Genomic DNA, 60948 nt, shown 5'->3' with positions numbered 1-60948 from the left:
AATATGAGCATGAATTATATATTGGTAATGCATGTGACCATGAAGTATAATATAATTATGTACATGATCAAATGGAAAGCTACAGTAGTCAGTCATTTAAATCATGCATATACTATATAAATATATTCTATAGTAGATAATATATTACATGTACAACATATTATATAATATAAATATCTAAACATACATATATACAAATATATGCATAGATAATATTAGTGTATAGAACCTGTATGAAAGTATATTAAATATTATATAACTATGTAAATATCCATGATTTAAATGACTAAATAGTTTTCCCTTTGGTCGTGTATACACTTGTCTTTACTTATTTGGTGGCCTACTTTTACATAATATTTCTGTGTGTGAGCATTCGCGTGTGTATGTGTGTTTTTCTGTGGCTATTTTAAAAATACTGAACTAAAACTGCCTAAGAATTTCACATTGTGTAACCATCCCTTGAAGTCAAGTTCCCCAAATGGGTTTGTTGACCTGAAAGTGACCCACACTTTATATATTGAGAAATGTTGCAAACTGAACTTCTGCACAACTGACATTTCTGCCAACTCCTTCCTCTGACTCAACCACGGAGGCTGGTCATGGGCTCCAACCCCTGGGGGTGGCTCTAAAATCTGTTCTTTTCTTCCATGCTCATGACACTAATTTGAAAAAGAATATGTCTACTCCCCGTTTGTTCATTGCAGCGTTATTTGCAATAGCGATGGAAGCAACCCAAGGGCTCATCAACAGATGAGTGGGTATAAAAGCTGTGGTACATTTGCATAATGAAATATTACATGGCCATAAAAAAGAATAAAAGTTTACCTTTTTTTTGTGACAGAGAGAGAGAGAGAGAGAGACAGACAGACAGAATGGGAGAGAGATGAGAGGCATCAATTCTTTGTTGTGGCACCTTATTTTCTCATTAATTGCTTTCTCACATGTGCCTTGACCGGGGGGCTACAGCAGAGGGTGTGACCCCTTGCTCAAGCCAGTGACCTTGGGCTCAAGCTGGTGAGCCTTGTTCAAACCAGATGAGCCCGCACTCAAGCCTGCGACCTCAGGGTTTTGAACCTGGGTCCTCCGTGTTCCAGTACGACGCTCTATCCACTGTGCCACCGCCTGGTCAGGCGAAATCTTACCATTTTTAACAGCATTGATGGACCTAGAGTGTATTATGCTAAGTGAAATCAGTCAATCAGAGGAAGGTAAATATCAGCTTCTTTTTTTTTTTTTATACACACCAGACTTCATGTGATTTTTAAGACTTGTTTGAATCTAGTCTCACTCTGCTGATCCCCAACGGTTTTACCTCTTTTCAAATTTCTCCCCTATTCAAAGCTCAGTCCAAGCTAAAGTCCCGAGGTTCCCAACCCATGGGCAACACACATTTACAGTGTCTTTTTATCCAAAAGGGATCAGGTGTGCTTTTTAAATAGTTCTATTTTTAAAGGTGTACGTGGTGATGACTATAGGTAATAATACTGTTTTGAATACCAAGACTGAATCTTTTTTCTGTCTCTTATGCCCGTAGATCCTTTGCGGTGGCCTCCGGGCTGGTTCTGTTCATCTGATAATTCCCATGGCCCCACTTCTTGTTAATTCCAGATAGTTTGACCAACTTCATTGTTACAAAATGTTCTGCCTACTAACTTCCTCTGTCTAGACCAAGGGTTGGCAAATGTGTTCCATAAACGGCCAGATAGATAGTAAATTCTTCGGGCTTTATGAGCCATAGTTCTCTGTCTCAAAGACTCAACTGGTTTTTTAAAAAGGAAAAAATAGCCCTGGCTGGGTAGCTCAGTTGGGTAGAACATTGTTCTGATACACTAAGGTTGTGGGTTTGCTCCCTGCTGAGGGCACGTACCGTTCACTTACCTACCCACAGTTTGCTGACTTTTGCATGAACTCCCTGATTTTCTACCTCAGCTGCACATTGGATTCACCTGGAACCTTAGGGAACTTTACTGCTGGGGTTTCATTCTAACAGGTTTGTATCTAATCTAAATTGGGGCGGGGTGTGTGTGTGTCTGTGGGAAATCCTGGTTCCCAGGATCTAAAACAATTTGTTTTTTTCAATTCTGCTTGATAATTTTTTAAAAACATTTTATTTATTTATTTTTATTTTTATTTATTCATTTTAGAGAGGAGAGGGAGAGACAGAGAGGAGAGACAGAGAGAGAGAAGGTAGGAAGGAGCTGGAAGCATCAACTCCCATATGTGCCTTGACCAGGCAAGCCCAGGGTTTTGAACCGGCGACCTCAGCATTTCCAGGTCGACGCTTTATCCACTGCGCCACCACAGGTCAGGCTTTTAAACATTTTTTTTTAAAAAAATTTTACTTATTGATTTTAGAGAGAGGGTAGAGAGAGAGAAAGGACAGGGGGAGGAACAGGAAGCATCAGCTCATAGTAGTTGCTTCTCGTATGTGCCTTGATGGGGCGAGTCCAGGGTTTTGAACTGGTGACCTCAGCATCCTAGGTTGATGCTTGATCCACTGCACTACCACGAAAGGTCAGGCGATAATTTACTTTAAAAAATAATTTATTAAGTTGTTGCCTCTTGACTGTCTAATTAGAACCAGCTAAGGATTTTATGAATTATACTGTTTCCTGGCTACTGGCCTCAGCTGGGTGAGGAAGCCAGGAGATAATCTTTAACCATCCTCCTCCTCTAGTGTGCCCCTGTTGTGACACTTAAACTCTGACATTACATATAATACATAAACATGAGTGGTCGTGTTTCAACAAAACTTGAATTGCAGATATTCTTTTCTCACATGCTTCCATTCTATTTCGGGCCCTTTGGGCTTCATGCATATGGGTATGTGGATTACCTTGAGTGTGGTGGTAGCATCATGGATGTTTGCATATGTCCAAACTCATCCAACTGTACATAGGTTTGCTAATTACATTCAGTTCTTTGCATACCCATACCTCAATAAAGCTGTTAAGAATATTATTTTTCTCTTAATTTTTTTTTGGCCACATAAAATGCAATGTTTTTTATTTTTATATTATTTATTAGTGAAGTGAGAGGCAGGAAGGCAGAGACACAGACTCCCGTATGCGTCTTGACCAGGATCCACCTAGCAAGCCCCCTACCTGGTGATGCTCTGCCCATCTGAGGCTGCTGTGCCGTTGTTCAGCAACAGAGCTATTTTAGCACCTGAGGTAAGGCTATGGAGCCATCCTCAGCTCTGGGGGCCAATTTGCTCGAATCATTTGAGCTATGGCTGTAGGAGGGGAAGAGAGAGAGAGAGAAAAAGAGGGACAGAGAGAGAGAAGGCGGAGGGGTGGAGAAGCAGATGGGCACTTCTCCTGAGTGCCCTGACCAGGAATTGAACCCGGGACTTCCACTGGCTGGGTTGACGCATTACCACTGAGCCAACTGGCCAGGGTCATAAAATGCTATGTTGGTGAGGGCTGTCCAAGAGAGTCTCTGAAGTTGGTGCTTAAAAATGATTAAAATGATACATTTTATGTGATTGCAGATGAAAAAGAGGTTTTATGGAAAGTAACCTCAAAGGGTGATCTGATAATAAATTCTTTGTGTGTATGTGTGTGTGTGTGTGACAGAGACAGAGAGAGGGACAGACAGACAGGAAGGGAGAGAGATAAGCATCAGTTTTTTGTTGCAGCTCCTTAGTTCTTCACTAATTGCTTTCTCATATGTGCCTTGACTAGGGCGCTACAGCAGAGTGAGTGACCCCTTGCTCGAGCCAGCGACATTGGGCTCAAGCTGGTGAGCCTTGCTCAAACCAGATGAGCCCATGCTCAAGCTGGTGACCTCAGGGATTCAAATCTGGGTCCTCCATGTCCCGGACCTACGCTCTATCCACTGTACCACTGCCTGGTCAGGCTGATCATAAATTCTTAACTGTGAAAGTTATAGGGGATAGTCACATCCCAGGCATATAACTTTTTTAGTCAAATGTTTTATCTTTGTCTGAAGCAAGCCCTGCCCATTGTTTCTATGCATCTAGTTTAACACAGCTTTGAAATAAACTGTAACCAATCTCAAGAGAGCACGTGATCTTGTTAACTTCCTGTAATCCAATCCATATAATTATTTTTCCCATAATGTAATCTTCCTTATTTGACCCCCTCCTTATATTCAAATGTACAAAAAAAAAAAAAAGGCTACAAAAACGATTGCTCACCAGAACATTTGAGATCCTGCTCTCCGGTACATGCCTTCAGTTTGTTATTTATTTATTTATTTATTTTTTTATTTTTTATTTTTTTGTATTTTTCTGAAGCTGGAAACGGGGAGAGACAGTCAGACAGACTCCCGTATGCGCCCGACCGGGATCCACCCGGCACGCCCACCAGGGGCGATGCTCTGCCCACCAGGGGGCGATGCTCTGCCCCTCCGGGGCGTCGCTCTGCCGTGCCCAGAGCCACTCTAGCGCCTGGGGCAGAGGCCAAGGAGCCATCCCCAGCGCCCGGGCCATCTTTGCTCCAATGGAGCCTTGGCTGCGGGAGGGGAAGAGAGAGACAGAGAGGAAGGAGAGGGGGAGGGGTGGAGAAGCAAATGGGCGCTTCTCCTATGTGCCCTGGCCGGGAATCGAACCCGGGTCCCCCGCACGCCAGGCCGACGCTCTACCGCTGAGCCAACAGGCCAGGGCAATGCCTTCAGTTTGGCTCAAATAAAGTTTTATAAAAATTCTCTACAGATCTGGATGTTTCTTACCTTGACATTGTATCTATTTTACCACTAAAAATGAAAAAAAAAAAAAAAGTAAAATGTGGGAGCTGTTCAAACACAGGTGGCTTGCCAGATTTGGCCTGCAGGTGGTAACTTGCTCAGCCCTGCGTTAGACCACAAGTTTTGGACAAGAGGCGTGGTTTTAGGATCTTTTCCATGTGTTTAGGCTGTAACATAAAACCTGGCATCCAAGAGGATTTAAGAATATTGGTTTAATCAATAAGAATGTATAACAATTATTCTGTCATTGTCGCAATAACTTAGAGGGCCCTGGGAACTGACCACGTGGTTGGGCAGGAGAGATTCTGGAACTGACCACGTGGTAATCTTCACGGCTCCAGATGCAGAGGGGCAGCAGAGCCTTCTGGGTAATGTGAGTTCCCTCAGCCAGGCTGATAGCCTTGGATTTAGAAGCAAGGACTCCAGAGGAGGGGCCTTCCAACAGGCGGCTCTAAGTTTCACTGTCCAAAGCATGGCTCATCTCAGGGCAAGTGTGGCGTAATCACTGGTCTGGGTCTCCTTGGCCAACCTGGAGGGTGTTGAAGCTGTCCCCTGGGTGGGGGCATTGAAGGCCACTTGGAAATAGGTGACATCCTGTGGGTCTATAGCTTCAGAAGCCTGAGGAAGAAAGGGAGAATATGATATTGTCACAGGCAGTTAGACAGACATGAGCAGATCAAGAACTACAGGCCCGCCAGGCACAAGAGGTCACCAGGACGGAAAGCCCCAGGTGCCTAGCAACAGGAAAAGCTGGGAAGACAAAGGATCTTGCCAACCAGGGTGACCTTTCTTCCTCTGGCAACTTACTAGTCAAACAGGTTAAAACCCCCTTAGCAGGGGAACAAACAGGGTAGCCAGAGGATAGCCCCAGGAGGGGGACATGTAACCTTTGTTGGCTGTACCAAAAACTGTTTTAGGCTTTCTGCAGACATGAAGATGAATGGACCCCCCCCCCACCAAACACTAAAGTATCTTCTATAAGTTGCTTTTGCCTTTTCTCCAAGGATACTTGGCTAAGATTGGTTTTGCAGAATCAGCCAGCGTGATCGATTGCTCAGAAGATCTGAGGGTAGACCAGATGTCCTGATATCAATCGAGGGGTCTCTGGACCAGAATGACCTGACTGGGCAATCCGAAGGGACAGTTGTCAAAATCTTTGAAGACAATCCTGAGAAAAGCTCACCACCTTCATCCCAGCCTGGTTGAGCACATCTGTTTATGATTTTAACTGTGACTAACCACCTCAAAATCACTATAGGAGGCTTAGCCTACAAGCAGAGGTGAAGGTAGACTTTGGGTCTGAAGCCCTCTGCCATCTCAGCTTGCTGGACATCTTGTTAAAAGTGCATTCTCACGATTCAACCCTCGCCTCTGTGTACTGAATGGGCGTGTGACAGGCAGTGCGTGCACCGGCATTTTCTGCTTATGGCATGATGCAGTGATGTTGGGGACCAAGTACTTATTTGGGGGCCGTGTAGAGGAGGAAACGCTTACCTGTCCAGTGATTGGTTCTACTGCCTCTGGCTGTCTCTGTGTCCTGGCAGCATCTGGAGGGAAGAGGACATTGTGAGGGGTTGTGTGTGTGTGTGTGTGTTATATATGTGAAAATTACAAGGAGACTAATTTAAAAATACTCCAACACTTTTATTACCTGTCTTGTTGATAGTAGCCAAGCTAACAGGTGTGGATCTAGTATATTTTTTTTTACAGAGACAGAGAGAGAGTCAGAGAGAAGGATAGATAGGGACAGACAGACAGGAACAAAGAGAGATGAGAAGCATCAAACATCAGTTTTTCATTGTGACACTTTAGTTGTTCATTGATTGCCTTCTCATATGTGCCTTGACCGTGGGCCTTCAGCAGACCGAGTGACCCCTTGCTCGAGCCAGCGACCTTGGGTACAAGCTAGTGAGCTTTTGCTTAAACCAGATGAACCGACACTCAAGCTGGCGACCTCGGGGTCTCGAACCTGGGTCTTCTGCATTCCAGTCCCACACTCTATCCACTGCGCCACTGCCTGGTCAGGCATGAGGGATTGTATATTTGAGTCCCCCCCAATATATATACTGAAACCCTGACTGCCCCAGCGCGATGGTATCAGAAGGTGGTGCCTCTGGGAAGTGATTAGGTTCAGAAGAGGTCATAAGGGTAGAATGTGCATAATGGGATTAGTGTCCTTCTAAGGACAGGCCAGGGCCTCAGCTCCTGTGAGGATGCTTCAAGAAGGTGGCCACCTGCAAGAGAACCCTTGCCCAGAACCAAAGCGTGGGCACCTTCCTTGTGGCCCTCCCAGCCTCCCCTCCAGAGTTGTCCGTGAATGTTGTCTGAGCCTCCTAGCCTACAGTGTTCTGTTGTGGCATCCAGAACAGACTAAAACAGAAGTAGGTGTCCTGTTTTCAGAGAGGCTGCTGTAGATCCCCTCTTTCCCCTGCCCTGACTTCTCATTTCACAGATGGGAGCCAGGGCTCAGAAGGTTGTTGCAACTTGAGCCAGCAAATCAGCCCGCACCTCCATGCCTCTGGCTCCTTGGTCTCAGCCCCCACTCCCCCACTTTCCCTGAAGGATTTGCACCACAGGGGTCTCTGCTCAGGCATCCTTCCCTCTCTGAAGGGCACGTACTGTTCTTGGCTTTGCGACGGCGGTGGAGGATGAAGAGAAGGGAGAGGAGGAGGACGAGAAGAAGCATGATGGCCACGGGGAGGCCAATCAGAAGATGCTGCTGCCGCTGGGTTTTCTGGTCTGAAAAAGAGGAAAGAGGGTGGGAGCCGCCGCCCTTTCTAAGACACCATCATAGAAGGCACCATGGCTGTGTGATCTCCCAAACCCCATCACAGCCTGGAATTGTTGACCCCTGTAAAAAAAAAAAATAACATGAGTGGAACCACTTTAAAATGGGTCTAGAGCTGCCATGTCAGAACTGCCTTGCACGTTTTAAAGCTTAAACCTTGGACCTGTAAGAACAGGGCAAAGGAACCCTGGGACTGGGGCGTTAGCCACTGCGTGTCCCAAAGAACTGTTTGCAGGATAAGAAAGCGGGTGTCATGACCCCTGGATGGATGGTTACTGGACTTAAAAAACAACAACAACACACACACGCACGCACACACACACCCCACAACATTGTCTAGTTTTCACATTGTAACTGCACAGAAACTGCATTTCTTTAATATGACCTTTCTTGTCCTTTCTTTCCTTCTGATTCAAACTGACCCCTTTCAGCACCCTGACTCACCCACTTTCTGTCCTTTGAATGCCCACTTCCTCAATTATTAAGCTCTCGGGACAATGAGGTTCCGGTCAATCATCATCAATCAAATAGTCTTGGGGACAAAGCCTTGGGTCCCTTGACCGCAAAGACAGAGTGTCTGTCAAAATTGAGATGTCATCTAGGCTTTAGCGGTGTTTCAGCTCCAGAGCCAGAAAAGCAAAGTGACCCCACTGAACCACACCCTCGTGAAATCAGACAGAGGGACATCATGGCTGACATCAGGACCAGATGCGATGATCAACTACCCCCTACCCTAGCACAGACCAATCAGTAGAGACCATGACTGTAACCAGGACCCTAATCCCTTAGTCACCATGATTAATGATTCCTCCCTCTACCCCGCCGCCTACATAACCCATCCTCTAGAAGCCATTGGAGAGCCAGGAGAACCATTTCCTTAACTAGCAAACCTTGACTTTCTTTGCTTGAACTGTTTACATTTAATTGGTTTTTTTTTTTTGTATTTTTCTGAAGCTGGAAACGGGGAGAGACAGTCAGACAGACTTCCGCATGCGCCCGACCGGGATCCACCCCGCACGCCCACCAGGGGCTACGCTCTGATGCCCCTCCGGGGTGTCGCTCTGTCGCGACCAGAGCCACTTGAGTGCCTGGGGCAGAGGCCAAGGAGCCATCCCCAGCGCCCGGGCCATCTTTGCTCCAATGGAGCCTCGCTGCGGGAGGGTAAGAGAGCGACAGAGAGGAAGGAGAGGGGGAGGGGTGGAGAAGCAGATGGGCGCTTCTCCTATGTGCCCTGGCCGGGAATTGAACCCGGGTCCCCTGCATGCCAGGCCGACGCTCTACCGCTGAGCCAACCGGCCAGGGCCTTAATTGGGTTTTGATGCACACAGGCAAACAAAACTCTTTAGTTCAATAACAACATTATATGTTATGTTCTCTGCTCATTGGAACATATTAGGGCTTCTGACTGATTCTTGAGTAGCTATTTTTTTAAATCTCAATAGATACTCATTGACTCTCAGTTGGAAATGCCTTTTATTTTTAGTTTAACACCCAACTTCTCAGGAAAAGGGAGTGACCTTTGATCACCTCGTTGGCTTGGTGCATGAAGTCATAGATAAGAAAGGACTTGGATATTGCCGTAAGACAGGTGTGTGTGTGTGTCTTCCAGCTGTTCCCCAGCAAAGCTCAACCTCTGCTGACCAGGGGCAATGTCCTTTAGGTCCTGGATGTCCGCCTCAGAGGTGGGATGTATTCCTTAATAGAAAGACCATCACTCTGGAGGTGGAGTTCAGTATCACGACTGAGAATGTCAAGGCCAGGATCCAGCACAAAGAGGACATTCCCACTGACCAGCAGAGGTGGGGCTTTGCTAAAAAACAGCAGGAAGATGGACCTACCCTGTCTGACTACAATGTTCAGAAAGAGTCTGCTCTGCACTTGGTCCAGTGCTTGAGGGGAGGTATCTAAGTTTCCTCCTTTAGGTGTTAATACATGTAATTGCACAATTATTTCAATAAAGTTCTTGCATTCCCCCTCCTCAAAAGAAAGATCTTATAATATTAACTGCTCACAAAAATTGGGGGATATTTTATAGCTTCATATTCAGTTTGAAATATCTAGGCCCTGGCCGGCTGGCTCAGTGGTAGAGCGTTGGCCTGGCGTGCAGGAGTCCCAGGTTCAATTCCCGGCCAGGGCACATAGGAGAAGCACCCATCTGCTTCTCCACCCCTCCCCCTCTCCTTCCTCTCTGTCTCTCTCTTCCCCTCCCGCAGCCAAGGCTACATTGGAGCAAAGTTTGCCCGGGCGCTGAGGATGGCTCCATGGCCTCTGCCTCATGCGCTAGAATGGCTCTGGTGGCAACATAGCGATGCCCCAGGTGGGCAGAGCATCGCCCCCTGGTGGACATGCCGGGTGGATCCCAGCATGGCGCATGCAGGAGTCTGTCTGACTGCCTCCCCGTTTCTGGCTTCGGAAAAATACAAAAAAACCCCAGAAAAACCTTGTGAGCAGTATATACGGACATCTGCATCACTATAGAGGTCAGCTGTTTTTGTGTGGAACTTGCCCTTAGAATAGATATTTACATTTTTAAACTGTTACACAAATGTTTCATGGCATACGGAAACATCTGAAATCCAAACTCCGGCACCCATACATGACACTTCATGGGAACATGACCATGCTGACTTGTTTCCAGTGTTGTCTGTGGTCCTCTTGTGCCACAAAGTCTGAGTTGAGTAGCTGCAAAAGTGACCAAAGTCCATGAAACTCAAATCATTTAGGACCTGGCCCATGACAGACACTACTTGACAACCCCTGGATTGAGAAAACCTAGGTGCCTAGTTCTTTCCTGAGCTGTTTTTCCTCCATGGCTCAGTGGTAGAACTTTGGTCCGGTGTGTGGATATCCCAGGTTTGATTCCCAGTCAGGTCACACAGGAGAAGAAACCACCTGCTTCTCCTCCCCTCCCCCTTTTTTTCCCCTCTCTCTCTTCCCCTTCTTCAGCCATAGCTCAATTGGTTTGAATGCATTGGCCCCAGGCCCGAGGATGGCTCTGGGGAGTCTCTACCTCAGGTGCTAAAAATAGCTCAGTTGCTAACATGGCCCCAAATGGCCATAGAATTGGCCCCAAATGGGGTTTCTGGGTGGATCCCACTTGGGGTGCATGCAGGAGCCTGTCTCTATGTCTCCCCTTCCCTCACTTAAAAAAGAAAAAAGTATATAAGTTTTAGGTAAACATTTCTATAACATTTGAACGTTGATCATATTATATACCCATCACCCAAAGTCAAATCATTTTCTGTCACTGTATATGTGTCCCCTCTTTAGAATTTGCTTTTTTATATGTGGAGAAATTGAGGTTCAGAGAAGGGAAAAGTCTAGCACAGGACACCATGAATTAATTGTAGAAATAGCTCTCCTGCCTGACCAGGTGGTGGCGCAGTGGATAGAGCGTCGGACTGGGATGCGGAAGGACCCAGGTTCGAGACCCCGAGGTCGCCAGCTTGAGCGCGGGCTCATCTGGCTTGAGCAAAGAGCTCACCAGCTTGGACCCAAGGTGGCTGGCTCCAGCAGGGGGTTACTTGGTCTGCTGAAGGCCCACGGTCAAGGCACATGTGAGAAAGCAATCAATGAACAACTAAGAAGTCGCAACGCGCAACGAGAAACTGATGATTGATGCTTCTCATCTCTCTCCGTTCCTGTCTGTCTGTCCCTGTCTATCCCTCTCTCTGACTCACTCTCTGTCTCTGTAAAAAATAAATAAATAAAAATAAATAAATAAAAATAAAGACTTAAAAAAGAAATAGCTCTCCTAGGTTTTGTGTCCTCAGTGAGGGACAGGGATGAAGCCTCCAGAGAAATGGTTATCTGATTATCTCTATTATTTGGTGCTGATTTAATGAATATTTGCCCCCCTGCAGAAGTAGAGTTTCATAATAAAAGCAATGAACCCTAGACACTCTCAGAAATATTGACATATGGATCAATAATGAATGGTATCTATGGACCCTACAATGTTATCTGCCTTCCACAGACTGCCTAGCCTTCTGTGGTCCCAAATGAAAAACAGCCCATCTCTGAGATCAGATGAAATTGGGCGTATTCAGGGTGGTAAGGCTATAGACCAGCCCATCTCTTTTTTCTGTTTGATCCTTGCCTCCAACCGTCAGAACTTTTCTCTCTCTCTCTTTTTATAATAGGTGGGGAGGCAGAAAGACAGACTCCTGCATGCGTCCCAACCAGGATCCACCTGGAAAACCTTCTACTAGGTGAAGCTCTACCCATCTGTGGCCATTGTTCTGTTGCTTGGCAACTAAGCTATTTTTAGGACCTGAGGTGAGGCCATAGAACTATCCTCAAAGCCCAGGGCCAGCTTGCTCGAATGAATTGAGGCATGGCTGTGGGAGGAGAAGAGAGAGAGAGAGAGAGAAGGGGGAGAAGGAAAGGTATGGTGAAACATGGTCACTTCTCCTGTGTGCCCTGACCGGAAATCAAACCAGGAACATCTACATGCCTAGTGGATGTTCTACCACTGAGACAAATGGCCAGGGCCCCAGAAGTCCTCTTAAAAAGCTGACTCTGTCTCTGGTAAGTAACATTTTTATTCCAAGTCTGAGAGAAGAGCTATGAAGGCTGGTACTTTTCCACATAAACCAGTGACTCACCATGTGACTGTCTGGGCTCATCAGGTATGGGATTGCTAGTAACTTCTGCAAATGGAGACAAAAAGGGGGTAATTTCTTTATTTCTTCTCAGCTCTCAACACAGATTTGGAATGACTCACATGTCCTCACTGGCCCCTGGGCATGGGTTAGGAGGACTGCGAGATGGATGAGGGCTGAGGTTGACCACCCACCTCTGTGTGTAAGGACAGGGAGCTGACACCACCTCCTCACCCTGTTGTCCTCTTTCTCCCGATCCCCACTCGAACTGGACACTATCAACTTCAGGAGGGAAAAGGTGAATGGATGAGCAGACCTGCCTCTGCCTGTCCTGCTCCCTCTATAACATTAGAAGTTACTGGGGGGAGGTTGTTGGGTTGGAGATATGGACAGACAGAGCAAGAAAGACAAAAAAGAAAAAGAAAGGAAAGAAAAAAATTCATGGACATGAACAACAGTGTGGTGACTGCTGAGGTCGGAGATGTGGAGGAGGGTATGAGGGGATAATGGTGATGAATACGACTTAACTTGGGGAGAGCGATGCACACTACGGTGTACAGAGACACGTTGTGAAATTATGCACCTGAAACCTGTATGATTATGTTACCTATGTGCCACCCAATGAATTCAATTAAAAAATATTTGTAGTTATTCACCATGAGGATGTCCAGGTTCTGTGGGATCAGCAGAGTCAGGAGCTTCTGAAAACGAGGATGAACTGGGGGTGGCTTCTTTATCCCTGGACAGGCTCTCCCTCCCGAGACAAGCAATGAACTATGAGCTCTCCCAGCCCCGCTCATGTGGCAGGAGGGCTATGCAGTGGGTAAGACGTGAGGTCTTCACAGCTGTGTGTGTAAGCTGATGGTGTTGACATGGCCTCCTTCCCACACTGTCCCCTTCCCCCCAGTCACTGCTCTAACGGGACGTCAGGTGTAGAAGGAGACACAGGAATGAATGGGCTTCCTCACCTCTGACCAAAAGCTGCAATGGGTCACTGGGCTCAGACCACACGTAGGGGTCTTTGCTGAAGGCACCGTAGCATCTGTAGGTCCCTGTCTGTGTGGAGGTGACATGGTCCATGTGGAAGATGGCCTGGCGTCTATTGCCCTGGGGTGTGGAGCTTTGGTTCTGGGTGGAGTGAGGGGCATCTTCTTTGGTGAGAATAAATTCATCAAACTTGAGTCTGGAGAAACACTGAACCTTTACACTGTCCCCTGAAGCCACCACAATGGCACTCAAGTGTGCGAACGAGGGTTTGTCATAAGCTCCTGAAAAGAAGGAAGTTTGGTGGTAAAGGGAGGCCATGTGTGTTATCCCTTCTTGGTTGTGGGAGCAGACGTGGCTCTGGGTTCTGTCTCCCCGGGTCCTTCCCTGAGGAAATCTGTCTCTTGTCATCCCTGGTTCCCTCCTGGAGATTGAGGCTTTGCTGCTTCGTATCTCAGAACCCGGGTCTCCCCTCTGCAAAGAGGCCCACCTGCCCTGCCTCCTGTGTGCCCACTCACCAGTCATCACCAGACGCAGGGGGTCACTGAGCTTAGACCACTGTTCTCCATTTCTATAGGAACAGCTATATAGTCCAGTCTGGTCTGGTCTCATCTCTGTTATAGTTACAGTGTTGGTCTTTCCAGGCACCAGTGCATTCCTTCTGTCCATACGCTTAGATCCATTCACTTTATAGATCAGGTATTCTTCAGCTTCTAGGGGCCCTCGGCACAGGATGGTCACAGACTTCTTAGATGGAACCCTGGTTCCAGGCTGTGCTGTGAGAACAGGTGGAGGGAGACGTCCTAGAAGAACAGACAATACACTTACAGGTGTATCTGTTTCCCATGCCATTCCCTACGTCCTCCCCTCTGACAGCCATGACTTTAAATGCCAAGAACCCTCTTCCCAGCTGCCAAGAGAGCTGATATCTGCCAGCCACCCTCAGTCCTTGGAGCAGTATAAGAATACTCACCCTCCTGGGCCCGAGTGCCCTGACCTAGACACAGCCCTGAAAGGAAACACAGAGAACAGCTCAGTTTTTCAAAATTTAATTTAATAATTTAAGTTAATTTATTATTATATTTTAGTGAGAGGACAGGAGGCAGAGAGACGGACTCCTGCATGCGCCCTGACCAGGATACACCCGGCAAGTCAACTAGGGAGCAATGATCTGCTCATCTGGGGCCGTTGCTTTGTTGCTCAGTAACTGAGCCAATTTTTTAGTGCCTGAGATTTGAGGCCACAGGGCTACCCTTAGCAACTGAAACCAACTCGCTTGAACCAATTGAGCCATGGCTGCGGGAGGGGAAGAGAGACAGAAAGAGAGAAAGAGAAAAGGGGAAAGGGTAAAAGCTGATGGGCTCTTCTCCTGTGTGTCCGGACTGGGAATCGAACCTAGGACTTCTACATGTGGGGCTGACGCTCTACCAGTGAGCCAACCAGCCAGGGCAAAATGTTGTTTTTTTAATTATGGTTCACATTTAATATTATTTTATATTAGTTTCAGGTGTACAACCTTGTGGTGAGACTATCATATACTTTACAAAGTGTTCCCCCTGTTATTGCCAGCGCCCACCTGGCACTGTGCTTAGTTATTACAACATTGCTGATGATATTCTCTGTGCAGGCACTTTACATCCCCGTGAGGATTTTGTTACTGCCAGTCTGTGCTTCTCGATTCTTCTAATTTTTCTCTCCAAAGCTCCAAGCTCTCCTCCCCTCTGGCAGCCACCAGTGTGTTCTCTGTGTCTGAGTCTGTTTCTGTGTGCTCGTTTGCATTGGGGACCAGCCCCGTCTTATGGAACCCCCGACCTGTTCCATGACCTCGTGTTGGCACCCCAGACCCTCCTCTCCTGACTCACCAAGGTAGAGCAGAGTGGGGAGAACCAGCGACATCATCCCGGGTCCTCGCTGGCCCGCTGGCCGCAGTGATACTGCTTTTTATGAGGAACTGACTTCTCTCCACGTGATGAACGCAGCAGGAAGTGGTGGGCTGTCCCGGGTCTCCCTGCCAGAGTGGAGGCGTTGCACAGCCTCTTCTGGGTAAGCGTTGCAGATGCTACTCAAATCATGCCATGTTGGTCATCTGAGCTCGAACTACCATCAGTCCAATGTGGTCCCTTTCTTCTGACCCCCGGTCCTCGTGAGCATTTCGTCTTTCTGTGTCAAGTCAGCGGTCTCAGGTTCAGAGCGGAGGAACAGGTCAGACATATATCCCAGTCCCAGATCTGCTCTGAAACCCTCAATGAGCTCCTGGATCTTGCTTCTAAATTCAAAGTTTTCTTCTATTTATTTACCTGTTTATTTTTATTTTTAAGAGAGAGAGAGAGAGAGAGAGAGACAGAAAAGTGAAGAAAAGAGGGTGAGAGATGGTGAGAAGCATTAGCTCGTAGTTGCTTTCACTTTAGTTGTACATTGAACTTTTTGAACGTTCCTTGACCCGAGTTTAGCCAGTGACCTTGAGGCTTCCAAACGGTGACCTCAGTGTTCTGGGTTGCTGCTTTATCCAGCGCACCAACACAGGTCAGGTACATTTTCTTTTTCCATTTTTTTTTTTTGTACTTTCTGAAGCTGGAAACGGGGAGGCAGTCAGACAGACTCCTGCATGCGCCCGACCGGGATCCACCCGGCACGCCCACCAGGGGGCGATGCTCTGCCCATCTGGGGCATTGCTCTGTCGCGACCAGAGCCAGTCTAGCACCTGAGGCAGAGGCCACAGAGCCATCCCCAGCGCCCGGGCCATCATTTGCTCCAATGTAGCCTCGGCTGCGGGAGGGGAAGAGAGAGACAGAGAGGAAGGAGAGGGGGAGGGGTGGAGAAGCAGACAGGCGCTTCTTCTGTGTGCCCTGGCCGGGAATCGAACCCGGGACTTCCGCACACCAGGCCGACGCTCTACCATCGAACCAACCGGCCAGGGCTTCTTTTGCCATTTTAAAATAGCAAACTTTGTCGTCAGTGAGAAGATTGGTATAAGGTGGATTCATGCCTGCTTAATTTATTTTTGGAACAGCTTGGTTGATTACAGAATAGGGTCTTCATCAGTGGGGGGCCATGTGCATTTCAAAGCTAAGGTGATTCCCCCATCACGTGCCAAGCCCAAGTATCTATTTTACAAACACATGCCCTTAATCAGAAGGAAGCCTAGAATGAAGTTTTATAGTTTCATGGAACCCAGAAAAAAAACTAACAAACTTCCAACCCTGGTCCTACTGATGACAAATTGCAACTGGAAGAGATATTCCAAGGATCTTTAGGGCTGATGTCAGTGGCAACGAGCCCACAGCTGATATCTTCCTTTGAAACACATTCAGTAAGAACACACGCATTTTAAGTAACCCATTCCATAGGTTACTTAAGCAATTAAAATAACAGGAGATTGTGTGGCTAACAGACAAGAGATTATAATTTATAAAAGTTAATGCATATGGGCTCTGGCCGGTGTCTCAGTGGATAGAGGATTGGCCTGGTATATGGATGTTCTGGGTTCGATTCCTGGTCAGGGCACACAAGAAAAGTGACCATCTGCTTCTCCTTTCTTCTTCTCCTCCTTCTGTCTCTCTTACCCTTTTGCAGCCAGTGGTTCAATTGATTCAAGTGTTGCCCCGCCTGCTCGTTAGTCTCTTCATCAACCTCAGGTGCTAAAAATAGCTTGGTTGATTTGGACATTGGCCCTAGGCAGGGGTTGCTGGGTGGATCCTAGTAGGGTGCACATGCGGGAGTCTGTCTTACTGTCTCCCGTCCTCTCACTTGGAAAAAGGAAAAGGATAAAGAGAAAAAGAAAGTTAGTGCATATGCATACACTCTAAGTGGCCACAGGATCAGTGGTTAGGCTCTTCAGAAAAAGTAGTTCACATGATATGAGTTTGTTTTCCAAGTGCTGTATGCACCCAATTATGTAACCAGAAAATGAGAATGGAACAGGTCACTTAGTGTGTTTCCTATGGCAGATGGGGACAGATATTTCAGGTCCCCTAAACACCAACAATTAAAATATGTGACTTGATAACAAGGCTCAATCTACTTTTATTTAGTACAAAGATTGTGAATTATAATTTTGCATCATGGCCCTGGACGATTGGCTCAGAGGTAGAATATTGACCCAATGTGTGGAAGTCTTGAGTTCCATTCCTGGTCAGGGCACACAAGAGGCAAATATCTGCTTCTCCACCCCTCTCCCTTTCTCTGTCTCTCTCTCTCTCTCTTTTCTTCCTGTAACCATGGCTCAATTGATTGAAGTTCATCGGCCTTGGGTGCTGAGGATGGTTCCATGAAGCCATCCTCTGTCTCAGGTGCTAAAAATAGCTTGGTTGCCAGCCATCCCAGATGGGCAGAACATCAGCCTGAGAAGGTGTTGCCAGGTGGATTATGGTTGGGTGCATGCGGGAGTCTGTCTCTGTATCTCTCCTCCTCTCACTAAAAAAAGAATTTGGCATCAAGTCAAGATCATTTTAATAAAGTTTTTCTGTATGTGGGACATTGGAGTGCAGCAGACTGAAAAGGTCCCCCAGAGACCACCGTGCACTCCCGGTTAAGACAATAAGGTCATCCTTGTGTTCTAAGATGCCAGTTAAATTAGGAACCAGAAACAATCTTGACCATAAGGTTTTGGCTGATGCTGACCACCCGGTGTCAGGAATTTAGCTGACAAAAACCAGACGGCAATCTCTAGAATGCTGACCATAAGGAATCATGTCCAGGTTCGAGAAGATGCCCTACACACTCTACTGGTCCTGCACACCCACAGTTTTCCTGCCCCCTCTTTCTGCCCTATCAAACTGGCCAGCTTGACCAGGATGTTAACAGGGGCTTTGGGACAGGAGTCCCCCACCATCTCAGGCCACTGGCTCTTGAATGACCCCCTTCCCTTTTGCACCAGCAAAGACACTGGTACGTGCGACACCAGAAAGATCCCCAAATGTTACATGGACACAATTGTGGAAAGGTGGCTGACTTGGGATTTCTCCCATAAACCTGAATTTTTAGTGACAGCTCTAGAGAGCTTCTGAAAAGGTTTAATCTAGCTTCTTTGCCGACATAATGCATAACATGGACTTCTTCCATCTCTTAGTTGTACAATTTATTTTTAGCAAATTAACTAAGATTAAAGACTGAGCCGAAGGGGACCCCTTTCAGTGTGAGGGGGCAGAGATGATGTGGAAAATTCAAAATAATAATTAGCTAAGCCTTGGCCAGATAACTCAGTTGGTTAGAGCAGTAGTCCCCAACCCCCGGGCAACGGACTGGTACCGGTACCGGTTCGTGGGCCATTTGGTACCGGTCCGCAGAGAAAGAATAAATAACTTACATTATTTCCGTTTTATTTATATTTAAGTCTGAATGATGTTTTATTTTTAAAAAATGACCAGATTCCCTCTGTTACATCCATCTAAGACTCACTCTTGACGCTTGTCTCGGTCACGTGATACATTTATCCGTCCCACCCTAAAGGCCAGTCTGTGAAAATATTTTCTGACATTAAACTGGTCTGTGGCCCAAAAAAGATTGGGGACCACTGGGTTAGAGCATCATCCCAAAGCACAGAGGTTGCCAGTTCGATCCCTGATCAGGGCACATACAGGAACAGATGTACCTGTCTCTCTCCTGCTCTCTCCCTTCCTCTCTCTAAAATAAATAAAATAAATGTTAAAAATACTTTGATAAAGAGTTCCTTCTTTCCTCAAAATAGTTGATTTCTCATTTTATACCCCACCCTTGTGGGACATATTTGTATGTCTTTACTCCCCTTCCCTTTATTGCCATCTCCCGGGTAACCACTCATCTTTTATGTATTGAATAGACACTTTTCTAAAGAGGACATACAGAAGGCCAGTAGTCATGTGGAAAGATGCTCAGTGTCACCTGTTTGTTTTAAAACTGTCATACTGGCTGAACCTTACTGAGTAGCTATGCTATCCACCATTCTCGATAGACACATAACTTGGATTTAAAATCATCCCCTGTTTGCGCTAACATGAGGCACTCTCCCACACACATCTGAAATAATGTAATAACTAATGTTTACGGGGTTTTCATTTTATAAGGATTGCATGGGGGAAAGTTACACATAATCTTCATAAGAAAGGTGGTAGGTTTGGTTAATGTTCCAAATTGTTTAGTCAGCTCTCAGTCCATCAGAACCCGAGGCCCCTGTACACAACGATAGATCCTATGTGGTTCTGCAAAATCTGAAACATCTCCTGCTTTTTCTAGGATTTCCCTCTGGTTGCGGTGTTTCATCCCCCTGTGCTTAACCCCAGCATCACCACAAACCGTTCAATTAGCCAGGGCAGTAAGACCCCTGTGACTGTGCCATTGGCTCATGGCCAGACGTAGTGCAGAGGGTGTAAATTGAGATATTTGCCAATGAGAAGTTGGGGTTTTCCCAGGACTGAGAAGACTATTGAAATGGTCCAATTGAGAGGAAGAGGCAGACAGATCAAGAATGGTTAGACAAGACTTCCCTTTCTCTGACATGGGACCAAAATATCCATTTGTATTTCTCCATCTCTTTCTTTAGCTATTGTCTACATACCTTTCTTTTCTTTTTAGTTTTTATTTATTTTGTGACAGAGACAGAGACAGGGACAGATAGGAACGGACAGGCAGAAAGGGAGAGAGATGAGAAGCAACATTTCTTCGTTGCGGCACCTTAGTTGTTCATTGATTGCTTTCTCATATGTGCCTTGACTGCGGGCCTTCAGCAGACTGAGTAACCCCTTGCTCAAGCCAGTGACCTTGGGTCCAAGCTGGTGAGCTTTGCTCAAACCAGATGAGCCTGTGCTCAAACTGGTGACCTTAGAGCCTCGAACCTGGGACCTCTGTGTCCCAGTCCGATGCTCTATCCACTGCGCTACCTCCTGGTCAGGCTCTCCATCACTTTCTTTAGCTATTGTCTACCTACCTGTCTATTATGTATACATCCACCTGTGTCTGTCTATCTATCTATCTATCTATCTATCTATCTATCTATCTATCTATCTATCTATCTATAATCTTTATATCTATCTATCTATGTATCTATCATCTCTCTCTCTCTTTATCATCTATATCACCCTTCTGTCTCATCAACTGCACTTAGACAAGTGCAAGGTTTCAAACCAGCGACTTCAGCATTCCAGGTCAATGCTTTATCCACTGCGCCACCATAGGTCAGGCTCAACCTCACTTTTTATAATGTATATATGTCATCTATCTATATGTATTCATCATTTATCTCCATCTTTCCATTAAACTTCATCATCATGGTCTCTTATCTGCTTATCATCTATCTTGTATTTTTCTATCAATATTCAGGTATCATCTGTCTATGTATCATCTATCTATCTATCTACCATCTCTTTCTCTCTCTGTCTCTCTCTCTCTCTCCACCATTAGAGCATTAAAAGGACCTTTGAAGCACAGTAGTCACTAATTTCTGGAGAACCATTTTCAGGCTTATTAATTGGCATTTCTTCACTCTCAGGCTTCTTGGACTCAACTTTGGGAGGAAAGTCCTTAAGACTGCATTACTGAGTTCTCAAAGACGCGGTCTGGTTTTGTATGTCTCCAGCACTAAGAGTAATTCTCACATGTTTACATGGTTGAAAGAGTGGAAAGTTACTATTTGTGATTCATGGAAAGGATGAGAAGTTCATGAAGTGATGCTGACATGGTTCCACGTCACCCACAGCCCCTCTTGTGCAACAACCATAGTACTGAGTGGTCCAAAGTCCAACTGCGTCATAAGGCCCCCAGTATCTAGTGTTTGACCTCTGCAGGGAAATAATCATCTCGAATGTGAGAGTGGCGTCTATCTGAGTCTGAGAAGGCGTTCAGAGGAAGTAGTCTAGGAAAAGTTATGTGTGTTTTGAACACTGAGAACACAGGCAGGAAGTAGCCAGTGGAAGGGAATTTTGATGAGAAAACAGGAAGCCATTAGAACAGAGTGCTCAGAGAGCCTGGTCACCGGACAGGCTTGCACAGAGAAGGTGACATACATACATACCTCAGTATCTCTATGTCCACACAACACGGGGTCCACAGTGGTGGTAGTTTAGGGTGTTTATTATTATACTTCGGTAGTTTGGAGCTAAGAATTTCCTGAAATATTTCCTGCACTCCACTGTAACAGTGGTTGGGTTTAGGTTTCTGTGTCTCCATGGTCTTATTCTCCTGCTTTCAAAGATGTCTTCTTTTTCACAAATGAAAAACACAACAAAAACTATAAAACGGAAAACCAAACCCCAACCTGAAATAATTGCTAAGTCAAAAATATTGGTGTAATTTTGCCTGACCAGGTGGTGGCGCAGTGGATAGAGCATTGGACTGGGATGCTGAGGACCCAGGTTCGAGACCCCTAGGTTTCCAGTTTGAGCGTAGGCTCATCTGGTTCAAGCAAAAGCTCACCAGCTTGGACCTGAGGTCTCTGGCTCGAGCAAGGGGTTACTCGATCTGCTGAAGGCCCGCAGTCAAGGCACATATGAGAAAGCAATCAATGAACAACTAAGCTGTCTCAATGAAAACTGATGATTGATGCTTCTCATCTCTCTCCGTTCCTGTCTGTCTGTCCCTATCTATCGGTCTCTCTGATCCTCTGTAAAAAACAAAACAAAACAAAAAAACAAACAAAAATATTGGTGTAATTTTAGTCCTGAAACCAAGCCACATAACGTTCACTTTGTATGTTTGCTTTCTGTACACTTTAACTTAAAAATGAGAGTTATTGTGGCATCCAGCCATGTTGCCACCAAGGGTAAGATTTCATTCATTCATTCATTCATTCATGAGACAGGAAGAGAGAGAGACTAGAAATATTAACTCATATTTGTGGCACCTTAGTTGTTCATTGATTGCTTTCTCATATGTGCCTTGACCGGTGGTTCCAGTTGAGCCAGTGACCTGTTGCTCAAGCCTGCAACATGAGGCTTCAAGACAGTGACCTGTGGGTTCATGCCAGTGACCATGGGGTCATTTCTATGATCTCACACTCAAGCCAGTGACCCTGTGCTTGAGCTGGTGACCTCAGGGTTTCAAACCTTCGTCCTCAGCATCCCAGTTTGATGCTTTATCCACTGTGCCACCACCTGGTCAGATTTCATTCTTTATATGGCTGAGTAATAGAGTGACTGTATATTGTATTTATGTACCACAGCTTTTTAATTCAGTCATCTATTGATGGGCACTTGGGTTTTTATATCTTGGTTTGTAAACAATGCTGCAATGAACATGTGTGTCATGAATATATCAAACAGAGACAAACACCATATGATTTCACTCATCTGTGGCATCTAAACAGCAAAACAAACAAAATAGAAACACTCACAGACACAGAGAACAGACTGATGGACGCCAGATGGGAGGGGCACGGAGGTCAGGGTGAAAAGGGGAAAGGATTGAGAAGTGCAGATTGGCAGTTACTGAAATGTCATAGGGATGTCAATTCCAGCCTAGGAAATACAATTGATAATATTGCAATAACTATGTATGGTGCCAAGTGGGTGCTGGAAATATCGGAGTGACTACTTTGTTTTTTTTTTTCAAAAATTTTTATTGAATTGCCTGGGGTGACATTGGTTAAAATTATACAGGCTTTGGGTGTACAATTCAGGTGTACAATTCTACAACACATCATCTGTGTATTGCGTAGTGTGTTCACACCCCAAGTCAGATCTCCCTTCATCACTTGTTCCCCCTCTACCCTCCTCTACCTCCCCCAACTCCCTTTCCCTCCTGCCATCCCCACACTGTTGTCTGTGTCTGGAAATATTTTTTCTTTCCGTAATCCCTTCACCCTTTTCACTCGGCCCTGGAGGGACTACTCTGGAACGATTGTGACTGTTTGTCTAACCACCATGCTATATACATGAAACAAATACGAAATAACACTGAATGTGAACTGTAATTGAAAAATAAAAGAAATAAAAGCAACATCAAAAGAGTTATTACTGGAGGCCCTGGCTGCTTGTCTCAGTGTTAGAGAGTCACCTGGGCATGTGGAAGTCCCGGGTTTGATTCCTGGCCAGGGCACACAGGAGAAGTGCCATCTGCTTCTCCACCCCTCCTTCCTCTCTATCTGTCTCTTCCCCTCCTGCAGCCAAGGTTCCATTGGAACAAAGTTGGCCCGGGTGCTGAGGATGGCTTCATGGCCTCTGCCTCAGGTGATAGAATGACTCCAGTTGCAACGGAGCAACGCCCCAGATGGGCAGAGCATCCCCCCCCTGGTGGGCATACCGGGTGGATCCTGTTCTGGCGCATGTGAGAATCTGTCTCTCTGCCTCCCTGCTTCTCACTTCAGAAAAAAAAAAGAGTTATTACGGGGGAAAAAAAAATTAGCATTTCTCCCCCTACACCCATTTCCTTCCCTCTAGTACAAACGCTATTAAAAAAATCACATGTCCCCATGTACGTAAGCTAGGACTGTTAAACATCTTTCTGAGTGTCTCTCTCTATCTCCCCATTTAAATCACATCTGGTCCTGAGTTCTAAGCGGTATCAACATTAATGGCCTCCTCTGCCCCTGAGGTGGATGAAGGCATGGACAGCCAGGGTCCACCACCAGGTCAGGGAGCTCTGGGTGATGCCCCAGCATCGCACACTCGGAGTTCATCAACCCTGCGCCTGCGACCTCACACCGTGGAAGGGATGAAGTTAAGGACGTTGGAGTGGGTCTATGCTACGATGCACCTTTGTGCCCAATGCACTCTCGGGGGTCCTTACGGGGGGTTGGAGGCAGGAGGGTGGGATTGCAGGAAGGAAGGGAGAGGCGGGGAGCAGAGTCAGACAGATGTCAGGGGAATGGAGCTGCCACACTTTCTGACACGGACACGGAAGAGGGTGACAGGAGGTGGGGAATCAGGCAGAGTCTGGAACCAGAAGGGGACAGAACACAGACTGGAAACTGAAACAGCAAAGCCAGGCCCGCGGACACATGGATAGCATTTGCTTTCAGTCCTCAACATGAACAAATTAGTATCGCTTTCCTCCCCTGGGACGGTGGGACATGGTTACAGATGCCACAGAAGACTGAGCCTCGCCTCCTCAGGCTGCCCCTCAGGTCGGCACTGTCCCTGAGACACCAGCACAGTGTCTTTGGTGTTTGTCATTCTGCTCCGTGGGGGCTCATCTGAGTCCATTGGAAGACCTCTTCTGGCCGTACCAGGCCTCGGCCACCAGGACCCCCAGGACCAGGAGAGACAGGCCAGCCAGGCCCAGCCGGACTTGATTCTCGACTGAAATGCTCCAACCGGCAGGTGCTGAGAGGGAAGGGACAGAGGTTACAGAACAGGAGCCCAGACCCATACCACGAGGGTCCCCTAACCTGAGCTCACGTCTCCCGTCCACAGGAGCTGGCAGGTGGCTTTCCAGGTGACCCTCTGGACAAGCGATGTTGACCACCTTTCCTCTCGTTATTATGATCCCAGGAGTGATTTCCTTAAGGGGTTCTGGGGTCAAGAAAGTCAAGAGAGGGGCTGGGTGCTTCCATCTTCTCCTTGGTCCGTCCTCTGTGTAAACTATTTACTCAGCCAGTGAGGACCAGCGTCCCTGATACGCCGTGGGCACTCAAGTTTCTCTGCACCTTGTTCCCTTTGCGCATGACCTCCCTCTGCCTGTCCTGTCCTTTCAGAAGATTAGCAGTTACCGGGGGGGGGGGGGGGGGTGGGGTGAAAGAGGTGGAGAGATAGAGCAAGAAAGGACAAGAAAAAAAAAAGAAAAGAAGACAAAAAACCTGAGGGACAGGAACGACAGTGTCGTGACTCCCGGGGTCGGGGAGGAGGAGGAGGGTATGGACAAGATGGTGATGGACACGGTTGAACTTGGGGGAGCAATGCACACTACGGAGTGCAGAGATGTGTTGTGGAATTGTGCGCCTGAAACCTGTATGATTAGGTTACCTATGTGCCACCCAATGAATTCAATTAAAAAGAAAAAAAGACTAGCAGTTACTGACCATGAGGACGTCCAGGTTCTGTGGGATCAGCAGAGTCAGGAGCTTCTGAAAACAGGGATGAACCGGGGTGGCTTCTTTATCCCTGGACAGGCTCTCCCTCCCAAGACAAGCAATGAGCTACGAGCTTTCCCAGCCCCGCTCATGTGGCAGGAGGGCTATGCAGTGGGTAAGACGTGGGGTCTTCACAGCTGTGTGTGTAAGCTGATGGTGTTGACATGGCCTCCCTCCCACATTGTCCCCTTCCCCCCAGTCACTGCTCTAACGGGACAGCATCAGGTCTAGAAGGGGACACAGGAATGAATGGGCTTCCTCACCTCTGACCACAAGCTGCAATGGGTCACTGGGCTCAGACCACAGGTAGGGTTCTGTGCTGAAGGCACCGTAGCATCTGTAGGTCCCTGTCTGTGTGGAGGTGACATGGTCCATGTGGAAGATGGCCTGGTGTCTATTGTCCTGGGGTGTGGAGCTTTGGTTCTGGGTGGAGTGAGGAGCATCTTCTTTGGTGAGAATAAATTCATCAAACTTGAGTCTGGAGAAACACTGAACCTTCACACTGTCCCCTGAAGCCACCACAATGGCACTCAAGTGTGCGAACGAGGGTTTGTCATAAGCTCCTGAAAAGAAGGAAATTTGGTGGTAATGGGGAGGCCATGTGCGTTATCCTTTCTTGGTTGTGGGAGCAGACGTGGCTCTGGGTTCTGTCTTGCCGGGTCCCTCCCTGAGGAAATCTGTCTCCTGTCATCCCTGGTTCCTTCCTGGAGATTGAGGCTTTGCTGCTTCGTATCTCAGAGCTTGGGTCTCCCCTCTGCAAAGAGGCCCATCTGCCCTGCCTCCTGTGTGCCCACTCACCAGTCATCACCAGACTCAGGGGGTCACTGAGCTTAGTCCAATATTCTCTATTCCTGTAGGTACAGCTGTATAGTCCTGTGTGGTCTGGTCTCATCTCTGTTATAGTTACAGTGTTGGTCTTCCCAGCCACCAGTGAATTCCTTCTGTCCATACGCTTAGGTCCACTCACTTTATAGATCAGGTATTCTTTAGCATCTGGGGGCCCTAGGCACAGGATGGTCACAGGCTTCCTAGATGGAACCCTGGTTCCAGGCTGTGCTGTGAGAACAGGTGGAGGGAGACGTCCTAGAAGAACAGGTAATATAGTTACAGGTGTATCTGTTTCTCATGCCATTCCCTATGTCCTCCCCTCTGACGGCCATGACTTTAAATGCCAAGAACCCTCTTCCCAGCTGCCAAGAGAGCTGATATCTGCCAGCCACCCTCAGTCCTTGGAGCAGTAAAAGAATACTCACCCTCCTGGGCCCGAGTGCCCTGACCTAGATACAGCCCTGAAAGGAAACACAGAGAACAGCTCAGTTTTTCAAAATTTAATTTAATAATTTAATTTTTATTTTATTTTTGTGAGAGAAGGGGAGGCAGAGAGACGGACTCCTGCATGTGCCCCAACTGGGATACACCCGGAAAGCCAACTAGGGGGCAATGATCTGCTCATCTGGGGCTGTTGCTTTGTTGCTCAGTAACCGAACCAATATTTTAGTGCCTGAGATTTGAGGCCAGAGGGCTACCCTTAGCAACCGAAACCAACTCGCTCTAACCAATCGAGCCATGGCTGCGGGTGGGGAAGAGAGACAGAAAGAGAGAGAGAGAGTAAAGGGGAAAGGGTGGAGAAGCTGATGGACTCTTCTCCTGTGTGTTCGGACCGGGAATCGTACCCGGGACTTCCACATGTGGGGCCGACGCTCTACCAGTTAGCGAATCAGCCAGGGCAAAATGTTGTTTTTTAAATTATGGTACACATTTAATATTATTTTATATTAGTTTCAGGTGTACAACCTTGTGGTGAGACTATCATATACTTTTCAAAGTGTTCCCCCTGTTATTGCCAGCGCCCACCTGGCACTGTGCTTAGTTATTACAACATTGCTGACGATATTCCCTGTGCTGGCACTTTACATCCCCGTGAGGATTTTGTTACTGCCAGTCTGTGCTTCTCGATTCTTCTAATTTTTCACCCAATCCCCAAGCTCTCCTCCCCTCTGGCAGCCACCAGTGTGTTCTCTGTGTCTGAGTCTGTTTCTGTGTGCTCGTTTGCACTGGGGACCAGCCCCGTCTTATGGAACCCCGACCTGTCCCGTGGCCTCGTGTTGGCACCCCAGACCCTCCTCTCCTGACTCACCAAGGTAGAGCAGAGTGGGGAGAACCAGCGACATCATCCCGGGTCCTCGCTGGCCCGCTGGCCGCAGCGATACTGCTTTTTATGAGGAACTGACTTCTCTCCACGTGATGAACGCAGCAGGAAGTGGTGGGCTGTCCCGGGTCTCCCTGCCAGAGTGGAGGCGTTGCACAGCCTCTTCTGGGTAAGCGTTGCAGATGCTGCTCAAATCATGCCATGTTGGTCATCTGAGCTCGAACTACCATCAGTCCAATGTGGTCCCTTTCTTCTGACCCCCGGTCCTCGTGAGCATTTTGTCTTTTTGTGTCAAGTCAGCGGTCTCAGGCTCAGAGCGGAGGAACAGGTCAGACATATATCCCAGTCCCAGATCTGCTCTGAAACCCTCAGTGAGCTCCTGGATCTTGCTTCTAAATTCAAAGTTTTCTTCTATTTATTTACCTGTTTATTTTTATTTTTAAGAGAGAGGGAGAGAGAGAGAGACAGAAAAGTGAGGAAAAGAGGGTGAGAGATGGTGAGAAGCATTAGCTCGTAGTTGCTTTCACTTTAGTTGTACATTGAACTTTTTGAATGTTCCTTGACCTGAGTTTAGCCAGTGACCTTGAGGCTTCCAAACGGTGACCTCAGTGTTCTGGGTTGCTGCTTTATCCAGCGCACCAACACAGGTCAGGTACATTTTCTTTTTCCATTTTAAAATAGCAAACTTTGTCGTCAGTGAGAAGATTGGTATAAGGTGGATTCATGCCTGCTTAATTCGCTTAATTTATTTTTGGAACAGCTTGGTTGATTACAGAATAGGGTCTTCATCAGTGGGGGGCCATGTGCATTTCAAAGCTAAGGTGATTCCCCCCACCACGTGCCAAGCACAAGTATCCATTTTACAAACACATGCCCTTAATCAGAAGGGAGCCTAGAATGGGGTTTTATAGTTTCATGGAACCCAGAAAAAAGACTAACAAACTTCCAACCCTGGTCCTACTGATGACAAACTGCAACTGGAAGAGATATTCCAAGGATCTTTAGGGCTGATGTCAGTGGCAACAAGCCCACAGCTGATGTCTTCCTTTGAAACACATTCAGTAAGAACACATGCATTTTAAGTAACCCATTCCATAGGTTACTTAAGCAATTAAGATAACAGGAGATTGTGTGGCTAACAGACAAGAGATTATAATTTATAAAAGTTAATGCATATGGGCTCTGGCCAGTGTCTCAGTGGATAGAGCATTGGCTTGGTATATGGATATTCTGGGTTCGATTCCTGGTCAGGGCACACGAGAAAAGTGACCATCTGCTTCTCCTTTTTTCCTCTCCTCCTTCCCTCTCTCTTACCCTTTGCAGCCAGTGGTTCAATTGATTCAAGTGTTGCCCCACCTGCTCGTTACTCTCAACATCAACCTCAGGTGCTAAAAAATAGCTTGATTGATTTGGACATTGGCCCTAGGTGGGGGTTGCTGGGTGGATCCTAGTAGGGTGCACATGCGGGAGTCTGTCTCACTGTCTCTCGTCCTCTCACTTGGAAAAAGGAAAAGATAAAAAGAAAATTAGTGCATATGCATACACTCTAAGTGGCCACAGGATCAGTGGTTAGGCTCTTCAGAAAAAGTAGTTCACATGATATGAGTTTGTTTTCCAAGTGCTGTATGCACCCAAATATGTAACCAGAAAACGAGAATGGAACAGGTCACTTAGTGTGTTTCCTATGGCAGATGGGGACAGATATTTCAGGTCCCCTAAACACCAACAATTAAAATATATGACTTGATAGCAAGGATCAATCTACTTTTATTTAGTACAAAGATTGTGAATCATAATTTTGCATTATGGCCCTGGACGATTGGCTCAGAGGTAGAATATTGACCCAATGTGTGGAAGTCTTGAGTTCCATTCCTGGACAGGGCACCCAAGAGGCAAATATCTGCTTCTCCACCCCTCTCCCTTTCTCTCTCTCTCTCTCTCTCTTTTCTTCCTGTAACCATGGCTCAATTGTTTGAAGTTCATCGGCCTTGGGTGCTGAGGATGGCTCCATGAAGCCATCCTCTGTCTCAGGCGCTTAAAATAGCTCGGTTGCCAGCCGTCCCAGATGGGCAGAACATCAGCCGAGAAGGTGTTGCCAGGTGGATTCTGGTTGAGTGCATGCGGTAGTCTGTCTCTGTATCTCTCCTCCTCTCACTAAAAAAAAGAATTTTGCATCAAGTCAAGATCATTCTAATAAAGTTTTTCTGTACATGGGACATTGGAGTGCAGCAGACTGAAAAGGTCCCCAGAGACCACCGTGCAGTCCTGGTTAAGACAATAAGGTCACCCTTGTGTTCTGAGATGCCAGTTAAATGGTGGTTCCAGGCAACTAGCTGTTTTCTGTTCTGGTCCCAGTTAGGAACCAGAAACAATCTTGACCATAAGATTTTGGCTGATGCTGACCGCCTGGTGTCAGGAATTTAGCTGACAAAAACCAGACGGCAATCTCTACAATGTTGACCATAAGGAATCATGTCCAGGTTCGAGAAGATGCCCTACACACTCTACTGGTCCTGCACACCCACAGTTTTTCTGCCCCCTCTTTCTGCCCTATCAAATTGGCCAGCTTGGCCAGGATGTTAACAGGGGCTTTGGGACAGGAGTCCCCCACCATCTCAGGCCACTGGCTCTTGAATGACCCCTTCCCTTTTGCACCAGCAAAGACACTGGTAAGTGCGAGACCAGAAAGATCCCCAAATGTTACATGGACACAATTGTGGAAAGGTGGCTGACTTGGGATTTCTCCCATAAACCTGAATTTTTAGTGACAGCTCTAGAGAGCTTCTGAAAAGGTTTAATCTAGCTTCTTTGCCAACATAATGCATAGACATGGACTTCTTCTATCTCTTAGTTGTATAATTTATTTTTAGCAAATTAGCTAAGATTAAAGACTGAGCCAAAGGGGACCCCTTTTGGTGTGAGGGGGCAGAGATGATGTGGAAAATTCAAAATAATAATTAGCTAAGCCCTGGCCAGATTACTAACTCAGTTGGTTAGAGCAGTGGTCCCCAACCCCCGGGCCGTGGACCGGTACCGGTCCGTGGGCCATTTGGTACCGGTCCGCAGAGAAAGAATAAATAACTTACATTATTTCCATTTTATTTATATGTAAGTCTGAATGATGTTTTATTTTTAAAAAATGACCAGATTCCCTATGTTACATCCATCTAAGACTCACTCTTGACTCTTGTCTCGGTCACATGATACATTTACTGTCCCACCCTAAATGCCGGTCTGTGAAAATATTTTCTGACATTAAACCTGTCTTTGACCCAAAAAAGATTGGGGACCACTGGGTTAGAGCATCATCCCAAAACACAGAGGTTGCCAGTTCGATCCCTGATCAGGGCACATACAGGAACAGGTGTACCTGTCTCTCTCCTGCTCTCTCCCTTCCTCTCTCTAAAATAAATAAAATAAATGTTAAAAATACTTTGATAAAGAGTTCCTTCTTTCCTCAAAATAGTTGATTTCTCATTTTATATCCCACCCTTGTGGGACATATTTGTATGTCTTTACTCCCCTTCCCTTTATTGCCATCTCCCGGGTAACCACTCATCTTTTATGTATTGAATAGACACTTTTCTAAAGAGGACATACAGAAGGCCAATAGTCATGTAGAAACATGCTCAGTGTCACCTGTTTGCTTTTAAACTGTCACACTGGCTGAACCTTACTGAGTAGCTATGCTATCCACCATTCTTGATAGACACATAACTTGGATTTAAAATCATCCCCTGTTTGCGCTAACATGAGGCACTCTCCCACACACATCTGAAATAATGTAATAACTAATGTTTACGGGGCTTTCATTTTATAAGGATCATGTGGGGGAAAGTTACTCATAATCTTCATAAGAAAGGTGGTAGGTTTGGTTAATGTTCCAAATTGTTTAGTCAGCTCTCAGTCCATCAGAACCCGAGGCCCCTGTACACAACGATAGATCCTATGTGGTTCTGCAAAATCTGAAACATCTCCTGCTTTTTCTAGGATTTCCCTCTGGTTGCGGTGTTTCATCCTCCTGTGCTTAACCCCAGCATCACCACAAACCGTTCAATTAGCCAGGGCAGTAAGACCCCCGTGACTGTGCCATTGGCTCATGGCCAGACGTAGTGCAGAGGGTGTAAATTGAGATATTTGCCAATGAGAAGTTGGGGTTTTCCCAGGACTGAGAAGACTATTGAAATGGTCCAGTTGAGAGGAAGAGGCAGACAGGTCAGGAATGGTTAGACAAGACTTCCCTTTCTCTGACATGGGACCAAAATATCCATTTGTATTTCTCCATCTCTTTCTTTAGCTATTGTCTACATACCTTTCTTTTCTTTTTAGTTTTTATTTATTTTGTGACAGAGACAGAGACAGGGACAGATAGGAACAGACAGGCAGAAAGGGAGAGAGATGAGAAGCAACATTTCTTTGTTGTGGCACCTTAGTTGTTCATTGATTGCTTTCTCATATGGCCTTGACTGCGGGCCTTCAGCAGACTGAGTAACCCCTTGCTCAAGCCAGTGACCTTGGGTCCAAGCTGGTGAGCTTTGCTCAAACCAGATGAGCCTGTGCTCAAACTGGTGACCTTAGAGCCTCGAACCTGGGACCTCTGTGTCCCAGTCCGATGCTCTATCCACTGCGCTACCTCCTGGTCAGGCTCTCCATCACTTTCTTTAGCTATTGTCTACCTACCTGTCTATTATGTATACATCCACCTGTGTCTGTCTATCTATCTATCTATCTATCTATCTATCTATCTATCTATCTATCTATCTATTTATCTATCATCTCTCTCTATCATCTATATCACCCTTCTCTCTCATCAACTGCACTTAGACAAGTGCAAGGTTTCAAACCAGCGACTTCAGCATTCCAGGTCAATGCTTTATCCACTGCGCCACCATAGGTCAGGCTCAACCTCACTTTTTATAATGTATATATGTCATCTATCTATATGTATTCATCATTTATCTCCATCTTTCCATTAAACTTCATCATCATGGTCTCTTATCTGCTTATCATCTATCTTGTATTTTTCTATCAATATTCAGGTATCATCTGTCTATGTATCATCTATCTATCCATCTACCATCTCTTTCTCTCTCTGTCTCTCTCTCTCTCTCCACCATTAGAGCATTAAAAGGACCCTTGAAGCACAGTAGTCACTAATTTCTGGAGAACCATTTTCAGGCTTATTAATTGGCATTTCTTCACTCTCAGGCTTCTTGGACTCAACTTTGGGAGGAAAGTCCTTAAGACTGCATTACTGAGTTCTCAAGGACGCGGTCTGGTTTTGTATGTCTCCAGCACTAAGAGTAATTCTCACATGTTTACATGGTTGAAGAGTGGAAAGTTACTATTTGTGATCCATGGAAAGGATGAGAAGTTCATGAAGTGATGCTGACATGGTTCCACGTCACCCACAGCCCCTCTTGTGCAACAACCATAGTACTGAGTGGTCCAAAGTCCAACTGCATCATAAGGCCCCCAGTATCTAGTGTTTGACCTCTGCAGGGAAATAATCATCTCAAATGTGAGAGTGGCATCTATCCGAGTCTGAGAAGGCGTTCAGAGGAAGTAGTCTAGGAAAAGTTATGTGTGTTTTGAACACTGAGAACACAGGCAGGAAGTAGCCAGTGGAAGGGAATTTTGATGAGAAAACAGGAAGCCATTAGAACAGAGTGCTCAGAGAGCCTGGTCACTGGACAGGCTTGCGCAGAGAAGGTGACATACATACATACCTCAGTATCTCTATGTCCACACAACACGGGGTCCACAGTGGTGGTAGTTTAGGGTGTTTATTATTATACTTCGGTAGTTTGGAGCTAAGAATTTCCTGAAATATTTCCTGCACTCCACTGTAACAGTGGTTGGGTTTAGGTTTCTGTGTCTCCATGGTCTTATTCTCCTGCTTTCAAAGATGTCTTCTTTTTCACAAATGAAAAACACAACAAAAACTATAAAATGGAAGACCAAACCCCAACCAGAAATAATTGCTAAGTCAAAAATTTTCGTGTAATTTTGCCTGACCAAGTGGTGGCACAGTGGATAGAGCATTGGACTGGGATGCTGAGGACCCAGGTTTGAAACCCCAAGGTTTCCAGTTTGAGTGTGGGCTCATCTGGTTCAAGCAAAAGCTCACCAGCTTGGACCTGAGGTCTCTGGCTCGAGCAAGGGGTTACTCGATCTGCTGAAGGCCCACGGTCAAGGCACATATGAGAAAGCAATCAATGAACAACTAAGGTGTCACAACGAAAAACTGATGATTGATGCTTCTCCTCTCTCTTTGTTCCTGTCTGTCTGTCCCTATCTATCCCTCTCTCTGATTCTCTGTAAAAAAAAAACGAAACAAAGCAAAACAATAAAACAAACAAAAATATTGGTGTAATGATAGTCCTGAAACCAAGCCACATAACGTTCACTTTGTATGTTTGCTTTCTATGCTCTTTAACTTAAAAATGAGAGTTATTGTGGGATTCAGCCATGTTGCCACCAAGGGTAAGATTTAATTCATTCATTCATTCATTCATTCAAGAGAGAGAGAGAGAGAGAGACAGATAGGAAGAGAGAGAGGCTAGAAATATTAACTCATATTTGTTGCACCTTAGTTGTTCATTGATTGCTTTCTCATATGTGCCTTGACCGGGGGTTCCAGTTGAGCCAGTGACCCGTTGCTCAAGCCTGCGACATGGGGCTTCAAGCCAGTGACCAATGAGTCATTTCCATGATCTCACACTCAAGCCAGTGACCCTGTGCTTGAGCTGATGACCTCAGGGTTTCAAACCTTCATCCTCAGCATCCCAGTTTGATGCTTTATCCACTGTGCCACCACCCGGTCAGATTTCATTCTTTATATGGCTGAGTAATAGAGTGACTGTATATTGAATTTATGTAGCACAGTTTTTTAATTTAGTCATCTGTCGATGGGCACTTGGGTTTTTATATCTTGGTTTGTAAACAATGCTGCAATGAACATAGATGTGTGTCGTGAATATATCAAACAGAGACAAACACCATATGATTTCACTCATCTGTGGCATCTAAACAGCAAAACAAACAAAATAGAAACAGACTCACAGACACAGAGAACAGACTGATGGATGCCAGATGGGAGGGGCACGGAGGTCAGGGTGAAAAGGGGAAAGGATTGAGAAGTGCAGATTGGCAGTTACTGAAATGTCATAGGGATGTCAATTCCAGCCTAGGAAATACAATTGATAATATTGCGATAACTACGTATGGTGCCAAGTGGGTGCTGGAAATATCGAAGTGACTGCTTTTGTTTTTTTTTTTTCAAAAATTTTTGTTGAATTGACTGGGGTGACATTGGTTAAAATTATACAGGCTTTGGGTGTACAATTCAGGTGTACAATTCTACAACACATCATGTATGTATTGCATAGTGTGTTCACACCCCAAGTCAGGTCTCCCTTCATCACCTGTTTCCCCTCTACCCTCCTCTACCTCCCCCAACTCCCTTTCCCTCCTGCCATCCCCACACTGTTGTCTGTGTCTGGAAATATTTTTTCTTTCCGTAATCCCTTCACCCTTTTCACTCAGCCCTGGAGGGACTACTCTGGAACAATTGTGACTGTTTGTCTAACCACCATGCTGTATACATGGAACAAATACAAAATAACACTGAATGTGAATTGTAATGGAAAAATAAAAGAAATAAAAGCAACATCAAAAAGAGTTATTACTGGAGGCCCTGGCTGCTTGGCTCAGTGTTAGAGAGTCGTCTGGGCATGTGGAAGTTCCGGGTTCAATTCCCGGCTAGGGCACACAGGAGAAGTGCCATCTCCTTCTCCACCCCTCCCCCTCTCCTTCCTCTCTGTCTCTCTCTTCCCCTCCCGCAGCCAAGGCTCCATTGGAGCAAAGTTGGCCCGGGCACTGAGGATGGCTCCATGACCTCCACCTCAGGTGCTAGAATGACTCAAGTTGCAATGGAGCAACCCCCCAGATGGGCAGAGCATTGTCCCCTGGTGGGCATGCCAGGTGGATCCTGTTCTGGTGCATGTGGGAATCTGTCTCTCTGCCTCCCTGCTTCTCACTTCAGAAAAAAAAAGAGTTATTACTGGGGAAAAAATTAGCATTTCTCCCCCTAGACCCATTTCCCTCCCTCTAGTACAAACGCTATTAGAAAATCACATGTCCCCATGTACTTGAGCTAGGATTGATAAACATCTTTCTGAGTGTCTCTCTCTATCTCCCCATTTAAATCACATCCGGTCCCAAGTTCTAAGCAGTATCAATATTAATGGCCTCCTCTGCCCCTGAAGTGGATGAAGGCATGGATAGCCAGGGTCCACCGCCAGGTCAGGGAGCTCTGGGTGATGCCCCAGCATCTCACACTCAGAGTTCATCAACCCTGCGCCTGCGACCTCACACCGTGGAAGGGACGAAGTTAAGGATGTTGGAGTGGGTCTATGCTACGATGCCCCTTTGTGCCCAATGCACTCTTGAGGGTCCTTATGGGGGTGGGAGGCAGGAGGGTGGGATTGCAGGAAGGAAGAGAGAGGCGGGGAGCAGAGTCAGACAGATGTCAGGGGAATGGAGCTGCCACACTTCCTGATGCGGACACGGAAGAGGGTGACAGGAGGTGGGGAATCAGGCAGAGTCTGGAACCAGAAGGGGACAGAACACAGACTGGAAACTGAAACAGCAAAGCCAGGCCTGCGGACACATGGATAGCATTTGCTTTCAGTCTTCAACAAGAACAAATTAGTATCGCTTTCCTCCCCTGGGACGGTGGGACATGGTTACAGATGCCACAGGAGACTGAGCCTCGCCTCCTCAGGCTGCCCCTCAGGTCAGCACTGTCCCTGAGACACCAGCACAGTGTCTTCGGTGTTTGTCATTCTGCTCCGTGGGGGCTCATCTGAGCCCATTGGAGGACCTCTTCTGGCCATACCGGGCCTCGGTCACCAGGCCTCGGCCACCAGGATCCCCAGGACCAGGAGAGTCAGGCCAGCTAGGCCCAGCCGGACTTGATTCTCGACTGAAATGCTCCAACCGGCAGGTGCTGAGAGGGAAGGGACAGAGGTTACAGAACAGGAGCCCAGACCCATACCACGAGGGTCCCCTAACCTGAGCTCACGTCTCCCGTCCACAGGAGCTGGCAGGTGGCTTTCCAGGTGACCCTCTGGACAAGCGATGTTGACCACCTTTCCTCTCGTTATTATGATCCCAGGAGTGATTTCCTTAAGAGGTTCTGGGGTCAGGAAAGTCAAGAGAGGGGCTGGGTGCTTCCATCTTCTCCTTGGTCCGTCCTCTGTGTAAACTATTTACTCAGCCAGTGAGGACCAGCGTCCCTGATACGCCGTGGGCACTCAAGTTTCTCTGCACCTTGTTCCCTTTGCGCATGACCTCCCTCCGCCTGTCCTGTCCTTTCAGAAGATTGGCAGTTACTGGGGAGAGGTTGGGTGAAAGAGGTGGAGAGATAGAGCAAGAAAGGACCAAAAAAAAAAAAAAAAAAAAAAAAAAAAGGAAAGAAGACAAAAAAACCTCAGGGACAGGAACGACAGTGTGGTGACTCCCGGGGTCGGGGAGGAGGAGGAGGGTACGGACAAGATGGTGATGGACACGGTTGAACTTGGGGGAGCGATGCACACTACAGTGTGCAGAGACGTGTTGTAGAATTGTGCACCTGAAACCTGTATAATTAGGTTACCTATGTGCCACCCAATGAATTCAATTAAAAAGAAAAAAAGACTAGCAGTTACTGACCATGAGGATGTCCAGGTTCTGTGGGATCAGCAGAGTCAGGAGCTTCTGAAAACAGGGATGAACCGGGGTGGCTTCTTTATCCCTGGACAGGCTCTCCCTCCCAAGACAAGCAATGAGCTACGAGCTCTCCCAGCCCCGCTCATGTGGCAGGAGGGCTATGCAGTGGGTAAGACGTGGGGTCTTCACAGCTGTGTGTAAGCTGATGGTATTGACATGGCCTCCCTCCCACACTGTCCCCTTCCCCCCAGTCACTGCTCTAATGGGACAGTGTCAGGTCCAGAAGGGTCACAGGAACGAATGGGCTTCCTCACCTCTGACCATGAGATGCAATGGGTCACTGGGCTCAGACCACACGTAGGGGTCTTTGCTGAAGGCACCGTAGCATCTGTAGGTCCCTGTCTGTGTGGAGGTGACATGGTCCATGTGGAAGATGGCCTGGCGTCCATTGTCCTGGGGTGTGGAGCTTTGGTTCTGGGTGGAGTGATGAGCATCTTCTTTGGTGAGAAAAAATTCATCAAACTTGAGTCTGGAGAAACACTGAACCTTCACACTGTCCCCTGAAGCCACCACAATGGCACTCAAGTGTGCGAACGAGGGTTTGTCATAAGCTCCTGCAAAGAAGGAAGTTTGGCGATAAAGGGGAAACCATGTGCATTGTCCCTTCTTGTTTGTAGGAGCAGATGTGGCTCTGGGTTCTGTCTCCCTGGGTCCTCCCCGAGGAAATCTGTCTCCCGTCATCCCTGGCTCCTTCCTGGAGATCGAGGCTTTGCTGCTTTGTATCTCAGAGCCCGGGTCTCCCCTCTGCAAAGAAGCCCATCTGCCCTGCCTCCTGTGTGCCCACTCACCAGTCATCACCAGACTCAGGGGGTCACTTAGTGGGGACCACTGTTCTCCATTGCTATAGGAACATTTGTATAGTCCTGTCTGCCTTGGTCCCATCTCTGTTATAGTTACAGTGTTGGTCTTTCCAGGCACCAGTGAATTCCTTCTGTCCATACGCTTAGATCCATTCACTTTATAGATCAGGTATTCTTTAGCTTCTGGGGGCCCTTGGCACAGGAGGGTCACAGGCTTCTTAGATGGAACCCTGGTTCCAGGCTGTGCTGTGAGAACAGGTGTAGGGAGATGTCCTAGAAGAACAGGTAATATACTTACAGGTGTATCTGTTTTTCATGCCATTCCTTATGTCATTCCCTCTGACGGCCATGACTTTAAACACCAAGAATCCTCTTCCCAGCTGCCAAGAGAGCTGATATCTGCCAGCCACCCTCAGCCCTTGGAGCAGTAAAAGAATACTCACCCTCCTGGGCCCGAGTGCCCTGACCTAGATACAGCCCTGGAAGGAAACACTGGATGAGAACAGCTCCATATTTCAAAAAAATTTATTTTCAATTATGGTTTATATTCAATATTATTTTGTATTAGTTTTAGGTGTACAGAATCGTGATGAGACAATCATATACTTGACAAAGTGTTCCCCCTGATATTTCCAGTACCACATGGCAGCATACATAGTTATTAAAATATTATTGACTATGTTCCCTGTGCTCTACTTTACATCTCTATGACTGTTTTGTAACTACTGATCTGTACATTTTTTAATTTTAATTTTTTTCTTAAGTGAGAGAAGGGGAGATAATGAGACAGACTCCCATATGCACTGTGACTTGGATCCATCTGGCAAATCTGTATGGGGCTGATGTTCTGCCCATCTGGGGCCATGCTCACAACTGCACTATTTTAAACACCTGACCCTGACATGCTCGGACCAGCCTAGCTATCTTCAGTGCCCGGAGCCATGGTCAAACCAATTGAGCCACTGGCTGTGGGAGGAGAAGAGGTAGAGAAGGGGAGAGGAGGGGATGAGAAGCAGATGGTCGCTTCTCTTGTGTGCCCTGACCAGGGATCGAACCTGGAATGTCCATATGCCAGGCCAATGCTGTATGCACTGAGCCAACTGGCCAGGGCCCAATCTGTACTTCTTAATGTCTTCAAATTTTTCACCCAGTCCCCAAGCTCTCCTCCCCTCTGGCAGCCACCAGTCTGTTCTCTGTGTCTGAGTCTGTTTCTGTTCTGTGTGCTCGTTTGCATTGGGGACCAGCCTCGTCTTATAGAACCCCCGACCTGTCCCTGTGGCCTCGTGTTGGCACCCAGACCCTCCTCTCCTGACTCACCGAGGTAGAGCAGAGTGGGGAGAACCAGAAACATCATCCCAGGTCTTCGCTGGCCCGCTGGCCGCAGTGATACTGCTTCTGATACTGAGGAACTGACTTCTCTCTACGTGATGAACGCAGCAGGAAGTGGTGGGCTGGTCTCGCATCTCTCTGCCAGAGTGGAGGCGTTTCACAACCTGGGTAAGCGTCGCAGATGCTGCTGAAATCATGCAGTGTTGGCCACCTGAACTTCCGACTGCCATGACTCCAACTCGGCTCCTACTTTCTGCCCCCAGATCCCCATGAGCATTCCATCTTTCTGTGTAAAGTCAGCGGTCAGAGGTTCAGAGCTGAGGAACAGGTCAGACGTACTTCCCAGTTTGAGGTCTGTGAGCTCCTGGCTTTTGCTTCTAAATTTAAAGTTTTCTTCTGTACAAGATGGGGCGATGACACTGACTTTTTGGAATGCTGTACTCACAGGTGTGTGCACCCTGTCCCCAACAAGCTCTGCTGCAGAGGCCAGCGCATAGTGATTTCATAGGACCAGAACAAATATCTCAACAATTTATGTGGAACCACCAAAGACACCAAATAGCAATAGAGATTTTGAGAAAGAAGGACAAAATTGGAGGAATCACACTCATTGATTTCAAGCTATATACTACATGGCCATAGTAATTGGAAGAGCATGGTACTGGCATAAAAACAGACATTCAGATCAACCAACCAGAACAGAGAGCCCTGAAATAAACCCACACCTTCATAGCCAATTAATATTTGACAAAGGAAGCAAGAGCATCCAGTGAAGTAAAGATTGCCTATTCAAGAAACAGTGTTGGGAAAATTGGACAGATATATGCAAGAAATAAACAAATAAATGAAACTGTATCAACTTCTTACATCAGACACAAGAGTAAAACCAAAATTGGTTAAAAAGTTAAATGTTAGATTGGAAACCATAAAAACTCCAGGAGAAAACATAGGCAGTAAAATCTTGAATATTTTTCATAGCAATATTATTTTTTCTGATATATCTCCTCAAGCAAGGGAAAGACAAGAAAAAATAAACAAGTGGCGACAACATCAAAGTAAAAAGTTTTCGCACAGCAAAGAAAACCATCAACACAAAGAAGATGAACTACTGAATTGGAGAATATTGTCACTGATACATCATAAGGGCTTAATAAAAAAATTTACAAGGAATTTATAAAACTCATCACCAGTACAAACAAACACACAAACACAGCAATTAAGAAATGGGCAAAGGACCTGAATAGACACTTCTCCAAAGGGGACATACAGATGGCCAATAGGCATGCGAGAAGATGTTCAACATCACTAATCATCAGAGAGATGCAAATTAAAACCACAGAGAGATGTCACCTCCCACCTGTCAGAATGGCCGTCATCAATCAATCCACAGACAAGTGTTGGTAAGGGTGTGGAGAAAAGAAACCCTCACGGACTGCTGGTGGGAATGCAGACTGGTGCAGCCACAGTGGAAAGAAGTATAGAGTTACTTCAAAAAATTAAAAAACGGAACTGCTTATAACCCAGTGATTCTCACTTCTGAAAATAAATCTGAAGAAACTTGAAACACTAATTCAAAAGAATACGTACACCCATTCTCATTGCAGCATTACTTACAGTCGCCAAGATTTGAAAGCAGCCCACCTGCCCATCAGTAGATGAGTGGATAAAAAATCTGTGGTACATTTACACAATGGAATACTACTTGGCCATTAAAAGAAGGGAATCTTACCTTTTGCGACAGCATGGATGGACCTGGAGATTATTATGCTGAGTGAAATAAGCTAGTCAGAGAAAGACAAACGCCATATGATTTCACTTGTATGTGGAATCCAATAAACAAACTAACAAACGAAATAGAAAACAGACTCATAAATATGAAGAACAAACTGACAGCTGTCAGAGGGGAGGGGGTGGAGTTCACTGGGTGAAAAAAGTGAAGGGATTTAGCAAAGAGCAACCTCATAGACGCAGACAACAAGGTGGTGGTTATCAGAGGATCAGGAGGGTGGCGGGAGGCAGAAGAGGGTAAAGGGGGATAAACGGTGATGGGAGGATCCATTGGCTCGGGGTGATGAACACGTAATACAGTACGCAATGTATTATAGAACTGTGCACCTGAAAGCTGTATAGTTTTGATGTCTCCATTTTTAATAGTTGAAAAGTCAGAAGAAAATGACTATGTGGTGACCCATGACAGTGCTTTGAAATTCAAAATTTTGTGTGCTTATACTTAGTTGTATTGGAGCACAGCAGGGTCTGTTCGTTTACACGCCATCCGCCATCCGGAGTTGTGGCTGGGGGGAAGGGGTTCCCCAGGACTGAGGACTTTCTGCTACAGCAGCAGATCTGAGTAGTTGTAATGGAGACCAAGTATCCTTCAGTTTAGTATTTGACCTTTAGAGAGAGTTGGCTGGTTTCTGATTTAGAATGACAGTGATAACTAGCAGTGAGGAAGGAGGGACCGGCCCCCCTCCTCCCTGAGAAGGAAGAAATGAAAAGAACACAAGGGAAAAGAGCCAGCAGGGGTAACTGAGTCATCCAGTTATAAATTAACTACATCTCATAGTTCCCTAATGGTTGCTTAGAGCCACTTGCAATACAAAGCAAGAAAAGCAGGATCTGTATGTAGCTATGACCAGTGATCTGGAAACCCCTTCTGTGGGAGACTGCAAGCTGACAAAAGTCCCCACAGTTTAAGGCTTCAGCCAAATGGCTAAGCTCTTCCCCACAACCTCTGATTGATTCAGTTGGTGAAGGCAATTTACACACCCTTCCCCACAGCTCCGAGTTAGCTGTGATGCTGATGGTTTCTACTCCTCCCATCCCCCATGTCCCTCGAAGAGACTGGAAGCAGTTTTCTTCTTACCCTTTGTTTTGTGAAGTTAAGATGTTATGCATGGTGGGGGTTTTCTGCACTTGGGAGAATTCTTGGGTTGCCTCAGAAATGTGACTTTGTAACTGAGCTCTCTTTGTTTTGCAAATGGATTTTCTCTCTGCACTACAAATAAAGCATTTTGGGGGTGCCAGCTCGCTCTTGCAGACTATCAATCTTGGCAATGAGTCCTCCCTATCCTATTCTTTTTCTTTCTGTTTTTATTTTCTAGTCCTCTACTGCTCCCACTTGAGATGTGCAACATTACCAGTCGTGCTGGTTTGCGACACCCTTCCCCCTTGCTGACCCCGCCAAAACTCCTCCTCCCCTCTCCTTGAGTCCTAGGAAACATTAAACAAAAGAATCATGCACTCATTGCTTGGATACTGGAGTGTAAAGGTATATAACCTGTGAGGAAATCTAATTTGGAGAGCACTTATCTTTGGAGCTACTATCCCGTGTGCTCTGCCAACTTTTAATATGTTCTCCTTCCTTCATTAATTAAGTTATCTGAATGTTTTACCTCCGCTGGATCACTTTCTGCTACAGCAGCAGAGTGTAGAAGGCACTCGAAAACAACTTCCTAGAAAGAGTTACGCATATGCATAATTCAACGGCTTTTACTAAATTTCCCAATTGATGTCATCATTGCCACAGTATAGCCTTAGAACCTTCTATAGCTCATTCAGAGTTCAAATTTCCACCTGACCTGTGGTGGCGCAGTGGATAAGGTGTCAACCTGGAACAATGAGGTCACCAGTTTGAAACCCCAGGCTTGCCTGGTCAAGGCACATATAAAAGCAATTATGAGCTGGTGTTTCCTGCTCCTCATTGTTGCCTCTTTCTCTCTCTCTCTCTCTCTCTCTCTCCTTTCTAAAATCAATAAATAAAATATTAAAAAAAGGTTCAAATTTCCCTTTACAGTTTATCTCATGTCTACTGCAAGCCCCAGAAATCTACTTCGTGTCTCTATGGGTTTGACTTTCTTGGAAATTTCCTAGAAATGGTATCACATCATAGGTGGTTTTTTGCATCTTGGCATAATGTTGTTGTTGTTATTATTATTATTATTATTATTATTATTATTATTCAGTGAGAGAAAGGGAGGCAGAGAGACAGATTCCCATATGCACCCCTACAGGAAGCCACCTGGCAAGTCCACTAGGGGGTGATGGTCTGCCTATCTGGGGCATTGCTCTGTTGCTGAGCAACTAAGCCACTTTTTAGTGCCTGAGGCTGAGGTAGCAGAACCATCCTTAGCACCTGAAGCCAACTCGCTTGAACCAATGGAGCCATGGCTGCGGGAGGAGAAAACAGAGAGAGAGAGAGAAGCAAGAGGTGGAAGGGTGGAGAAGCAGATGGTCTTTTCTTCTGTGTGCTCTGACTGGGAATCAAACCCAGGACATCCACACACCGGGCCAAGCTCTACCACTGAGCCAACTGGCCAGGGCCGGCACAATGTTTTTTTTATCGATGTTGTAGTACCTGTTTCCTTTTTTATGTGTTTTTATTAACTGGGATATAATTGACACATTACATTGTGTAAGTTTAAGGTGTGCATCCTGTTGGTTTGACACATTTGTATCTTGCAATATGATTGCCACTGTAACGTTAGCTAATGCTGCCATCACCTCACATAATTACCTTTTTTTTTTTTTTTGCTGGTGAGAACACTTAATATCTACTCTTTCAACAAAGTTCAAATACATAATATCACACTGTTACTTATAATTACTATGCTGCACATGAGATCCCAGGACTCATTCATCTTTTAACCATGGAAGTTTGTATCCTTTGATCAACATCTCCCCATTGCCCCCACCCCAGCCCCAGGTAACCACCATTCTATTGTTTGTTTCTATAAGTTCAGCAGTTTGAGATTCCCCACTTATAAGTGGTAACATGCAATAATTGTCTTTCTCTGACTTAATAATGTTACTCAGTATCATGTCCTCCAGATGCATCCACATTGTGACCAATGACAGGGTTTGGAGAGCTCATTTTGGAGTGCGTGAGGCAGAGGGTGGTTTGTATTTCTCCCTGTCCAGGTACAGTCCTGCCTTGTCTGTGCCACTCACCTGTCCCCTTGCAGAGACCTGTGGCCTGGCTCAGGTCTGTTTTAACCACACTGGGCATTCTGTTATTGTATTTTTGATTGTGGCTTCTTATCAGTTCATACAGTGTTTTCTTTTGGCCACGTACTTCCTCTTTTTCATATTTAGCCACTATTTCAGGCTCTGTCTACCCCACACAAATTCACTTATTCCAACAGAAGTCTGTTTAAATCCATCCCTCTTCCCTGCCAACCATGAGTTCTATGAAATAGTGTGTGTGGGATGTCACTCAATAGTTCAGCCCCAATTTCTTTAGTTGCTTATGTGGGGTGTTAAGAATACACAAAATTTAATCCCAAAACACTAATTTAAAAGGAGATATGCACTCCCATGTTCGTTGCAGTATTATTTACAGCCAACATCTGGAAAAGGCCCAAGTGTCCATCAGTGGATGAATGGATAAAAAAAGCTGTGGCCAATCCCTCTACTGGGTATATACCCCCCAAAACTTGAAAACATTGGTACATAAAGACACATACAGCCCCACGTTCATTGCAGCACTGTTCATGGTAGACAAGACATGGAAACAACCAAAGAACCTTTCAATAGAAGATTGGATAAAGAAGATGTGGTACATATATACTATGGAATACTACTCAGCCATAAGAAATGATGACATAGTATTATTTACAATAACATGAATGGACCTTGATAATATACTGAGTGAAATAAGTAAATTAGAAAAAGTTAAGAACTGTATGATTCCATAGATAGGTGGGACACGAAATTGAGACTCATGGACATGGACAAGATTGTGGTGGTTACCAGGCGGAGGGGAAGGGAGGCAAGGAAGGGGGTGGTGGGAGGGGAGGGGCATAAAGAAAACCAAATAAAAGGCAACAGAGGACAATTTGACTTTGGGTGATAGGTATACAACATAATCAAATATCAAAATAATCTATAAATGTTTTCTCTAAATCTATGTACTCTAGTTGACTAATGTCACCTCGTTAAAATTAATTGTCTAAACAACAACAACAAAAAAGAAAAACAACCACAACAAAGCTGTGGTAAACATTTACGCAACGGAATACTACACAGCCATCAAAAAGAAGGAAATCTTACCTTTTGCAACAGTGTAGATAGACCTGGAGACTATTATGCTAAGTGAAATAAGCAAGTCAGAGAAAGACAAGTACCGTATGATCTAACTTATATGTGGAATCTAATGAGTACAGTAAACTGAGGAACAAAATAGAAACAGATGCATGGATACAGGGAACAGATGGTCAGCACGCAGAAGGAAGAGGGAGGAGGGACTGGATCAAAGACGGTGAAGAGATTAGCCAAGAACCATATACATATAACACAGCCAGAGGGTAAGGGCAGGGTAGAGTTAGGGGGAGGGGAGCAAAAGGGGTGGAATAGGAGTAGAAAGAGACTTTTCTTGGTGGGGTCGGGGGCACGATGCGGGCTGTAGATGGTGTTATATTGAGTTGTACACTTGAAAAATGTATAGTCAACCCAATAATTATATTAAAAAATACACATACTTTATAAGGCTCTAAGATGATTGAATGAGTTCATAAATATATATATGATTATTTTGCCTTTCAGATGATTTTCTGAATCCTAAAATATGTGTGTGTGAGAAGGAAGATGGCAGCGGAGTAGGCGGACACACAGATGCCCAGCTCTCACCACCAAACTGGAATACAAATCAATTTAGGAAAAATCAGCGTGAAAAACCAACTCTGAATTGCAAGAACAGCTCTCAAAAACCAAGGAGCAAAGAAGAAGCCACAATCCTGGTAGGGAGCGCCTGAATCTCCTCTGCTTACAGGAACGGAGGGGGGGGTGTGAGGCTGAGAGCCCAGAGAGGATCTCACATAGGGAAAAGAGCAGAAACTACTGCTCATAGCCTCTTACCTGGCGACCAGGGAGCGAGGTGTGTTGAAAAGACCAGCTTATCTCCCAAGTGAAAAGGACAGGGAGAGGGACAGACTGTGAGGGGCTAAGGAATGCAGGAAACGAACTAAAAAAGCTGACTCATTCATCCTGGAGGTGGCCATAGCTTGGGGAGGGACTGAACCTTTCACAAAACAGAGCTGAATTGCTTCCGGATCAGAGATCTCCAGACATCTATCCAGCTCCAATCAGCACAACAAGACACAGCTGAAAACAAGAAGTGGGGAGGAGGGGTAGTAACTCAGGTCTCCATGGAGATCTGAGATACACCTCCCCCTACTGAAGCTGAGAAAACACCCTGCCCCCAGTGAGATTAGCTGGCTAAAGAGGCCTTCAGAGTCTCAGGTTACACCCACCGCATTCCTGGATACAGTTTCAGGGAAGCCCCCTGCTGAGATCAGTAAACAAGACTATCACCTGTTGAGAAAACAAACAAATCAAGACTTCAAAGCTGCCCAAACCTGAAAGTGGATTACAGATAACAGCTGATACCAACCCAAGAAGACCTAGAAATAACACAACTGAAAACTGGAGGCAGACAACACCAAGCCTAGACTCAACCAACTCTACAAATAAAAACCCCCAAAACAGACAATGAGAAAACAAAGAAGGGCAATCCAAATGAAACCACAAGAGACACCTTCAAAAGATGAACTGAGTGATATGGAAATAATCAAACTTCCAGATGCGGAGTTCAAAATAATGATTGTAAGGATGCTTAGGGATCTTAGAACAACAATGGATGGTCACTATGAACACCTAAATAAAGAAATAGCAAGTATAAAAAAGAATCAGTCAGAGATGACAAATACAATATCAGAAATAAAGACCACAATGGAAGGAATTAAAAACAGGATAAATAGAGCAGAGGATTGAATCAGTGAATTAGAGGACAACTGGAATGAAGGCATGAAAACAGAGAAGAAAAGAGAAAAGAGACTCAAAAAGTCAGAGGAAACCCTTAGAGAGCTCTGTGACAACATGAAGAGAAATAACATCCGCATCATAGGGGTTCCTGAAGAAGAAGAAAAAGAACAAGGAATAGAGATGTTGTTCAATCATATCATAGCTGAAAACTTCCCTAAATTAATGCAAGAGAAACTCTCACAACTCCAAGAAGCACAGAGGACTCCATTAAAGAGAAACCCAAAGAAACCTACACCAAGACACATCATAATTAAAATACCAAAGCTAAGCGATAAAGAGAAAATATTAAAAGCTGCAAGAGAAAAAAAAGTTATCACCTACAAAGGAGCCCCCATAAGAATGACATCTGACTTCTCAACAGAAACACTTGAGGCCAGAAGGTAATGGCAAGAAATATTCAAAGTAATGCAGAACAAGAACCTACAACCAAGACTACTTTATCCAGCAAGGCTATCGTTTAAAATCAAAGGAGAAATAAAAAGCTTCCCAGACAAAAAACAACTCAAGGAATTCATTACAACCAAACCAATGCTGCAGGAAATGTTAAGGGGCCTGTTGTAAACAGATCAATGTGGGAAAAGAATATAGCAAAAAAAGGAATACACCTTTAAAGAAGAAAATGGCAATAAACAACTACATATCAATAATAACCTTAAATGTAAATGGATTAAATGATCCAATCAAAAGACATAGGGTAGCTGCATGGAAAGGAAAACAGGATCCATACATATGTTGTCTACAAGAGACACACCTTAGAACAAAAGACACACATAGATTGAAGGTAAAAGGATGGAAAAAAACATTTCATGCAAATGGAAATGAAAAAAAAGCTGGGGTAGCAATACTTGTATCAGACAAATTGGACTTTAAAACAAAGGATATAGTAAGAGATAAAGAAGGCCACTACATAATGATAAAGGGAGTAATCCAACAGGAAGATATAACTATTATAAATATCTATGCACCTAATATAGGAGCACCCAAATATATAAAGCAGACTTTGATGGATTTAAAGGGCGAGATCAACAGCAATACTATAATAGTAGGGGATTTCAATACTCCACTAACATCACTAGATAGATCCTCAAGAAAGAAAATTAACAAAGAAACAGCAGACTTATTGGAAACACTAGATCAACTCGATTTAATAGATATCTTCAGAACCTTTCACCCTAAAGCAGCAGAATATACATTCTTTTCAAGTGCTCATGGTACATTCTCTAGGATAGACCACATGTTAGGGCACAAAAGTGCTCTCAACAAATTTAAGAAGACTGAAATCATATCAAGCACTTTCTCCGATCACAACGGCATGAAACTAGAAATGAATCACAGCAGAAAAGCTCAAAAATTCTCAAACACATGGAAACTAAATAGCAGGGTGTTAAATAATGAATGGATTAAGAATGAGATCAAAGAAGAAATAAAAAAATTCCTAGAAACGAATGACAATGAGCATACAACAACTCAAAATTTATGGGACACAGCGAAAACAGTGCTGAGAGGGAAGTTCATAGCACTACAGGCACACTTTCAGAAGCTAGAAAAAGCTCAAATAAACAACTTAACCCTGCATCTAAAAGAACTAGAAAAAGAACAGCAAGTAAAACCCAAATGTAGTAGAAGGAAGGAAATAATAAAGATCAGAGCAGAAATAAATGACATAGAGGTTAAAGAAACAATACAGAGGATCAATGAAACTAGGAGCTGGTTCTTTGAAAAGGTAAACAAGATTGATGAACCTTTAAGTAGACTCACCAAGAAAAAGAGAGAGAGGACTCAAATAAATAAAATTAGAAATGAGAGAGGAGAAATAACAACTAACACAACAGAAATACAAAATATTGTAAGAAAATACTATGAAGAACTGTATGCCAAAAAACTAGACAACCTAGATGAAATGGACAAATTCCTTGAAGCATACAATCTTCCAAAAATCAATCTGGAAGAATCAGAAAACCTAAACAGACCGATTACAACAAATAAGATCGAAATAGTTATCAAAAAACTCCCAACAAAGAAAAGTCCGGGGCCCGATGGCTTTACAACGGAATTCTACCAAATATTCAAAGAAGAACTAACTCCTATCCTTCTCAAACTATTTCAAAAAATTCAAGAGGAAGGAAGACTTCCAAACTCCTTTTATGAGGCGAGCATAATTCTGATTCCAAAACCAGGCAAAGACAACACAAAGAAAGAAAATTATAGGCCAATATCTCTGATGAATATAGATGCTAAAACCCTCAACAAAATATTAGCAAATTGGATCCAACAATATATGGAAAAAATCATACACCATGATCAAGTGGGATTTATTCTGGGGAGGCAAGGCTGGTACAATATTCGTAAATCAATCAATGTGATTCATCACATAAACAAAAAGGAGAAAAACCATATGATAATTTCAATAGATGCAGAAAAAGCATTTGATAAAATCCAGCACCCATTCATGATCAAAATTCTCAGCAAAGTGGGAATACAGGGAACATACCTCAACATGATAAAAGCCATCTATGAGAAACCCACAGCCAACATCATACTCAATGGGCAAAAATTAAAAGCAATACCCTTAAGATCAGGAACAAGGCAGGGGTGCCCCCTTTCACCACTCTTATTTAACATGGTCCTGGAAGTCCTAGCAACAGCAATCAGACAAGAAGAAGAAATAAAAGGCATTCAAGTTGGAAAAGAAGAAGTAAAACTATCATTATTTGCAGATGATATGATATTGTATATAGAAAACCCTAAAGTCTCAGTCAAAAAGCTACTGGGCCTGATAAATGAATTCAGCAAAGTGGCAGGATATAAAATCAATACTCAGAAATCAGAGGCATTTTTATACACCAACAATGAACAATCAGAAAGAGAAATTAAGGAAACAATCCCCTTCACAATTACAACCAAAAAATAAAGTACCTAGGAATAAACTTAACCAAGGAGACTAAAGACTTGTACTCGGAAAATTACAAAGCATTGATAAAAGAAATCAAGGAAGATACAAACAAGTGGAAGCATATACCGTGCTCATGGTCAGGACGAATAAACATCATTAAAATATATTACCCAAAGCAATCTATAAATTCAATGCAATACCAATTAAAATACCAATGACATACTTCGAAGATATAGACCACATATTTCAAAAATTTATATGGAACCAAAAGGGAACACGAATAGCCTCAGCAATCTTAAAAAAGAAGAATAAAGTGGGAGGTATCACACTTCCTGATATCAAGTTATACTACAAGGCCATTGTACTCAAAACAGCCTGGTACTGGCATAAGAACAGGCATATAGATCAATGGAACAGAACAGAGAACCCAGAAATAAACCCACAGTCCTATGGACAACTGATATTTGACAAAGGAAGTAAGGAAATACAATGGAGTAAAGACAGCCTCTTTAACAAATGGTATTGGGAAAATTGGACAGCTACCTGCAAAAAAATGAAACTAGATCACCAGCTTACACCACTTACAAAAATAAACTCAAAATGGATAAAAGACTTAAATGTAGGCCATGAAACCATAAGCATCTTAGAAGAAAACATAGGCAGTAAGCTCTTGGACATCTCTCGGAGCAATATATTTGCTGATTTATCTCCACAGGGAAGTGAAATAAAAGACAGGATAAACAAATGGGACTATATCAAACTAAAAAGCTTTTGCACAGCTAAAGACAACAAGAACAGAATAAAAAGACAAACTACACAATGGGAGAACATATTTGACAATACGTCTGATAAGGGGTTAATAACCAAAATTTATAAAGAACTTGTAAAACTGAACACCAGGAAGACAAACAACTCAATCCAAAAATGGGCAAAAGAGATGAATAGACACTTCTCCAAAGAGGACATACAGATGGCCAATAGGCATATGAAAAAATGTTCAACATCACTAATCATTAGAGAAATGCAAATTAAAACCACAATGAGATATTACCTCACACCAGTCAGAATGGCGCTCATCAACAAAAGAACACAGAATAAGTGCTGGCGAGGATGTGGAGAAAAGGGAACCCTCCTGCACTGCTGGTGGGAATGCAGACTGGTGCAGCCATTGTGGAAAACAGTATGGAGATTCCTCAAAAAACTGAAAATCGAACTGCCTTTTGACCCAGCTATCCCACTTTTAGGAATATACCCCAAGGACACCATAGAACGGCTCCAAAAGGAGAAATGCACCCGCATGTTTGTGGCAGCATTGTTCACAATAGCGAAGATCTGGAAACAGCCCAAGTGTCCATCAGAGGACGAGTGGATTAAAAAGCTTTGGTACATATATACTATGGAATACTACTCAGCCATAAGAAATGATGACATCGGATCATTTACAATAACATGGATGGACCTTGATAACATTATATGGAGTGAAATAAGTAAATAAAAAAAAAAACTAAGAACTATATGAATCCATACATAGAAGGGACATAAAAATGAGACTCAGAGACATGAACAAGAATGTGATGGCAACAGGGGTGGGGGGTGGGGGGAGGGGGCATGGGGTGAAGAAGGAGACACGGGTTGGGGGAGGGGAGGGGCACAAAGAAAACCAGATAGAAGGTGATAGAAGACAATTTAACTTTGGGGGAGAGGTATACAGCACAATCAAATGTCAAAATAATCTAGAGATGTTTTCTCTCAACATATGTACCCTGATTTATCAATGTCACTGCATTAAATTTAATAAATAAATTAAAAAAATATGTGTGTGAATGTGAATAAATAACTGCATACTTTAATTTAATGCATTTGGGGATTTATTAATTTAGTTAGCTAGTTATTGTGCTTAGCTAATAGTTCAAGGCACAGACTGTCATGCCATCCTATCTTGATTTGAATCTTTTTAATATTATTATTATTATATTTTTTTGTATTTTTTCTGAAGCTGGAAACGGGGAGAGACAGTCAGACAGACTCCCGCATGCGCCCGACTGGGATCCACCCGGCAAGCCCACCAGGGGCGACGCTTTGCCCACCAGGGGGCGATGCTCTGCCCCTCCGGGGCGTTGCCCCGCCGTGACCAGAGCCACTCCAGCGCCCGGGGCAGCGGCCAAGGAGCCATCCCCAGCGCCAGGGCCATCTCCGCTCCAATGGAGCCCTGGCTGCAGGAGGGGAAGAGAGAGACAGAGAGGAAGGAGGGGGGGGGGTGTGGAGAAGCAAATGGGCACCTCTCCCATGTGCCCTGGCCGGGAATCGAACCCGGGTCCCCCGCACGCCAGGCCGACGCTCCACCGCTGAGCCAACCGGCCAGAGCCTTGATTTGAATCTTGTATCCGCCCATTATCATCCTCTAACTCACTGGGCATTAGTTCTTTTCTTTTTTTGACAGAGACAGAGACAGAGAGAGTCAGAGAGAGGGACAGATAGGGACAGACAGACAGGAAGGGAGAGAGATGAGAAGCATCAATTCTTTGTTGCAGCATCTTAGTTGTTCATTGATTACTTTCTCATATATGCCTTGACCAGGGGGCTACAGCTGAGCCAGTGACCCCTTGCTCAAGCCAGCGACCATGGGGTCATTTCTATGATCCCACGCTCAAGCCAGCAATCCCACGCTCAAGCCTGATGAGCCCGCGCTGAAGCTGGTGACCTCGGGGTTTTGAACCTGGGTCCTCCGTGTCCCAGTTCGATGCTCTATCCACTGTGTAACTGCCTGGTCAGGTGAGCATTAGTACTTAACATCAGTAAAATTGACATGATAATAGTACCTACTTCACAAGATTTATGAGGATTGAAGGATGTAACACTTGCAAAGCTATTAAAACAACTCAGCGATACTTTCCTCAGTAATTTAATTATCATGAACAGTAATTTTTTCATCTTAAAATTGATCATGGATATGTCTTTTTTATTGCACAGATTGTTAAATTATCTTGCTAGGATGTTGCATGGTGTTGGTTCCCAGGGTATTGGCTAACATGACTGATTTCTGCCTTATTCTGGGGCCTTTGGCCGATTTGTAGACATATCCCCTTTCCTGGGTGCATATAAAAGTCCCTCCGTTCTTTGTCAAACAAATTTCTGATAAATGCCAGTTTTATTTTAATGTGTGCTGTTGTTTATATATGAGGTTAATTATTAATACACATACTGAATTGTTATTTCAGTATTTCTGAATTATAAGGCTCAGATTTGAAAAGAAAATGAGTGATATGACTTTGTTTACAGAGTGAAAGAGAGACATGTGTTGGGAGTGTGTATTTTAAGTATGAGTATAAAAGCAGCAAAATGGCCCTGGCCAGTGGCTCATTGGATACAGTGTCAGCCCAGCATATGGACATCCAGGTTTGATGTCTTGGTCAGAGCACACAGAAAAAGCCACCATCTGCTGCTCTCCCCCCCTTCTCTCTCTCTTCCCCTCCCACAGCCAGTGGTTCAATTGGTTTGAGTGCTGGCCCTGAGCACTGAGGATAGCTCAGCTGGTCTGAGCACATCAGTCCCAGGCATTAAAAATACCTCTGTACTTGAACATTGGCCCCAGATAGGGTTGCTGGGTGGTCAGGGTGCATGTGGGAGCCTGCTTCACTATCTACCTTCCTCTCACCTAAAAAAAAAAAGCAGCAGAGCAAAAGGTTAATAAACAGTGAGTTAATTTCAACTCAATTCCCCTTTGCTTAGGCTAACTGATAGAGATAGCAAACATAATATGCTTAAACATCACATTGTTCACCTCAAATATACACCATTCCTCTTTGTTAATTATGCCTCCATAAAGCCAGAAAAAAAATTAACTTGTAAAAGAAAGTAAACATATATTTGTAGAGAAACTAAAGAAAGAAAATCACAAGTTTAAATGCAGCATTATTCACGGTGGCCAAGACATGGAGACATCCAGTGCCCCTCGATAGAGGATTGGATAAAGAAGATGTGGTGCGTATATACAATGGAATACTCCTCGGCCATACGAAAACATAAAATACTGCCATTTGCAACAACATGAATGGACCCTGAAAATATTATGCTAAGCCAAATAAGTCAGTCAGAAAAAGCTAAGAACCATATGATTTCACTCATGTGTGGAATGTGAAACTGATGCCCACAGACACGGACAACAGTATGGTGGTTACCAGAGGGAAATGGGTGGGGTGTAGTGAAGGGTAAAGGAGGCCAAATATATGGTGACGGAAGATGATCTGACTTTGAGTGATGGACACACAATGCAATATACAGATCATGCGCCCTAGAAATGTGCACTTGAAAACTATAGAATTTTTTTTATGTAATACATTTATTTTTTCAAATTTCGGGCCCCAAATTAAAGTGTGTTTTTAATATAAGAGCATCTTCTACATGGGGAACTATGGTATTTTAAATGAACTTATTCCCCCCTTCCCCATCAGCCTCTTCTCTGTCCAACTTTCTCATCTGTACATAGTGATTGGGATCTTATTACCCAGTGTCACCCCCCCAAAATTAATGAAGAAAGAATTTCTGTTTCTACAAAGCTGTCACAGTTGTATCAGACCAAATGCCTCCCAAAGAATAATGATAAACTGGATTAAATTCACACATGGTCATATCCTTAATTTACTTATCAGCTAAGGGTGCAATAGCCCCTAATGTCTGAGGAATCCTGGCATTCAGAGTTGGGAGGGTATGACCTCCTTTAACCCTTAGAAAAGACTTTTATTTGAAAAGATGTTTTACTGTCTCTCTTGATCTGGGTTTTTACCTGCCCTGGTAGTTCTGAGACTCTTGTCAAATTATGCAACACCTTTGAACTTTAGTTTCTTAATCAGATATTTGAAATATTGTCTTCTTCATAAATGTGTGTTGGAGATTTCGCACATTTCATTATGTAGAGAGGACCCGCTATGACACAGAGAATGCTCATGGGGTAGAGAGAGAGAGAGAAACATCGATCTCTTCCTGTAGATGCTCTGTCTGGGGATTGAACCAGCAACCTCTAAGCTCCAGGCCAACGCTCCAACCAATGGAGCTATCTGGCCAGGGCTAAATCTTTTTTCTTTCTTTTTTATTCCTTTATCTCCTTTCCTCTCCCTTACTCTCTTTCTCTTTTTCTCTTTGTCTTTATCCCTCTACCTCTATTTCTCCAATTTGAAACAAAAAGTATAGAATAACAGGTAAGGACAAGGCCCAGCAAACTGGGCACATTGGATGAATATTGCCCACCACTTGTTTTGGTCAATAAAGTTTTATTGCAACATGGTCAGCACATTCCCTATGGATTGTCTGTGACTTCTTTCTTTCTGCAATGGCAGAACTGAAGAGTTGCAGCAGAGACTGTATGACTTGCAAAACTGAAAATATTTACTAAGTGGCTCTTTTTAGAAAAAGTTCACTGGCCCCTGGGTAAGGCGATGTCCTGCAGATTTGACTGCCTTTCACACGCTCTGTGCCTCAGACTTATCATCTGCAAAACTAGTATGATAATAGTAACACCTACCTCACACTATTGTTTGAGTATTAAATGAGTTAATATAGGCAATGGGATTAGAAAGAGCATGACACAATTATTACTAAAATTTGCTTTTATAGTAATTATAATTGCTACTGTTATTGTTATTGAGTTATTATTTTTACCTTGGTGCTTTATTTCTCTACCTCTTGTGCATACTTCTTCCTCTAAATGTCAAAATTAGGTCAAACATTCCCCCCTCTCTCATTCTCATCTGAGACCCATAATCCTTGATAAGCAAGTATCTTGGAGAGAAAATTCCCAAGCTAAAAACAAAACAAAAGTTACCACACACTTACAAACAATGTGTTGAATTCTTTCATCCATCTATGTAGCTATAGTCTAATTTCTAGTCAGAGAGCCTAGAGAGTCTTCAAGTTTCAATTTTTTTTTCCTGGAAAAAAAAGTGGCTTTCAAATTTGCAAAAGGAGTAAAAAATTAATACACCTAAGAATTAATACAAAGTAAGTCAAATTAATACACAACAAAATGTCCCATTTACATTTGTCACATGTAAACATCAACCTCAGTGAACACCATCAACTGTAGAACAAATGGGCTTGAGTGTTCTGATAGATACCGTATTTCCCCATGTATAAGACCCTTCATGTATTAGCACACTTTAATTTTGGGGCCCGAAATTTGAAAAAAAAAATGTATTACATAAAGTTATTAAACTCAAGTTTCATTCATTATAAAATTCATGCAACTCCTCATCACTGTCAAAACTCCCATCCGTTATCTTGTCCCTGTTTGTGTCTGAGGACGAATCCTTGTCTTCATAGATTGCCTCGTCCTCAGTTCCATCTATGGCATCTGAAATGCCACACTTCTTTTTTTTTTTTTTGAAATGCCACACTTCTTAAATGAAAATCTACAACCATTGAATAAGATGCACCCAGGTTTTAGACCCCAAATTTTCCACAAAAGGGTGCTTCTTATACATGGGGAAACATGGTAGATTTTATTTAACATGGAATGTACACAGGCGTTTATATTTGGGATGATGGAGAAGGACGCACCTAATGGCAACCATGTCAGCTGCTCTTAACGGGGGGGGGGGGGGGGAGGGTGAGTTTGTCTCCCAGGGGACATTTAACAATGTTTGGAGACATTTTTGGTTGTCACAACTGGGGATGTTACTGATATCTAGTGGGTGAAGGCCAGGGATGCTGATAAGCACTCTACAGTAGACAGGAAGCCCCCCCCCCCCACGCCAAAGTATCGTCCACCTCAAAAGGTCAGTAGTGTGGTGGGTAGATGGTGCTTTGTTGGATGGTGCACTTGAAACCTATATGGGTTGGCAAACCAGTGTCATCCCAATAAATTCAATAATAATAATAATAATAATAAAAAAGGTCGATCGTGCCAGGTTGAAAAGCCTGACTTAGATGGTCTAGGAGCCCAATTGAACATTAAAATCACCAGGGAAGCTTCTGAAGGCTCCTGGTTCTCTAAGACCCAGACCAATCCAATTAGGATCACCAAGAGCAGGGCTCAAGTCATTTCAACGTGAGTCTCATTTCAAAGATTGAGAAGCACCCATGGATGATCATAGTGGGGTTATTCCACCGGGGGCGGGAAGATCTGCTCCCACCGGGGTCCCGTGGGCCAATCAGGGAGGTCGGGCGGGTGGGAAGAATTGCTCTTATTGGAGATTGCTTTTGTATGGAGTACCCTCAGGCTGCAAGAGAGCCCTAGCCTCAGGGAGGTGAGTACCAGCTCTTGTGCCTCTCTCATTCTTTCTCTGTCTCATCTTTTAAGTAAACAGCCATGACTGGTTTAGCCTCCACCAGGCACCACGTTGGCAAGCTTTCATGGTTGCTGTGAGACTTTTAGGATTTTTGAGGTCCTGGGGCTGAGCTCTCCCTTTACAAAGATAAGAAAACAGAATCAGAGGGGACAGCTGCCCATGATTCCGTACCCATTTCTTCTACTATTTTCAAGTGTCCCATGGAGGTGTTACATCCTTCTGGTACCATTCACCCGTTTTAAGTGTGCCATGAGTTGTAGGAGACTTATAGAGTTGTGCAAACACAAGCACCACCACCACCACCCAATTTCAGAACGTTTCCGCGGCCCCAAAGAGATCCTTCATGCCTGTCTGAGGTGGCTTTGCATCTGCATGGTCCTTTCGGGCGGGGGCGTGACTCTGAGCTTCAGTCCTTCATCTGCAGATTGGGATGGTCTCACTCCTGGGTCCCAGAAAACGGGTGCAAGCGACACGGTCAGGCAGACTCTGGGAGAGGGATGGTTTTTACAAAATGACGGTTTTGCAAAAGCTTAGTTCTGTATTCCCACCGCCCCAACACCACCAAATACTTCGGGCGTCAGAGTTGCTGATGACCTGTGTGAGTTCTGCAATAAATTGTCATTCTTAGCGGTAGCACAGCACTACCTTAGACCGATGTTCTTTTTCTTTCTTAAAAAAAATTTTTTTTTTTTTTTATCTAGACCATTAAATTTAACATGGTGACATTGGTCAACTAGAGTACATAGGTTTTTTGGCATAGCATGACCAGATTTTATTTATTTGTTTATATCTTACAGTTGATATTTAACATTATTTTATATTAATTTCAGGTTCACACTATAGTAGGCACTTTTATTTATTTATCATTTTTTCCCATTGGCTAGAGAGAGAGAGAGAGAGAGAGAGAGAGAGAAGCATCAACTTGTTGTTTCACTTAGTTGTGCACCCACTGGGTGCCTCTCATATGTGCCCTGACTTGGGATCGAACCCGCGACCTCCATGCACTGGGACGACGCTCCATCCACTGAGCTGCCTGGCCGGCGGGTACTTTTACTTTTATTTCAGCAGGACAACAGAGCCTCTCGGGCTCATGTTGCTCGGCTCCCGCGTTGATCAGCTCTGGTCTTCATCCTTCCTCACTCGGACCTTCACTCGGACCTATCTCAAAGAAAGAACTGCCATTCATCCCCTCCCCGGGGAAAAGTTATTCACCTGGTTCCCCACTGGGACTGGGCTCCATCCTCAACTCACCTGCTTGTTACTTATTTTCCCAGGTTCCTTCTCAAGTCTTGCTCTTACCTGCCCACGAAGGTACCCACCCGTCGCTAACCCTCGTTTCCCCACTCGTTCGTTCTGGGTGGGAACGTCTCTATTTCACAGTGGAAAGAGCAGAGAGAATGGTGTAGGCGAGCTACAAGGCTTAGTCACTCAGGGAAGGAGCCTCTGCCCTTGGCATTATGTGGTTTTCATGTGTGGCCATTGGCTGAACCGGCAGGCACATGCGTGGGAACCAGATTTTAATGACCTGTTGCCAATAGTTACTTGAGCAGGGGTCAGTGAGCGTTCTCAGACTCGCTCAGTTCTTAACACATTTGTACGAAGCCAGGATTTCCTCTCTCACTTCCTCCTCTGACTCCAACCCGTTTGTCCCTCGGGGAGTTAGCGCCATCCCCTGGGTGGTCCTGAGAGTTTACGACCTCCATGCCCCACCTGACTCTAATGGCTAGTCTGGTTTTGCTGTCTTGGGCTCCCTTGCTAGAGAGTGAGCAGACCTGTTGGCGTTGACTCCCATCCTGCCTGCTCTCCTTTGAGTTATGGTAGGAGCAAATTACTCATCAGTCAGCAGAGCCCTGGAGAGACCCAGGGGGCAGTGGTGGGATTCAGATAATTTAACAACTGGTTCTCTGCCCTAATGACCGTTTTCCGTATAAAAAGAATGATATGCCAAAAGGTAGTTTATTATTTTATGCATCTAATATTTCTATTGTTAAATAAGAACAATAGAAGAGGTGCAGAAAACTAGATGTTATAAGAGTTTTTAAAATATTAATGAAAAAGTATTAAACAATACCTGACAAGACAATAAAACTGTTATTTTAGATATTTCCACATTGCTTCTTTTTTTGTGTGTGACAGAGACAGAGAAAGACAGAGAGGGGGACAGATAGGGACAGGCAGACAGGAAGGGAAAGAGATGAAAAGCATCAGTTCTTTGTTGCGGCACCTTAATTGTTCATTGATTGTTTTCTCATATGTGCCTTGACCGGGGGGCTCCAGCAGACCAAGTGACCCCTTGCTCAAGTCAGTGACCCCATGCTCAAGCTGGTGAGCCTTGCTCAAACCAGATGATCCCACGCTCAAGCCAGTGACCTCGGGGTTTTGAACCTGGGTCCTCCATTTCTCAGTCCGATGCTCTATCCACTGCGCCATCGTGTGGTCAGGCTCCATATTGCTTCTTGATTGGCATCCTTACCTGCAATTTTTTTCACCTATGGATGGAATGAACATTACTACAGGTGCTTAGTATATGCTGTTGCACATATGAACGTTAAAAAACAGTAAGGAATGTAAATTTGTGATTTCCGCATTGGGCGGCTGCCCGGGCACCCACCTTAGAGAGAACTCTGATCACAGGTTCCATTTTAACAACTGTTTTGCTGAACTCAACAAAAAATTAGGTATCGGTTCTGCCAATCCAGTGCAAACTGGCTGTATCCCACGACTGCCAGGGGTGGCTTCCTGCTGGCCTCAGTGCCTGTCTCGTAGGGTGCTTTTCTCTGTGTTCTGTCTGCAGGTCAAGACTTGTCCCTCCTTATTGTCTTGTCAAATACTCCCTCAGACCTCATTTCCCCCTCAGGTTGGCCCGATTGTCAAGGGGTTTCACCCCTCTCTCTCTTCGAGGTGTGGGCTCTCCAGCCGTAACCTAGGTCCTCACTCTCCTGACCAGGTTTCTGTGAGCAGCTGACTTCACTCCACGTCCTCACTGCTCCTGCGTGTCCTGCTCCACTCAGGTCTGGCTGCTAACCTCCTAGCCCCACCATTTCTCAGAATTGCTTCTTTCAATCTTAAAACTGTGTTGGACACACTACGTTCCCCCCTTCTTAAATGGAGTTTATTGGGATCGCATTGATTAATGAAGTTATACAGGTTTCAGGCACACAGCTCTATCACACATTACCTGTGTAATGGACTGTGTGTTCACCACCTTAAATGGAGTTTATTGGGATCGCATTGATTAATGAAGTTATACAGGTTTCAGGCACACAGCTCTATCACACATTACCTGTGTAATGGACTGTGTGTTCACTTGACCCCAAGTCAAGTCTCCTTCCATCAGCATTTATCCCCCTTTACCTTCTCCTACCTTCCCCCATCTCTCTTTCCCTCTGGTAACCACCATACTGTTGTCTGTTTCTATGAGGTGTTTTTCATTCCTTTGCTTAATTCCTTCACCTTTTTTTAAAAAAGATTTTTATTTATTCATTTTAGAGGGGAGAAGAGGGGGGGGGAGAGAGAGAGAGAGAGAGAGAGAGAGAGAGAGAGAAGGGAGGAGGAGCAGGAAGCATCAACTCTCATAGGTGCCTTGACCAGGCAAGCCCAGAGTTTCGAACCTGTGACCTCAGCGTTCCAGGTGGACACTTTATGCACTGCGCTACTGCAGGCCAGGCCAATCCCTTCATCTTTTGATGACTCTCTGACCTGGGTGACCCAGACTCCTTTTTAAGTATTTAAAACCACACAAAACCAAATGTGTGCTGATTGGAGACAGCATTACAAAAGGACAAAATCACCCATGACATTGACACTCAAGAACACCGAACTCAGGTTTGCTGCCT

The 60948-nt window shown here is 44.9% G+C and overlaps 1 protein-coding gene across 6 annotated transcripts; it reads right to left on the bottom strand.

The window, feature by feature from the left end:
* Positions 1 to 4912: 4912 nt before the first annotated feature.
* Positions 4913 to 39149, bottom strand: LOC136399396 (leukocyte immunoglobulin-like receptor subfamily A member 5). 6 transcript variants are annotated; one of them, XM_066374479.1, is made up of 8 exons: positions 39104 to 39149; positions 38230 to 38265; positions 37775 to 38059; positions 37241 to 37540; positions 25013 to 25057; positions 7330 to 7449; positions 6205 to 6257; positions 4913 to 5328 (listed from the first exon to the last, which is right to left on the bottom strand). In XM_066374479.1, the coding sequence occupies exons 1-8, from the start codon at positions 39138 to 39140 to the stop codon at positions 5188 to 5190; spliced, it is 1017 nt and encodes a 338-aa protein (XP_066230576.1). In that variant the 5' UTR covers positions 39141 to 39149; the 3' UTR covers positions 4913 to 5187. The 6 variants fall into 6 exon arrangements, with proteins under 6 accessions (XP_066230576.1, XP_066230575.1, XP_066230574.1 ...); XM_066374478.1 differs by lacking the exons at positions 37241 to 37540; positions 37775 to 38059; positions 38230 to 38265; positions 39104 to 39149 and adding exons at positions 25327 to 25626; positions 25862 to 26146; positions 26317 to 26352; positions 27201 to 27268; XM_066374477.1 differs by lacking the exons at positions 25013 to 25057; positions 37241 to 37540; positions 37775 to 38059; positions 38230 to 38265; positions 39104 to 39149 and adding exons at positions 12759 to 12803; positions 13071 to 13370; positions 13605 to 13889; positions 14060 to 14095; positions 14949 to 14991.
* Between the last annotated feature and the right edge of the window lie 21799 nt (positions 39150 to 60948).

This window comes from Saccopteryx leptura, chromosome 3, assembly GCF_036850995.1.
Source record: "Saccopteryx leptura isolate mSacLep1 chromosome 3, mSacLep1_pri_phased_curated, whole genome shotgun sequence".
NCBI classification, from domain to species: domain Eukaryota; kingdom Metazoa; phylum Chordata; class Mammalia; order Chiroptera; family Emballonuridae; genus Saccopteryx; species Saccopteryx leptura.
The sequence above is the reverse complement of the archived record's forward strand: the minus strand, read 5'-3'. Positions and strand labels throughout refer to the sequence as shown.

Excerpts from the sequence above, each read along its gene's own strand:
- LOC136399396 (XM_066374479.1), bottom strand. The coding sequence starts at position 39,140 with ATGATGTTTCTGGTTCTCCCCACTCTGCTCTACCTCG. Across the intron at positions 38,060-38,229 it reads GGGCACTCGGGCCCAGGAGG|GACATCTCCCTACACCTGTT; the intron begins GTGAGTATTCTT and ends CTGTTCTTCTAG. Across the intron at positions 5,329-6,204 it reads TAGAACCAATCACTGGACAG|GCTTCTGAAGCTATAGACCC; the intron begins GTAAGCGTTTCC and ends TTTCTTCCTCAG.